The sequence below is a fragment of the Centropristis striata genome, chromosome 12, assembly GCF_030273125.1.
Source record: "Centropristis striata isolate RG_2023a ecotype Rhode Island chromosome 12, C.striata_1.0, whole genome shotgun sequence".
In the NCBI taxonomy this organism is placed as follows: Eukaryota; Metazoa; Chordata; class Actinopteri; order Perciformes; family Serranidae; genus Centropristis; species Centropristis striata.
The window spans coordinates 34,743,459-34,810,799 of NC_081528.1; the positions used below are offsets into that span (position 1 = coordinate 34,743,459).

A 67,341-nucleotide genomic window follows, 5' to 3' on the forward strand; every position below is an offset into this window, starting at 1 on the left:
TAATCACACCAGAGCTGATCTTCCTCTGAGTCCTCTCTCTTCCTGCCTCCTCCTTCTATACAAACATATTTAGCTCTTCTACTTTTGCATCTCAGCTGTGACAGTTATCCCTCCGGTCCTCCGAGGGCCGAGGCCGCCTCCGCTGCAGCCGTCTGCTCATTATCGCAGAGAATAAAGCCAAGGCAGAGACATCTTTTCTTTTTCACACGTCTGTATTTCAGCCTTTAATGGGGCTTGAGAGTTTATTTGGATTTGGTCACAGAGCACTGAAGGGGACAGCATCCACATGGAGGAAAAAATGAAAAATGAGAGAGAAAGTGAAGCTTCTTAGTATTTAACTGATATTAGCTGGTAGCGAGAGTTTGTAATAGTGATTGTGTTGTATGCAAGACACAGTTAGTGTTTGTGAAATATACTTGTGTAGAAGTTCTAGTGTGTCAACAGCATTGTATCAGACTCTGGTAAAAATCTGCCCAAGATTATTTATTATGAAGACTTCGAACTTTCCCCTAAAAGATTTTTTGTGCTGGTAGGTAAAGTGGTGAGTACATGTTAGGATGCTGAGATTGTTGGCGGCTGTATTTTTTTTGATTGGTGAAGCAGTTTAAAGCTTAAGATATCTGACACTTTGGGTGATAAAAGGTTCATTTATAATAATTTTCTTCAGTATTGGTTGACTGATTATTATTTTGGTATTTATAATGAAAGAAAAATAGTGAAAATCTGACATAAAAGATTTAGCTTTTTTTTGTCTGAACAATAAGTCCAAAACCAAAAAAAATATTCAATGAGCTATCAGAAAGTATTTACATTTGACGCTTGAATTATCACGTTTTGGGCAGTTTTCTGTCTGTTGACTAATCGATTATTGATTTGATAGTTTCGGCTCTAGGTTTTCCTCTGCACTCTCGTGAGAAAAAGCAGAGATAACGGACACATCTCCGCCGGAGGAAGCTGTAAAGTTTATGGCAGTATTGTTTCTGTGAAGTATATAAAAAAAAAAGTGTGACTGCTGAGAATTTAGAACACTTTCCAAGATGAAGTACAAAACCAAGACCAGTTTTTTTAAAGCTGAACTCTCTTTGTGGAAAGTATTTGAAGACAGTTTGGTGTTTTCGATTGCTTTGTGTTGCTGTCACCGAGAAGCCAGAATGTATGTGACTGATATTCGATAAAAGAAGGGAGGGGAGATTTTAAAAAGGGATGTTTGAAGTTCCGTTTTTAGTTCTAAAGATTTTTCAGACTGTAGATTGGAGCTGAAATCTTGTATGTATGATTCGTGTGTTAAGATGCCATGAACGCTCTGATCAGTCTCTTACATTGCATTATGTATACAGATACAGTACTATACCATTGATGGAAGTCTTTATTTATATTCACTTTGTTTAGTATCAGCACTGTGATTCTATGTTTTTCATTCAATTTACTTCACTTCTTTTTACATGATCAATGTGTCTGGTAAATAAACAATATTGTCTTATTATTATTATTCCTGTTTCAAAAGAACTTTTCTTTCGATGGGAGTTACTCTTGGAGGTCCTGAGAACTCAACACACTGCAAAAAAACATCTTCATCTCTTTGCATACATAGTGGCAAATAGAGTAAACACAACCAAATACAGAACAAAATATTCTGTACCTGAAAAATGTTATTACAAAAATGTCATAGTGTATTATTTCTCAAAAATGTCATAGTATAATATGGCATTAAACATCTTATAAAAAGTGGTAAAAATGACATACTATGGTATGACATTATGTCTTAAAATTTTAAAATGATTAGTCTGTTGATACGCATTATACACTGTAATAAATTATTCTGTAGTCATTTCATTTTACTTAATATATTTGATAAAAAGTATTAAATATAAATGCGTCCTTGATTTTGAGGCAGTTGTTTAAGTAACTTTAATATAAAAATGTTTGAGATAGAATCTACTTATTTTAATCACATTAAATATAATCTTTATGTGTATGTAATTCTAAATCAAGAGAATTTTGAATGAATCCAACACAATAGAATTAGTCTGTTTTTAATTGACAGGCACTTCCTGTTAAGTTATTAACCCAACTAAAATTACCTAATTAGAGTCTGTTGATGCATATTAAATTATAATCTGACAAAAAGTGACAATAAACAAACAAACGGCATACTATAGTATGCAGTATTTATATATATTTCTTAGAATTAAGTCCTAAAAATGCCCCAAATTCATAAAATTGCCTTATTAGAGTCCGTTGATGCATGTTAACCCTTAATAGGGCACTCATTGAAATACTTGCAAATTCCAAATTTCAACCCTAGAGAATATTGGAGGATATTGTATACTGACAGAATGTGTAAAAAAAAACATACGAAAATAATATTTTGAGAAAAATTTTTACGAGATTAAAGTGGCAAATCTACACGAAAAAAATGGGCAGATTTATGAGATTTAAAGTGATGAATCTGGGGAAAAAAATTGCTTTTTCCCCCACTTTTTTCTTGTGAATCTGCAACTTTTTTCGCGCAGATTTGCCACTTTAAATCCCTTAAATCTGCAACTTTTTTTCTTGTAGATTTGCCACTTTAATCTAGTAATTTTGCGACTTTTTTCTCGAAATATTACCTGAATTTACCAAATATAGTTCTTCGCCCGATAAAGGGTTAAAATGCAAAAACCACATACTAAAGTATGACTTTTTTGTCCATAAAAGTGGTAAAATTTTTAATATGCCCTAAATTCATAGAATGTCCCAAAAAAATTTTAAATGCCCAAAAATGTTTTGTCCAAAAATGGCTAAAAATGCTTTAGAATAGTATGTTGATCAATGGTAATGGTATATTATGTCCAAAGTATTTAAAAAAGTATAGTATGTCAAAAAAAATTATGAAAATGTATGAATGAAATAAAAATTGTCAGTGAAGTCTGTCCAAAAATGCCTGAAAAAGCGTAAGAATACGATGCTGATCATGGTGCATATTATGTCCAAAAATATAAAAAACATATTTGGCATTTAAATCCTGTTCAATTTAATCCTGTACACAATTACTATTTAGGCTTTTAAACTGTGCTTTTTGTTTGTTTGCATCCCTGATTAAACATGTGATTATAGCTCAAAGATTACATTATAATCAATAACTCAGTGAAATATGCTTTATTCAAGTTATATTTACAGCAACTGTCAACAAACCACTTCATAACATTCAACATAAATCTGACACAAATAAAAGGTACTGAAAGTTTGAAAGTAACAGTTAAAATCAAGTGACATGAAAAACATCTGAAATTATTTTACATTCATATTTGTATGAGACGTGACGCATTTAAGACGTCATAACGAAGAGAAAGAACAAGTTTAAATGCTTTGTTTGTATCATTAACAGACACCTCACATTAAAATACTCACAAATACAAACACTCACAACAAATTTATTTAAACGGCATTCTCATAAAGCTGCTCGTTTTGCAGTGCACTTTGTAAAACCGGAGACGATAATGTTCGTACAGTATTTGAACAGTCCACTCTGATAATGAAGAGACTTTGTTTAATGGCATCAAACACCTCTGTCCACAGAGTCCCTGAGAATCAGGAATAAAACAAAAAAAAAATCTGTCTCTTCTCAAGATCCCTCGTCCACCGTGAGCTCCTGCAGCTCCTCCTGCAGAGCGTCCAGCTGCTCTGTGGGCTGCTCCTGTTTCTCTGACTCCTCCTGGTCTGTCTGCTCCTCCGAGGCTCCGTTCTGCAGCTCCTCCTCCGTCTTCGGCTCCTCGCGTCCACTCTCCAGGTTCTCGGAGCTCTCGAAGCAGCCAGAGTCCCTCGGCTCCTTGGCATTCTCCCCAGGTTTGTCCTCCTCTTCTGGCTCAGACTCGTCTTCAGCTGCAAGGAGAATCAAAGAAGAATCACATTTTAATACTGAAATATAATTTTCTCTGAGAGGTCCTTTTATCATATTCAGCTTCAGAGACAAACTGTCAAGTCAGACTGTGTGAGCTGTGAACAAATACAAAGCACCGATCCAGTGAATAAGTGAAAATTCTTATTCTTATTATTAATTTTTATTATATTAATTATCTCTTGGATAAGGTACACTGGGAGTTAATCCTTGCTGCTTCTGATAAATCAAAGTAAAAGTCCATTTCCGTGGGATTTTCACAATAAAATAATGTATTAGAATTAGCACTTCATATTCATATACATAATGTTCAAATGTCGGATGATCATATTAACCACGGTCAATGTTTCAAATATTGAGGTAAACGCATGTAAAGATTAGCAGAACCTCAGATTTCCCACCGTTGTAAACACTCCTTTTCGAACCAATTTTCTGCTTTTGTGACAGATTACAGCAGTGTTTACATTAACCTCCTGTTATCCTGCGTCCTCATATGTAGACATTTCATTTTAGGTTTTCTGGACCTTATACTTAATTCTGCTTAACTATGACCTGTTGTCCTCAGTATTACACACTCTAGAAGTGTAAAAATCAGATGGCAGCATCTTGGTAAAGTCAATCAACAGCTTATGCCCAGAAAAAAAGTGGACCATGTACAAAATCTGATCAGATTTTATGGTTAAAACTTGTTTATTTTTGCCTAATACTATTTGTAGTTTGATATTCTGTGCAAGTTTGACTAGTTTTAGCAATAGCAACAAGCTACGACACTGCTAATCAGTAAGTATTCATTTGAAAAGGAATAGACTTTTACTATCTTTCTTTAAATAAGAGGGTGTAAATGTAAGGAAATAAATTTCTTACACTGGCAAATTAATTGTGTTATACAGTAAAATTAACCCATCATTTTTTTTCAGACACTACTTCCTGTTCAAAGACAATGCTTAGTTTTTGTGCTTATCAGATCCTACTGATCCAAAATATCTAGGAGAAACTAACAACACATACCAAACCAAAGCTTGGCTCTTAGGAAATTAAAATCACGACTACATGCAGCTACATACTAATGTCAGGGACTCCTGTAATCTCGGCTACCAATGTTTTTCCTGCTGTAACATGTTTTTCATTTAGAGGCTATTATTGGTTATCTTTCTTGACCAAAGAAAGCCAATAAAAATAGGGTATTGTTGCAGGTAATTGGAATGCTCATCCATAAAGTGCACAGCTTAAAGCTCTTTAAATCAGATGTTTTGGTTCATCTGGAGCAGAGCAAGCCAAGATATCAGGACAAAGTTGAATTTCAGAAAACTACTGAGCCTGACTTCAAACTGTGAGTGAAATGCTGTGCAACTGAGCCATAAAACTTAGCTAATTATGCAACTGAGGCAGAAAAAATATGATAGTAGCATAAAATATTCCCCAAAGACACCTTTTCTACGCTGCCTGAACCTGATGTCTGAAATTAGCTCGAGTTTTATTGGGACATTTCTCTCAGATTGGATTTAAATTCTGGATTTGAGTGGGGTTTTTATTGATGCATTGTTATAAAAGACCATTGTAGTTTTACAGAGTGTGCGCTTACAGTCTCTGAGCAGCTCAGAAGCGTTGAGGATCTTGGAGCGCTCGTCCGGGTCTGTGATGTTCAGCTCGTTGAGGTGAGACTCCTTCAGTCCTGCAAAGTCCTCCAGGCTCTGGAAACCGTGCATGGACAGCAGAGAACTCAGCTCCTGAAACACACAAGAATATAAACACAACATTGAGATATTGTCGTATATCCACCATGACGCTATAAACCTGCAGCGTTGTAACAACTCTTACAGTGAGGCCGATGCTGTCCAGGACCTCCTCCAGGGTTTTGGGTTTGGATTTGGATCGGTTCTTGCTGTTGCAGCGTCTCCTCCTGACTGGGGGGCTCTCATCAGGCAGCAGGTTGACGTAGATAAACTTAAAGGAGCCAACTTTGTTGTTGAGCTTCCCTGTCCAGGTCCCCACAGGAGGCTTCTCGATGATGTGGATGATGTCACCTTTCTGCAAGAGAGATGGCACATAAACGCAACGCTTATAGTCAGGCGGCTTAGCACCAGATTTTGGAAGAATGGGGACACGCCGGACAAAAGCACCACATTTTTTCCACATGCTTTCTATCTCCATAGGTTTCAATTTTTGGTAGGAGCCACTTCATCAAGATTGTGGATCGGAGATGGCAGCCATATAAAGTCTATGAGAACCAGTATATCTTCCAAGCCACTTGGAAGGTCAATCTTGGTGTCAAACATTTTTTCTGTTGGGAAAAATGTATATAAAAGATCTGACATGAGATGAAAGCATTACCTTGATTTTTTGAGCAGTGTACATCGCAGCTAATCCGCACTCTCCCGTGAACATAGATTCCAAACATTTTCAAGTTAGGATTACATGCTGCAGCACTTGAAGCGAGTTGCCTACCAGTCTAAAAATGAAGTCTGAAAATGAAGATATCTATTTGATCAAATAATCATCTAGTGATATTCTCATTAGCTTTAAATGATTCCTTGACCCAGAAAATGTATATTTTGACGCCAAGATTGACCTTCTAAGTGGCTGGGAAGACATATTGGTTCTCATAGACTTAATATGGGCGCCATCTCCGATCCGCAATCTTGATGAAGTGGCTCCTACCAAAAATTGAAACTTATGGTGATGGAGAGCATGTGCAAAAAATGTGGTGCTTTTGTCCGACGTGTCCCCTTTATTTGGCTAAGCCTCCTGACTATTAGTCATGATGGAGTCATCGAAGGATGAAAGAACAAAGAAAGAGCTTGGGACAAGGATCGTTTGTTGGTGGTTGTTGTTGTTTGGTTTGTGGTCATATGTCCATACTTAGAGTTACTCAATACAGCTCTCTAACTACTTAAAAATAAAGATTACCTGCGGAGAAGCATAGCAAATAAAACATAAAAAAAAGGGCTTAAAACTTTTTTGTTCAGGGAGGCAATTTAAATTTGTCCCTAGATGTTTTTATTATTGTCTCTGCACCTTAATCTCTTAATAATGTACTGTGTCTGTTTTATCTACTGCTGATTTTAATGTGTCTTCTAATGAGTTTTCTCTTAGTCTTTTGTCTATTTTGTTTCTGGTTTCTGTAGCACTTTGAGATTTCTTTATGAAAAGTGCTTTACAAATAAAATGTATTATTATTATTATTATTATTATTATTATTATTATTTAGAAGCTGAATAAACACCATAGATTTCTATGCCCTCTAACAGTCTTTCTATAATTTACAATGCACTGACACAATCACTACTGAAATAATAATACTGGATAAGGTACACTTGCTGCTTCTGATAAATCAAAGTAAATGTCCATTTCCGTGGGATTTTCACAATAAAATAATGTATTAGAATTAGCACTTTTTTTCTGTTAAACAGGGCAAACCTTCACTCTTAAAATTAGGCAAAAATATTGATAGTGAGTGAGTATTTGAGAATACAACTGTAGATAGTACATCTTTAGAAAATACACACAGTATAATAACATATTATGAATCAGCTCAAACTAAACATAATTAGAACAAGACACAATTCTTCATCATAACAAAATTATGCTAAATTATTCAATATACTGTTATTCAGAACGAGAAGAATTATTGTAACAGCATATTTTTTTTAGCATAACAATAATACATTAATAGATAACAGAAGTCCCTAGACTTTGAGATTTCTTTATGAAAAGTGATTTACAAATAAAATGTATTATTATTATTATTATTATTTAGAAGCTGAATAAACACCATAGATTTCTATGCCCTCGAACAGACTTTCTATAATTTACAATGCACTGACACAATCACTTCTGAAATAACTTTATTTTGTCAGACATGCAGTCAGTACTCGGTGGTGAAGTTCAAACTCTGCCTTGAAGAATAATAATCAAACAACCCGTCTTGTTCCACTCGGTTAACAAGCTCCCTGGAGGACGACTAGACTAGACTAGACTAGACTAGACTGGCGAACAGGCCGAGGGCCGAATCAGAGACAGCAAGAACGAGTTTGGAGACTCACTTGGAGTTTGAGCGACTCGACGTCGTAGGGGCTGGGAGTGAAGTCAGTGTGGACCAGAGCTCGACCACAGAACGGTCCGTTGTAGGAGACGCCGTTCTCCTCCAGCCTCATGCTGTCCCTCTGGCAGTAGCCGCTGTCCAGACTCTGTCTGTCGCTGCCTGCAGACAAGAAGCATCGCCACATTTATCATGAGACCTCAGAGACTCACACAGAAAGCCACAAGTGCAAGAACAAGCTCCAAGTTACTGAGAGAGTTAACCTAAAGTAAAGGATTTGAATGCTGAAATATCATCTTTGCCGTTTTTTAATGTGCTCCTCTGATTAAACATTGCACTGCAAAAAAGCCAACTTGTATTTTTTGGCCTAAAACAGTGATTTAAGTTGTTAAAACCTGGAAATATAAATTATTGACATTTAGGGCAATAATGTAAGTTAGCACAACAAAGGAAGCCAGTTGTCTGCTCAAAAACAAGTTTATGAGTTATATCTTTAAGTTGGGGTTCACAACAAGGGACAATAGTTCTGCTAACTCTTATTTCTTTGTTGTGAAATGCTAGAAAGCGGTGAAATAGCTAGCGGCTAACTGATGCTAGCGGCTAACTGATGCTAGCGGCGCTGCTTGTTACAGCTACAAGAGTAGCCATTAGCGTATCAATGCTAACTCAAAATTGTGGTCGCAACATTAGCTGACATTTCATAGCGGAGTTACAATCCTGCCAATTCAGCACATTGCAGAAGTTAGCAGAAGTAAGGATTAAAAGTTATTACAATGTAAAATTACAAGTTAGTACTTAGTTATAAGTTTGACAAAAATCTGATTTCAGAGTTGAGCAAACTCAAAAACAAAACTTAAAATATTTAGTTTAATTGTCCAACTTAACATTTTATCAAAGTTTGTTGCCTTGAAATTTTGAGTTCACCCAACTTTTATTTTTTTGTAGTGTGGCCCCTGCTTGGCCCCCACAGTGAAACTGGTCTAGAACCGCCACTGGCCGTGTTTACACAGTGAAGTTGTCGTTCTTCTGACTTTGTTGTGTTTGTGAGCTTTGAGTTGTGAACTGAAAACAACTGCAAAAGGCATGTGTTGTATTTATTGCCTTCTGAAATACCACTAAAATATTGCTTTACTGACTGACTTCTTGTCAGTTAACGCTAAAAATATATACACAGTTTATAGAAGCTGCTGTTCATACAGATGTGAACTTACTGCCTGAGAGTTGGCGGCTGATGGGGCTCGGCGCCGTGTCCTCCGACCCCGTGGAGCACACAGACGTCCTCTGTCCTGCCGTCAGATCTGGAAGGAAATCAGAATAGACCGGAGACAGCTCCTCGCCACTCTCACCCTGGAGACACAGAGGACAACAGCACAGGTCAGAGGTCAATTCACCTTCAGTTAACTCAATTTATTATTGAAAAGTCACACAATCAAAGGAAAAAACAGTCACAGACGAAGCACTACGATGTCGATTTTAAAGAAAACTTACATTTTAAAAGGTTAAACAGCATATATTTAAGAAATTGTGGATGCACTTCATTAATTATGTATGAATTTCCAGTAAGTCATATTTTGCATCTACTGCAATGAATTCTCTCGTTTTTCTTTTACCATTTATTGAATCAGGAAGTTTCAACAATTGTGTAATTGTATGTACTAAATGGTCATGTATTTCTTGGAAATTAAAATACTGTGTGTGTGTGTGTGTGTGTGTGTGTGTGTGTGTGTGTGTCAAATAATAATGAAGCTTTCCTCAGAAATAATTTATTGACCTGAAAATGACATTTTATAAACCAAACAATTCATTTATAAATTAATTAGATTAATTGATAATTAAGACATTTGTTAGTTGCAGCCCGATACTCAAGTCAAATGTGTAGGAACTTGTTATTACTTAAGTACAGTACTTGAATAAATGTACTTAGTTACTTTCCACTGAGATATTCTCTTTTTTTGAAAACTGCAGTGCATACATCCGTCCACTAGATGGAGACAATTTAAATATTTTGTAACAAAAACAACAGCTCCATGTGAAGACATGAAGGTGTGTTTATGTATCAGAAATCCTTCATAATTCAGTGATTGTTATTAATATTATAGATGCTGTTTTAATGTATAATGTAATAGTAATAATGTAACTGTAAACAGGATCTTACCCCCTCTTCAGCCAGAGCCTTCTGCACCATCTTGGATGTTTTTCGGGTCATGGTACGAGAGATGACGTTGCGCCATTTCTTTCCCAGTTTGCTGCCACTTTTCACTGCTTCCTCTGCTGTTACGCCTTCTGCCACCTTAGATCAAAGTAAAAGAAATCATAAGTTTTTTCAGCAGTTGGTCGACAGGTGTTGGAAGATGAGAGGAATGTGGTTACAACTTTATTTAAATGAAGTAAAGTTTGAGTGAAAAAACTGACATAAATCAACTCTCATGTTGGTTCACAGTGACATCGCTGTCAGGAATTCACTTCTCACGGACTAGAAAACCAACAGATTTTGTGGTAATGGGGGTTTTGCACACACACACACACAAACACACACACACACACACACACACACACACACACTCACACACACACACACACACACTCACACACACACACACACACACACACACACACACACACACACATACAAACTCTCTCTCTCTCACACACACACAGACACACACACACAGCTGATACCCACAAAAAGACAGAAACGTACATGCGCACGCACACACACACACACATTCTTGTACTTCATTGTAACAGTGAATTCCCTTTTATAATAGTTTTGGATTTTTCATTAGTTTTAGTTTTAATTTTGTTGTGAATTCTTGTTTTCAAATTCATTTAGATTTAATGAGTTTTTAGAGTGAGTTTGCTAGTTTTACTTTATTCATTTTAGTGTTTTAGTTTTAGTTTTTTGTAATGGGGTATTTGTTGGGTGGGAGATTAAAAGAGGTCACAGTAAATTTTGCCTTTATTTCCTTTGTCTGATCCATCTTCATTATGTATGAAAAATGTTGACAAAGACGAAAACGAAGGACATTTTTACTATAATTTTAGTTAGTTTTGTAACCACACAATAAAGCTTCAGTTAATTATCATTATCATGTAACCTTTAACCCTTAAAACAAAGTCTGCAATCTCAAAAAAGCCTTTAAAGAAGTGAGGACCGGCAGAAATGTCCTCACTTTGCAAAAATGTCCTCACTCTGTTGGTTAGAAACGTGTTCTGGTCCTCACTATGTAGGAAGTACAAGAACACACACACACACACACACACACACACACACACACACACACACACACACACTCTCACTCCTGCAGCCAGGTGTTTGGAGGCAGAGAGTCTGAGAGCGTAACCAAACATAACTCGGTCTGCAGACAAACACTGTGAGCTCAGTAATGAAAGCTAATGATGTTTTCAGTATTTTTATGGAGGCACTTTGTTACAGCAAATGTTCTGTGTAACACTTTGTGTCGTGAGGACACAGAGGTCGAGACTTTCTAATTTGCAATAAAGCAGAAATAAAGCAAACGTGCTGTTAGATTTATAGAAAATGGACCATTAAGTCAGAAGGGTGTATTAGACTTTTTAAACATTGACAAATTGCCAGTTTATGGTATATTTTATGATACTGAATATCCATAATAATAAACGGAAACAGAGAGCTGTTTTCTTGTGAGATTTTGATACAAAACTCTTCAGTGAAATTTTCCTGCCAACCTTAACATTTTCAAGATCTCATGGACAGAAAATAAAACCGTGTTTAGACTCTTTATTACACAGAAGCGCTAAGACGCTCAAGACCAAAAAAACAACAACAGTGTGGCGGTATAAATATATATTTTTTCCATTTTTTTAAGCTTTTGTTGCTGTAATACTCATTTTGGCCACAAGAGGCTGAAGTTTAAAACAACTTAATGTTCTAAAAAGACTATAGGCCTTAATGTTTTCCTCCTGGTGAGTTTAATTTCTCCATGCTCTCTAAACACCAGGTACACATTGTGTGTTAGTAAGATATCTACCATTATGTCATGTCTTTCTTTGGCGGCTAACGTCAGTATGGGTAATGCGAAGGTCAATCCCTTTTTTTCTCACTTGCACCTCTGTTCATAATACGACTAATACTAATACTGATACTATAAAGCACTAATACTTATAAAACACTTTTCAAACACCAAGTAATAAAGTTATGTATAAGCAGCAAAGAAATCATTCGAGTCATAGAATCATTATGTTTTAAAAGAAAAGATAAACAGATAAATAGTTGGTGTATAAATCTATACAGTAATAAGAAGAAAACTTGATTTAAAGAAAATAGTTAAAAGGAGGTTAAAACTCACATAAAATCAGAAAAGTATAAGAAAACATAGCTGATCAAACTATTCATATGGAACTACTTTAAAAAGCAGCACAAACACATGGTTTTCACCAGGCACAGGGAGGAAGAAGGGCATTAACAATCAAGTGTTTTCATAAATGTTTTCATAAATGATAAATTCAATTACATTTTATTTTATTTTTATATTTTTTTTATTTTGTGCCTCTTGTGTGTGTGTGTATGAGGACTCTATACTGCAAACAAAATCTACCTCTTGGTACAAATAAAGGAACTTGAACTTGATTATTTATGTATTTGTTTATTTCATCTATTTATTTTCTATCTTTTTGAAAATATGTATTATGTAAATATGTATGTTTAGGGGAAAAAATGTGAATTGAGTAGTGGAGAAGGGGTTTAGGTTTAAATAAGCATATTATGCTTCATCCTACTCCTTTTAGGACATGTTGCGTTCACATTATAGCTTTTGTTTTGACTATTGCTATTTTTGTTTTGATTATTCTCATTGGATTTGTTTGTTTTTGAGTTGACTTTGTTGTGTTACTCGCACATGTTCGAAAAAAAAAAAAAAGCTGAACATTAAAAAAACTGTTCAAATGCACTTCAAAGTTCTTTACAAGGAACAAAACCTAGGAGGTTAAAGATGGTAAAATGGGCTTTATGATCACATCTAATATGCACTACCGGTCAAAAGTTTTAGAACACCCCAATTTTTCCAGTTTTTTATTGAAATTCAAGCAGTTCAAGTCAAATGAACAGCTTGAAAGGGTACAAAGGTAAGTGGTGAACTGCCAGAGGTAAATAAAAAAAGGTAAGGTTAACCAAAACTGAAAAATAATGTACATTTCAGAATTATACAAGTAGGCCTTTTTCAGGGAACAAGAAATGGGTTAACAACTTAACTCTATGGAGTCTTGGGCTATTTTGTCCATTTTTTAATTCTTTTCATGTCTTTTTTAGTCATTTTGTGTCATTTTTTTGGTCATTTTTTGTCATTTTGTGTCTTTTTTTAGTCCTTTAGTCCATCATAAAATGTGATTTTGAATCTTTTTTTTACTTTCAAAACACTATCATGCTCAATAAAGAATTTTAAATGTTGCAAATGTGCATTAATTTCAGAGTACACTGAGACATTAAACTGCATAATTTTCAATTAAATTCTGGAAAAGTTGGTGTGTTCTAAGACTTTTGACCAGTAGTGTATATGCAACTCTGAAATAATTCTGTTAATGTCTGTTGAAAGTTTGCCAAAATAAGGGACTTAAAAGAGATCACTGACTCTGCTGACTCAGATTTGATTATTTAATCGAACTAAACAATGACAACATAAAATATACCACCACAGTAGAGACAGAGAGGGATGTAAAAACTCAATATATAAATAAAAATGCATGGGATTTAATAAAAATGGTGTTTATTCTCTGGGGGAGGAGCACCTGGCTTGCTGCCTGTCTGTCTGTCTGACACAGAGGCTCTCTGCTTGAGAGGCTAGCGGACATCCTGTCTGCAGGCTGCTGTCATCTGGGCTCTGTGCAATGCTTCTTGTTCTTACTTCCTCTCTCTTTCTGCACTTCTACATTAATCTGCCACCCAGCTTCCACTCACGGAGTGTTACTGGGAAGTTATTCAAGATTCTGTGAATATTAAAGTGTTAAACATTTGCCAACACGTGCAGCAGCCCGTAGAATCAGGAAGCAAAAAATGTGTACTTCTGTTACTGATAAGAATTTCTGCTTGTACTTTGTGCACTTTCTGGATAAAGAGTTATTTAGGTTGTGGGTGAAACGGTCACAGCAGGATGAAGGAGGAACAATATGATAAAATATCTGCCGTTTAGGAACTTTAAACACAAAGAGTTTACAAGATATCTACTTCTACTTTTCAAAATAGTGATGTATTGTTGGTGTCACGTGTTTGTGTTTTTCTTCTTACATTCTCCTCCAGGTTAAACTCCTTCTCTGACACAACAGGAGAGGTGGGTTTGTGCTTCATAAAGTCCTTGAAGCTGCTGGACCTCTGCAGAGTGAGCTGCAAACACACAAGGAATTACATTTATTTAAAAATCAACATGGGAAAAGCTCAGTGCAAAGGGCCAGCAAGCAAACAGTGTACAAAAAGAAGCCGTTTTTACTGTAATGCAACAGTGATACCGCTCATGTCATGGCTTCTTATCTCCTCAAATGTGTGAACAGAATGAATCTGCAGAGGGATTTCTGAGAAGGAACAACCGTCCATCTCTCCTCACAGATCTCAAAGTTAGAGTCATGAATCTGGGTCATGTTGCAGACAGACTCTAGCTGCTTCTGATAAATGTTATAATGCAGCTGAGCAGCTAAACAGGAAACACACATTAAATAAGTGGTGATTCGTGTGAGTTCCTGTAATAGTTTGTGTTTTGAGACTTACATACTGACAAATAACTGGAACATAAAAATCTGAAAGTCTTAACGTGTAAAACAACTGGAATTAATAATTAATAATAAAAATAATAATAACAATAATAATAATAATAATAATAATGCATTTTATTTATAGGCGCCTTTCAGGACTCTCAAGGTCACCTTACAATAAACAATTAAAAACAAAACAATAATAATAAAACAGCAATGGCAGTAATAATAAACAGCAATGAAACAATTACAAATTAGAACAATAAAGACAATGAACTCAATGTCAGTACAAAGATGCATGAATCAAGATGGAAATATTACTGTAATACTGTAAAGGTCTGTCGTCTAAATTCAAAGTCTGCTCACAATTTTTTCACATCATCATGTATATTGGTGGACCTATTTTGTCAGCCAATATTGACCTATCACAGATATATCTGTATCTATCCATATTAGCGTATATGTTGTCCAATATGCACAGATATGAAAACTGCATATCAATAATTGGTGTATTTTTCTACTCTAAAAATGGCATCACTCTCAAAAATCCCACATCTAAATAAAAGATCTCAAAATTTCTTGTTTTCTCCAAAGAATTAATTTTACAAAACTTCATCTTCATAATTGAGCAGGTGGAACTCGGCCATGATTGCTTGTAAAAATACTCAAACAAATAATCCACTATGAAAATAGCTCATCTATTAATGTTCTGATCCTTTTGGCATGTCACATGCATATGCTTGAAATAAAGACTTTATTTGAATTCTAAAAAAAGAAAAGTTTTAATCCTCTTTTGCATAGTTTTCTTAGAGTTTCCTCTAGCTCTAGTGGAAACTCTTTGAGTCTAATTTTCCATGTAACCACACGCCGCTGTGCATGATCTTATCGCAGCTCATCCTTCTCGAAACTTTGCTAAAACCACAGAAACTGGCAAAGCTTGAGCAACTGCTGGCAGCCAATCATTGCAGACATCCAGTCGGAGCTGATGGTCTCTGTCTGCGTCTAACCTGAAGACTTTAACCGCTAGAGCAGTCAAGGGAACAAATGACCTTTATTATCATGAGGCTATTACGAGTTTTGCTGGTAAATGTCTGTTTTTCCTGCAACAATTCTCCCCCCCAAAAAGCCACAAAGCTTTCAGATAAATCAATCTTCTATTAGCGCTGATCACTGCAGAGCAGCGACTCGTGACGTGGAACAATGATGATCTCCAGCCTCAATTATCGCCAGTGACAATAATGTGTTCGGAGACGATTGCCGAGAACAAAGGCAATGAGATGTGTAATGACGTGGCGTGATTTGGACCATAGGAGTGGTAATGTTGATGGAAAATAAGGGTACTGGTGTAGAGCGTAGGAGGCTCGTTCTTATGGTGGCATAAAGCCACAAAACCTGCTATGACTCAAACTACATCTGCAGCAATGATTCACCCTGCCAGAATAGAGGAACTTTACTTTTAAAAGAACAAGTTGAGGCCAGAGAGCAGTAAAAATACTAAAAAACTTTTCAAACATAAAGATCTCATTAGGCTTTAAGTTTTGTGTGTGTCTGTGTGTGTGTGTGTGTGTGTGTGTGTGTGTTTCTCCAGCTTCACCACAAACTTTGCACCAACTGGAGCAGACATCCTGTGTTGTTGTGCACACAAAGACAGCTGAACAAGATGTTGAAATTCAAACATTAAGTTTAAAATTGTATAATAAAGACCTCTTTACAATCACAGTCTATAGTATTTACATTTATAGACCGCCGACACATTTATTTTCATTCACTTTAAAGCTTAAAAAAAACAAACTAATAACCAAAAACTCACCTTCTTCTTCTGCACCTGCTCCTTTTCCGAGGCGTTGGAGGGCCGTCGCCTCAACATCTTCTTCTTCTTCAGTGGTCTTTCAGAGATCCCGCCGGTCAAAAAGCTGAGAGAGCGATACGCCGGTCCTAATCAGAGTTTCTGTCGCCGTGCTGCCAAAGTTGTCAGATGAGAAAAAAGGTAGAGCTGAACTCTGCTGCTGCAGAGTGAAGTGCAGAAGCTGAGAGGAAGTCATGTGGCCACAAAGAAACTGAAGAGACAAACCCTGTTTTTAGTCCTCTCGTTTGCACACAGTCTAGTATGAGAAATAATTGCATTTTTTCAGCATTGCGTGCTACAAACACTCTGTGGTAAACTGAACTCACTGAACTTACTAAAGAAAAACAGTTCATGAAAATATCATCACAACTCAATAAAAAGATGAAAAGAAACAGGGTTTTTTTGTGAATATTTCTTAATAGAGCTGATTTATTTTATGAAGTGATCAAATAATCGACTTCATATTACTTGTTAAAGGATCTGCAGTAAGATATTTTAAAAACTTGCCATTTCTTGCTGCAGTGTCACTGTATTACAACATTTCTACTGCACGGACATCAGTTTTCAACTTCAGCAGAAAGTTGAAGTAAAGAAGTAGGAAAGATCTCTATCAGGCAACACAGCAGCTTCATGTCAGTGTTTTTTTGTTGTTTTTATACTTTAACTTGTTGTCAAGCCAATTGCTCTCAAATGAGCGCAATATGTGTAGTTACCTACAGTGTGGAAGTGAAAGAAAACTAAAGATGACATATTTAGAAACTGAGTAACGGCTCTGCAGCTGCAGCAGGGGAGCCTACCGCAGCAACAAGAGGCCACAACAACAACAGCACAAACTGGTGATTAGTCCTTAAACAGAGGACATTTATACAAAGTTGATGCATGCGATAAATGAGACATGCTGAAACTGTAAAAATCCCCAAAGCAGACAATTAAGACAAAAACAACCAGAGTGAGTCACAGAAATGTGCGTGTGTTTGAATGTACACTCAGCCTGCAGGACAAGGAAACACTGTTAGCAGAAGCAGAGAGGGAAGTTAAATGTAAGTCAAGTTTAGCTTGTTATTTTGGTGGGTAGCAAACCACATGATAGTAGCATGCCCTATTTTAGCTTCCCGTCACCCGACTGAAGGATGGCAACAACCTGATCTGTCTGCTGATCTTAACGGGATGAAAACAATAAGCAACAGATTTCACCTGAGGTTACCTGAAACCACAGAGGCAGTGGTGGAAGAAGTATGCAGATCCTTAACTCTAGTAAAAGGAGCAATACAGAAACACAATAATACAAGATGGTCTCACAGGAATCTGTGAAATAGCCACAGATTCGCTTAACTCAAAATCCGTGGAATAGCCACGGAATCACTCAAATTTCCGTGAAACTGACACGGATTTAGCTACAATGGAAGTTAATGAAAGTCCTCGAAAATCCCGTGGCTATTCCAACATACAAAGTGATTATGTACATTCACTGAGTGAAGATTTAGAAAATAAAACATATATTTCTCGATAGAAATGTGATCAAAATCCATTTTTATGCAGAAACTAAGTCAAAATATTGATTTTTTTCACTAAAAATGAGAGAACTGTCCGCCATGTTTTTTGTTATGACCGCCAGAACCTAAAAAGTCACATGACTTGGAACAAACCAATAGGAAAAAATACCCATGGAATAGCCACGGGATATGACTGTCATTAACTTACATTGTAGCGAAATCCCTGTCAGTTTCACAGAAATTTGAGTGATTCCGTGGCTATTCCACAGATTTTGAGTTAAGCGAATCTGTGGCTATTTCACGGATTCCTGTGAGACCAGGTTCCAACAATACCCCATTACGGGTAGGAGTAATGGATTAAAAATGTTACTTCATTAAAACATTGAAGTATGGTCAGAAAAATTAACTTAATGCAACCTAAAGGACTTTCATTTTGTGTTGATTGTGGCGGCCCCTGTGGATAAAAGCATTAGTGTTTCCATGAGCACCACCACATCTTTTTCATAAATAAAATAAACGTATTACTAAGCTGTTTAGGAGGGAGACGGCCAAATCAGGATCAGTTCTTAATATTTTCAAATCCTGCTGTTCTCTCCATCTGTTGATTGACCAACCAAGGTTCATTTGTGTTTTCCCCCGTGCCTTTTCAAAGCCACTGGACTCCATTGACAACAACAGTAATTTCACCTTGCAGAACAAGGGAGTTGCTGGTCTACTGCTGCCTTGATTGGTTACTTTGTTTGTGTTACTATGTGCCTTAAACCACGTTGAGTTCATCAGAGTTCAAATGAAATGGACTAAACTTTGTGTTGTTAACCCTTTATCAGGCGAAGAACTATATTTGGTAACTTCAGGTAATATTTCGAGAAAAAAGTTGCAAATTTACTAGATTAAAGTGGCAAATCTACAAGAAAAAAAGTCGCAGATTTAAGAGATTTAAAGTGGCAAATCTGTGCGAAAAAAGTCGCAGTTTTACGAAAAAAAAGTGGGGAAAAAGCAACTTTTTTTCTCCCAGATTCACCATTTTAACCCTTAATAGGGCGCTCATTGAAATACTTTCAAATTCCAAATTTCAACCCTAGAGAATATTGGAGGATATTACATACTGCCAGAATGTGTGAAAAAAACATACAAAAATAATATTTTGAGAAAAAATTTACAAAATTAAAGTGGCAAATCTACGAGAGAAAAATGTGCAGATTTATGAGATTTAAAGAGGTGAATCTGTGAGAAAAAAGTTGCTTTTTTCCCACTTTTTTCTCGTAAATCTGCAACTTTTTTTACGCCAATTTGCCACGTTAAATTTCTTAAATCTGTGACTTTTTTTCTTGAAGATTTGCCATTTTAATCTAGTAAATTTGTAACTTTTTTTCTCGAAATATTACCTAAAGTTACCAAATATAGTTCTTTGCCTGATAAAGGGTTAAACCATGTTGAGTTCATCAGAGTTCGAATGAAATGGACTAAACTTTGTGTGGTTAAAAGGCCCTAAAAGGGTTAGTTTGGATTCACCAAAGTCACCAAATACCACAAAAAAAAACGAACCAATCGAAGCAGCGGTAGACCAGCAACTCCTGTGTTCTGAGATATAAAATTCCTGGTTTTGTCAATGGAGTCTGGCTGCTTTTAGCTCTCTTCACTGAGAGTGCCTCATACAGCCCCACTCCAAAATCTGAACTATTCCTTCAACCCTTTATCAGGCAAAGAACTATATTTGGTAGCTTCAGGTAATATTTTGAGAAAAAAGTTGCAAATTTACTAGATTAAAGTGGCAAATCTACAAGAAAAAAAGTCGCAGATTTACGAGAAAAAGTGGGGAAAAAGCAACTTTTTTAGGATGTTACATACTGCCAGAATGTGTAAAAAAACATACGAAAATAATGTTTTGAGGAAAAAAGTTTACAAGATTAAAGCGTCAAATCTACGAGAAAAAAAGGGTAGATTTATGTGATTTAAAGTGGTGAATCTGGGAGAAAAAAAGTTGCTTTTTTCCACTTTTTCTCGTAAATCTGCGACTTTTTTCTTGTAGGTTTGCCACTTTAATCTAGTAAATTTGCAATTTTTCTCAAAATATTACCAGACTCTAATTACCAAATATAGTTCTTTGCCTGATAAAGGGTTAACTAAGGGACTTCACAGTACCCTGTGGAGTTTTTGACCATTAGTAGTGCTGTTGTTTTAGACATCAAGGTGACTTTTTGTCTGTTTACCAGAAAACTCCACATGGAACCTTTATAGTTTATGTGTTTAAGGTGCTTTCCTTCATTTCACCAACGTGATCGCTGGGCATGACTACATGTAAAAATGTTGAAATTTAACAGTAACTACATAACAAAGAGCACAGTAGTTCCCAGAGAACAATGATCTCATACTTGTTGTTCCTCTTTTCCGAGGCCTCGTTACCACAAACCCCAACGCAGAACGAATCTGGATGAATAGGCCTTTTCTGAAAGCTATCCAACTATTGGTGTCAAAGGTTCCTTCATGTGTTTTTACTCTGGTGATGTTTGACAAGAGCCTGCAGATGACGGGCGTGGTGAGATGGCAGCACATTCACACCTTCAACACGAGCTTACAGAATAGTTGCCGGGCGATTAGCCCAGTGCTGGCGCGAGCTCTTCACATGTGGGAGAAGTACAACCACAAGATCAGCTCACAGCTGTTCAAGTGACGAGTTTAAATATGATTTGTTGCTTAATCGAATTCTGGTGAAATAGCCACGGATTCGCTTACCTCAAAATCCGTGGAATAGCCACGTGGAATCACTCAAATTCGTGAAACTGACACGGATTTCGCTACAACGCAAGTTAATATCATATTGTCAATGTCATATTTTTCTGGCGAGATCTTCATCACAAAGTGATTATGTACATTCACTGAGTGAATATTTAGAAAAGAAAACATATATTTCTCGATAGAAATGTAATCAAAATCCATTTTTATGCAGAAACTAAGTCAAAATATTGATTTTTTCACTAAAAATGAAAGAACTGTCCGCCATGTTTTTTGTTCTGACCGCCGGGACCTTGAAAGTCATGTGACTTGGAACAAACCAATAGGAACAAATATCCATGGAATAGCCACGGGATATGACTGTCATTAACTTGCATTGTAGCGAAATCCGTGTCAGTTTCACAGAAATTTGAGTGATTCCGTGGCTATTCCACGAATTTTGAGTTAAGCGAATCCGTGGCTATTTCACGGATTCCTGTGAGCCAAATATGACTTCCTTAACCAGATTAAACATTTAATTGATATGAATTATTATAATTGATTGATTAATCTTTTCCTTAAAAGAGCTGTTCGCATAATGACCATGCTACTACTCTGTACCAAATATAAGGTGTTATTGCTAAACCTACAAGGTTACACTATAGTTAGTGGTATAAGACCTTTAGTATTTAATATTAGGCATAAATACTGGGTCAAAATGTGTGTCTTGAATACTGTGGTGGCAGCTCCGGGTTACAGAAGTCTGTAATGTTAGATAACGTTAACTCGTAGTTAGCTAACGTTAGCTTGTAGTTAGCTTAAACCGCCGTTAGCCAGACCTTCGGCCCACACAGCGTACAGACAAAGTACAGACAAAGTACGTACAAAGTACCGGTTAACCGTCTGGAAAGTAACTCCATTTAAAAATAAATAAATAAATAAAATATAACAAACAGGTGCATTTTGATGCCTTAGTTTGTCAGAATAGAGCCTATTTTAAATACTTTAAATAATAAAAGCACTGCACTTTTTCAATTAAATAATGTAATATGTAAAACCTTGGCTTTGCTGTTTAAGGAAGAAAAACATTTAACACGTTTGTTAGGCTTTAAGGATATAGGATATTTGTTTAGTAGAGAGAATTTAAATATGACTGTGTTTGTTTTCAAGAAAGGATCCATTTATTCATTATTTATTACTTATAATCGTTTACCATATTTTTAAAAGTGCTGACTTATCTATCTATCTATCCATCTATCTATCTATCTAATCGCAAGTGTTTCTTTCGATTTTGTCAAAAGATTTTGTCAAAAGATTCATGACTCAAGTGAACACCTTTGTTTTAGTGTTACTTTAATAAAATAGAAATTATATCAACTGGTCATACAAATGTCCAGATTAGAAACCAAAAAGCTAAAACATCAAAAATCACACAAACGATCATTGTAAACACCACAATATCAGTCATTTTCCCCACAATTAAATTATCAAACAAATATATATTCTTCAATTAAAAAAATGCTAAATTGCAGTGCTTCTCTGAAACCTGGGATAGCTGCTCGTTAGAGACTGCATAGGGATAACATTAGTGCACAAGTCTGCTGTGAAAGTGTCGGAGAGATGAAGATGCTCAGAGGACGTTGTGTAAGAGAGCGACGGCCAGAGCGAGGAGGGTCAGCGAGGAGGAGCAGACGGACGCAGAAGATCCAGACTCCACCAAGGACTCTGTGTGTTTCAGCATCCAGTCCTTCTCTGCATGGAGTTTCTGTCTGTCCAGCTCAGGACCCACCAGCTTCCGGATTGTCTCGTAGTATTTATTCAGCCACTGGAGCTGGAGCGAGAAAGTTATTTATTTTTTTTAATCTTATTTGCACAGTTAGAATTACATAAAATGACAAAGATAACATATCATGTAAAGTGCAGGGAGAGGCAGAAAACCCAGATGGGCTTATTTATTTAAAGCCTCCACCTAAAATTTCATTAGAAAGTAATAAACTGATAATAGAAAAAACAAATGTTTAACATCAACAAGTTATAATGACAATAACAAAAACAATTAAAAACAAAAATGAACCTGTTGAAAAGTGTATTTGTGTGTGAACTAGAATTTCAAAACAGCAGTTAAATGAGCTTTAAGACATCTTTTGAAGCATTTTACAGAGATGGAGTCTTTTGCCAGATGGGAAAAGGTTTTTATCCATAATTTATTCCCTAAATTGAACAATAAATTGACCTCTGCATGTCAGAAATCTTGGAGGATGAAGATCTAAAGATTGACGTGTTGGATAAGAGTGAATCTGAGAATTAAATTTAAAATAAGTCTTAAAGTGCTTTGGAAAGTTTTCATGATCTGAATATACCTTAAAAATAAAAACACATATTTTGAGTCATGAACAGTAAGTATTTGGAGTTTCTGAAAGAGGAACAGATGAGGCATGTGACTCAGATCTGGTTGCCATCCTAACAAAACGTTTCTGAAGAACCAAAATTCTATGGAGTGTAGTAGGAAAGGTGCTTGCCCAAACTATATTACAATATGAAAGATATGGATAAATTAACTTTAATCTAGTATAAAATAACACCATTAACCCTTTATCAGGTGAAGAACTATATTTGGTAAATTCAGGTAATATTTCGAGAAAAAAGTTGCAAATTTACTAGATTAAAGTGGCAAACCTACAAGAAAAAAAGTCGCAGATTTAAGAGATTTAAAGTGGCAAATCTGTGCGAAAAAAGTCGCAGATTTACGAGAAAAAAGTGGGAAAAAAGCAATTTTTTCTCCCAGATTCACCACTTTAAATCTCATAAATCTGAGCACTTTTTTCTCTTAGATTTGCCACTTTAATCTCGTAAACTTTTTTCTCTAAATATTATTTTCGTATGTTTTTTTTTACACATTCTGGCAGTATTTAATATCCTCCAATATTCTCTAGGGTTGAAATTTGGAATTTGCAAGTATTTCAATGAGTGACCTATTAAGGGTTAAAGTGGTGAATCTGGGAGAAAAAAAATGCTTTTTATATATAAAAATATACTTTATTGCTCATCTATTATAAGTTAACTATAAGTTAACTATGCTTTTTGCAACTACCGGATCTAAAGCGAGAACAATGCCTTATTACTTGTTAATTAATGGTTATTAAGGACCTTATTATAAAGCGTTACCAAATCTTAAAAGTAACCAGCACTATACAATAGCCGTTATGTAAATGTAGTGTCCTAAAAATGTGTTGTGGAGTAAAAGTTCAGTACAGCAAAGTCCTTAAGACTCTGATGTTCACTAGGAATAAGTTGAACAAACAAATGCATTTCATTTGTGCAGCCAAAGGCCCCAGAACAAAAACAACCAAGGGTTTCCCTTATATTTGAAAAGTTAATATTGTAACTGCAATGTTCTTTTCTGTACAAAACAAACCCACAAATATACTTTCACAGATGAAAAGAAACAAAACACAGAAGTGAATTTTTCACACGTGGTTTTGTTTTCTCGAAGCATGTTTTGATCTCTGAGCTGCAGCGAAGCGTTGACCTGACGTGTGAATGGGGGATTTTAAGAGGAAACTAGCAGGAAAATGAAAGACTCGCTTCACGTCACACTCTCTTATACTGAACTGTGTTTTACAAGTTAAAACAGGAAACTGATGACATCTCCGGGGAAGTCAACTTACATTATAACTTATTACTGGGCATTTATTTGATGTGTTGGGTAAACACTTTTTAGTGCCTCCTTCTTCAACAAATGATGGTGAAATTCCAGAAACTTCTCATTGCACAGTTGATTATGCTGCGGTGGTGGCTTATTAAAACTTCTTGCTGTAGGACTTAAAGGGTTATGCTTTATATGGACTGTCCCGTTTCAAGGCTAATTACTCCTGTTGGTTGGCTATCCAATGATAAGAACGTATACAGTGATGGAATATCAAATCGACCTTTCTAACCTAAATATGTTCTACAATCTGCTGTCAGAAAATTGTTGCTCCACATTCTTTAACGTCACAAGTCTTAAATGTGAATTTTCTAATTACTGGCCGCAAGATCCAAAACAAAGGTGGGCAGTATTTCATCTTGTGCCAAGTGATTAATTATTTACTAAAATGATTTAAGACATGCAATAAAGCTGAAATGTCCAGGAAAATGTACAGCTGAGTGAGTCATCTTTGGGAAGATGAAAATAGACACTCGGGACTAACCCACGGCATCAGTCTCCAAAACACAGAATCTCAGTTTGTGTGTCATGTTTATTATTCATTTTTAGGTTTAGATGTAAACTAAAGCTGCTAACTGCTGTACAGCTCTACTTCTCCATCCTCTCTTCGGCAGACTGGACGCCACAGTGACTCAGTACCACCTTTTGAGGAACAAGGGGTATTACAAAATAGGATGGGCTTTGAATTAACTTTAACACCATCAGCTCTTCACATTCTCTCGATAATGTTAGTTCATTTTTACAACATTTCAAACTACACTACTACTGGGCAAATTTTGCAAATTGCACCTTTTAATAGGGCAAAATACACATCACAACACATCTACGACATCACAGCATTGCAAAAAAGCCAACTTGTATTTTTTGGCCTAAAACAGTGATTTAAGTTGGTAAAACTTGGAAATATAAATTATTGACATTTAGGGCAATAATGTAAGTTAGCACAACAAAGGAAGCCAGTTGTCTGCTCAAAAACAAGTTGGTGAGTTGTTGTTACTTGTATCTTTAAGTTGGGGTTCACAACAAGGGACAATAGTTCTGATAACTCTTATTTCTTTGTTGTGAAATTCGGTCATTAGCGAAAGCTAGCGGCTAACTGATGCTAGCGGCGCTGCTTGTGACAGCTACAAGAGTAGCCATTAGCGTATCAATGCTAACTCAAAATTGTGGTCACAACATTAGCTGACATTTCATAGCGGCGTTACAATCGTGCCAATTCAGCACATTGCAGAAGAAGAAGAAGTTAGCAGAAGTAAGGATTAAAAGTTATTACAACGTAAAATTAGTACAGTTGAGTTGACAAAAATCTGAATTCAGAGTTGAGCAAACTCAAAAACAAAACTTAAAATACTGAATTTAATTGTCCAACTTAAAATTTTATCGAAGTTTGTTGCCTTGAAATTTTGAGTTCACCCAACTTTTCTTTTTGTGCTGTGAGTCTACTTAAGTCCTAATGTAAATAATACGCTTTAAATTCCTTTTGCAATAGGAAGCAAATACAAAACAACATGGCTCTTGTATATTCAGTCAAATAAGGTCTTCTTACCTGCTCTGAGCTGAGGATTGAAGTGTCAATCAGCTTTCTGTCGTATGGAACCAGCGACACCGTGTCAAAGGTCAGGAAGTTATGACCGTACTGAGGGAAAGAGAAGCTCATTTAAAACAGGAAACCACTGACATGATTCTCGCTTATCAATAAAGTTCTGTTTAGTAGCTACCTTTGTATTTACAGGCACGACCACAGCAACATCTTCAATCCGGATCCCAAAGTCATTCTCCTTATAGTATCCTGGTTCTGAAAGGGAAATCATTATCAGTATTTCTACATTTGAACACTGAAACGCAAAGTTAATTTACTCTTCAATTTTAATCAGCTGTGGATGAAATCTCACCTATAGACGTGAACATGCCGGTTCTGAAGGGAATGTTGTTGCTCTGAAAGCCAACAGGCCCTGAACAAAATATTACAATATTACATCATTAAAATGTAAATGTTTCATCTGTGCACATTAATTTTCATTTATTGAAAAACTAAACAGGACAGAGCGTTTGCAGTCAGGCCCCGAGGCTCTGGAACAATCTGCCCGAGGAAATCTTAAGTTTTAATTTCCATTAAACGGTCTTTTATTTCTTTTCATGTTATTACAATACACTGTATTGGTTTTAAGAAAACCAAAATTGCTTTCTTTAAAAAACCTTATGCTTCTATTATTTTTTGTTTTGCGATGCATAGATTTTGAAAAGTACTTCAATAAAAATGTATATATAATTAATATTATTTTTACACATTGTCTGCTATGTCATCAAACTTACAAACAGTGGTGTTTTACTATTGATGCCACTACTAATTCATATTTTCCTGCAAGTAATTATGACATGACAAGGCTTTGCAGACTCATATCGGTGCATAATCCACATAGAAAAGGTTTATTTACATTCCAGCTCAACAATCGGCCGCCACAACAGTAAACAAGGAATTTTTCCAATATAAAAATCAGTATCCCCTAGCCCTTAGAATCTAATTTGGGCTGTTGATCAGACATTTAAATATGTAATTTTGGGAAATTGTGATATACATATTTCACACACTTGATAGGGTTGGACATTTTATAGGTTAATCAGTTAATTGAGAGAAAATAATGTGCAGATTAATCTCCAGTGAAATTAATTATTAGTTGCCGTTCATTCTCCTAAACTGCCTTTTTCTGGTTCTGTTTCTGGCTCCTTTTATTTCAGTGGATTTGGTCACATTAGAAGTGGCTGCATTGCAAAATGAAATGTGTGCTCAAACATGCAAATTGCTTGCCAGTTTATTAATTTTATCACTCCCACTTACTTACTGAATTAGCAGCAGGGTGTAATGAAGTGCAATTTGAAGCCTCTTGTGCATCATAATCATGATGCTTTTAGACTTCACATATCATTGAAGTCTGCCTTTGAACTCTATTTTAGCAGGATGGATTTATGCTTTTAAATGTGTTTTTAGTGGAAGATGAAGAGGTCAGTGAACTGAAAACATTTATGAATTTCAAACTGGGGTGGCAATGTTTGAAAAACATGTGGAAAATGAAAAACAGAGCTTACACTCATGAACTCCAAAGTAGTTTCCAACACCGTGACCTGTGCCGTGGCCATAGTTCAGGCCCACCTCCCACAGAGCCCGGCGGCCCAGCATCTCCATGTTTACACCTGATAAACAGAGAGCTCCACTCAAACATGCTGCTGCAGACACATTTCATTATTATCTGATCACAGAGTGGAGAAACAGGGCTCTCTAGTGGTGAAACTAGGAAAAGTTTCAGGGCAAAATAAATATAAATATAACTTAAAGCAGAGGTGTCAAACTTGATTTAGGCCCGCAATATAGTTATATTTGGCCCGCGAGGAAATACCAAATGACAACCAGAGCTTGCTCGCCGGTATTATACAGTGTAAATAATACTACAAATCCCAGAATGCTCTGCTCGTGTTTTGGCTTGAACACAGTAGATCAGTGTGTAGCAAACTGAGCAACAATTAAAGTTGTCTTTATGCACTTTTTCTTGCTAGTCCAAGGCTTGAATGGTTGCACATTCATTGAAGGATATTATTATTAGTCATTTGGTTTATTATTGTTATTTTATTCTTACATTTATTTTTAGCCTGTGGAAAAAGATTACTGTTAAATTTAAATTTAAAGAAGGCCGCATATAAAATAAAGGGACGTACAATTTTTATTTAAATTTTATTTAAGAAATGAATGCCATTGATGTGTTTGTTTTATTTGATATTCGATTTTGCATGTTTGCAATATTAAGTTATATCAAGCTTTGCTTGTTCCATTTAGTTTGAACTTGTTTAGGTCAATTTTTTCAATAAATATCAATGTTGGCCCGCGACTTTGTCCAAGTTTTAAATTTTGGCCCACTGTGTATTTGAGTTTGACACCCCTGTCTTAAAGCATGCATGAATGTTTTTTCTTCTCACCTCGTGTTCCTGAGGGAAAGATGGTTCGAGATATCTCGATGTTTCCCATGAGCACTCGAGTGAAGGCCTCCTGTGCACGGGACGGGTGGTTAGTGACAGTGAATATGTATTTTACAGTATTCTGGATTATGGTTGGTAAAATAACAGTACTGCAAAGTTAGTGTTTTTCCTAGGTTTGTGGAATTCTTGGGTTTATCTCCCCAAGAAATGTTCCGTTTTAACAATAAACAATGTTTAATTTCATATATAATCAATAAACAACAGCCAAAAATCTTAAAGAAAATTTGTGCAAGTGAAGCCTTCAGTGGCGGTTCTAGACCAGTTTTACTGTGGGGGCCAAGGAGGGGCCAATGTTTAATCAGAGGGGCACATTAAAAATCGTCAAAAATGATATTTAAGCATTCAAAACCTTTATTTTAGCTAAAAGTCTCATATTTGGAAGAACTACGTTGATTGAAGCAATGAGACTTACCAACATTAACAGTTATTTTTATACGATAATGGCATTTGTCTTTTTTTTGCACAATCACTTTTTTTATTTTGAAAGTGCAGTACAGTGAGAATGATCTTTATATTTAGCTTTTATTGCACAATTAAACTATTATACAATGTACACATTATGGGTTCCTTTTGTGCACAATGAGATATTGTTTGAACAAAAAATAGGTAAGAATTGTTCCGTCGTTCATCGTTATAAATTGATCATTTTATTATTAATTTGACACAGGGGCCACAGCAGGGGCCAAAGGCTTCTTCACAGGGGCAGTGGCCCCTGGAGGCCCCTGTGTAGAACCACCACTGGAAGCCTTTTATTGGCAGGGAAAATCCTGCAAGTCAAATTAAAAAAGGTTTCTTACGATATAATGATGACAAGAAAAAGAGAGAGATACAGAAAACTCCACTGAGTGACTGCAGAGTAGATTATAAACCATATCTTGTGCTTTGACAGATAAAATGTAAATATTACTTCAAACAGTCAGTTTAATATCTAGAGTGTTACCTTCTGCATTGCCGTAGGGGTTCCCCAGTGAACAGTCCGAGTGATGTCTGTGGTCCCGTCTCTGATAATAGTGAGAGACGTGATGACTCATTTCATATGGAGTGATGTGATGTGAAACTGGAGTGTGTGTGTTTTTACTCACAGATACTGGCCCCCAGAGTCCACCAGGTACATCTCATCAACTGTCAACTTTCTGTTTGTTTCTGCTGTCGGGCTGCAGAAAAAAAACAGGAAATAAAAACACTGCAGATGGTAGGTGTAGCACACTTAAAGGACCATGTCAGCATCTTAAATGTTTTACATTACTCATTTTCTAAATCATGCAGACTGATAGTGGAGGGCTCACAGGAAATGAGCAGTTACAGAAGGTAACTAAGTACATTTACTTAAGTGCTGTACTTGAATGCAGATTGTGGGACTTTTAATGGAAAAATGCATCCCTCAGCAGTGGTGGTTCTACACTGGGGCCTCCAGGGGCCACTGCCCCTGTGAAGAAGCCTTTGGCCCCTGCTGTGGCCCCTGTGTCAAATTAATAATAAAATGATCAATTTATAACGATGAACAACGGAACAATTCTTACCCATTTTTTGTTCAAACAATATCTCATTGTACACAAAAGGAACCCATAATGTGTACATTGTATAATAGTTTAATTGTGCAATAAAAGCTAAATATAAAGATCATTCTCACTGTACTGCACTTTCAAAATAAGAAAAAAGTAATTGTGCACAAAAATGAGAAATGTCATTGTCATACAGAAATAACTGTTAATGTTGGTAAGTCTCATCAATGTAGATCTTCCAAATATGAGACTTTTAGCTAAAATAAAGGTTTTGAATGCTTAAATATAATTTTTGACGTTTTTTAATGTGCCCCTCTGATTAAACACTGGCCCCTCCTTGGCCCCCACAGTAAAACTGGTCTAGGACCGCCACTGTCCCTCAGTCTGTTAAAAAAGTCTTGTATGATTTTAAAAAAAGGTTCATCATAATGCACCACGTTCAAAACTACTCCTACGGTCCTTTACGAATGTTACAAGTTAAAGACAAAGAAGAGAAAGTTACGTACACGGTGTCAGTGAACTCAGTGAGTGGATCCTACCTGTAGTGGGCGAGTGCAGCGTTGGGTCCACTTGCAGAGATCGTCTCAAAGCTCGGCCCTTTGCTGTCCTTCTGTTTGCTGTAATGATGTTTATATCAGCTGTGGCTGAAGTTTCATTTTTAAATATTGAACATGTCTATTATTGAACAGTGTCTTCATGTCTTTCTGCTTTTGTGTTACTTTATCATGTTTTCTAGGCTCTAAAGCACTCTATTCTGACTTGACGTGCAATTTCATGGAGTAACGCAGCACTTCCTGCCCAGCACACAGAAGTGTCTCAGCTGTCCTCCACCTCGTGCACTCACCCGCGACACGTATTGACATAATCTGCAGCTGTCAGCTCAGTCTCTTTCCCCTCTGGCACCGCCTTCTCCAGCCACATCAGCAGCTGGATGACCGCCACTGCATCCCTCACCTACATAGATAGATAGATAGATAGATGGATAGATGGATAGATGGATAGATGGATAGATGGATAGATGGATAGATAGATAGATAGATAGATAGATGGATAGATGGATAGATGGATAGATAGATAGATGGATAGATGGATAGATGGATAGATAGATAGATTACTTTATTCATCCCCGAAGGGAAATTCGGTTGTCACAGCAGTCCGGTATTCAAGTACAATAAAATAAAATACTGAGGTAGCATGAATAAAAACAAACAAACAATGCTATAGTGACTAGACGGTATATAATAATAATAATAATAATAATAATAGTACAATATATAATATATAATGTAATATGTAATAATAAATAATAAATAAACAATATAAAATAAAATAAAAAATATTAATAACGTAGTAATGTGTCTACACAGAGTCACAACGACATGGTGACCAGGAGAACCTCGACATCCATCACAACAACACAAAACACACAAACTGACAATTCACATGACACGTGTCAGGCTGTGGAGACTCTCTGGACAGCGTAATAAATGTTTCAGGGTTTGTGTTCACTGAAGTGTTCAGGGGCTTGATGGAAACGATTCATAAATGTCCCGGCAGTCTGACAGTGAAGTGTGATTAATGATTTCCTGGAGTCTCATATCTGTTCATGCATATTCAGCCTCATATAAATTAAACTAAATGTTTTTTTTTAGAAGTTGAGCTAATGTACATACACAGTGGTGGTGTGGTTGTGTGACCTGGTTGGTGTGTGTGTGTGTGTGTGTGTGTGTGTGTGTGCAGATGACATACGTGAGCATCCCTCAAGATTCGCTGCTCGGTGTCGTCTTTCACCGCCTTTGTAATCAACACAGGAGAGTAGGTGCTGGTCATCAGTTTCTCCTACAAGATGAAAAAATAATAATTAGTTTTAAAAATGAATTATAATAGCTGATAGCTAATAGCTTTTTTTCCCTGGAGAGGTCTTGTCCTCACATTTTAAGGCAAGGCAAGGCAAGTTTATTTGTATAGCACAATTCAACACAAGGTAATTCAAAGTGCTTTACATACACATTAAAAACAGCAAGACATAATTGAAAACAGTAAAAACAGTCAATTAAAACAGGGAAATAGAAATAAAAATATAAATAGGATAAAATAAGATACAGCAGGATAAAAAAAAGAGATAAAATAATAAAAAGCACAAGTCAAACATTGTGTAGTTAAAAAGTAAGGGCAGTAGAGTAGAGCAGATAAGTTAAGAGTACGCTGCAGTAAACTACAGTGTTTTTAGTCCTGATTTAAAGGAGCTGACCGTTTGGGCAGACCTCAGATCTACAGCTAGTTTGTTTAACGAGAAGAACAACTTTTTAAAAGATTTTTTTCTTTGTGTGTGTTTACTTCCAAGCACTATCTGATTAATAATGTCATAAGGAAATAAGTAGTTATTTAACTACTGGCAAAGTGACTGTGCAGCTGAGGTGAAACTCACTTTGACCTACATTACTTTATTTGGTTTTACCACTTTGGGGGCAGTGAAACAAGCTGTAAACACAACATTACCGTGTTATAACCTTATATAGTCAGCAAAATGTGTCACATGAGTTCCAAGTTTATGCATCCATAAGACACAGAGCAAGATTGGCATAAATTTGGAGTCGAAATGTGTCTCCTTTGTTTTTGTCGCCACCAGCTTCTATTGAGCCGCTAAATGCTTCACTATATATATTCACAGTTAACAACTTCGTCTGCCAGCTGTTTATTGACACATATTTATCATGTTATCTTCAAAGACAGATACGTAAACAGTCTTTAGAGAGGGGAACTGAGTCTGGTGATAAATCTTTTTGTGTTCTTCACCATGATCGATCCCTTTCAGATTAAAACTATAGTGCAGAACTTACATTTAAATGAACATCCTCTGCCAAACAAGTTTACACAATGCTAATTAACCCTTTATCAGGCAAAGAACTATATTTGGTAGTTAGAGTCAGGTAATATTTTGAGAAAAAAGTTGCAAATTTACTAGATTAAAGTGGCAAATCTGCACGAAAAAAGTCGCAGATTTACGAAAAAAAAGTGTGAAAAAAGCAATTTCTTTCTCCCAGATTCACCACTTTAAATCTCATAAATCTACGCCTTTTTTTCTCGTAGATTTGCCACTTTAATCTCGTAAACTTTTTTCTCAAAATATTATTTTCGTATGTTTTTTTTTACACATTCTGGCAGTATGTAATATCCTCCAATATTCTCTAGGGTTGAAATTTGGAATTTACAAGTATTTCAATGAGTGCCCTATTAAGGGTTAAAGTGGTGAATCTGGGAGAAAAAAGTTGCTTTTTTCCCACTTTTTTCTTGTAAATCTGCGATTTTTTTCGCGCAGATTTGCCACTTTAAATCTCTTAAATCTGCAACTTTTTTTCCTGTAGATTTGCCACTTTAATCTAGTAAATTTGCTACTTTTTTCCCGAAATATTACCTGAAGTTACCAAATATAGTTATTTGCCTGATAAAGGGTTAAAGGTTTTGCTGACAGCATTTAAAGGTATATCACCATTGTGATGCCTGTCTGTTCTGGTAAACTGGAAGCAAAGTGTTTTACGTCAACCAGCCAGAACTAAATAGGGCAGGATGGAGGGAATTACAGAAGGTATGGTGGATAACTTTAAGAAGTCTCCAAGAAAAGTTTCAAGAGAGGATGAGGATGGTTCAGAGGAAAGATTGAGCTAAATAAAAGCACTCCTGGGGGCGAGGGAGATGCAGATGATTGTGTAATTACTCCCACTGTCAGAGGGGGGAGACAAAATGTCTGCACTTCAGATTTAAACATGGTCTTTTAGCCATTGTTTATATAAAGATATTGATTAGTGTAGCTCTAAAAACTTGGATTTTGTCCACAACACCCATTAAAATATTGCAGCAGCTGCCAAGAAGCGGTGACTCACTACAGCTGCAACAGAACTGCAAAACAAACAGATTATACTGTAACACAGAGCATTACTTTAATCATAATATAAACTGAGAAATTAGGAAATTAGGCAGTCCAACTCAACTCTACTCAACTTTATTTGTAAAGCACTTTAAAACAACCACAGCCGCAACAAAGTGCTGTACATAAACAAACAGAAGAAGAGACGACAAAATAAATAAAACAGGAAATAAACACTAAAATAAATAGATTCATTGCTTTTTAAAAGACAATTTAAAAAACAATAAATAAAAGCAAACCATAAAACACTAAAAACAAGAGCAGAGTCTCATGTGTGGTTAAAAGCCAAGGAATAAAAATAGGTTTTAAGATGACTTTTAAAAAATGGACAGTGAGGAGGCTTGTCTGATGTTTAAAGGCAGCTCATTCTATAGTTTGGGGGCTGCAACAGAAAAAGATCTGTCACCTCTGAGCTTCCGTTTAGACCTCGGTACCTCCAGGAGCAGCAGATCAGCTGACCTGAGGCACCGAGCAGGAGCGTAGGGGTGGAGGAGCTCAGAGAGGTCCATTTAAAGATTTAAAAACAAATAAAAGAATCTTAAAATGGACTCTAAAATGCACAGGCAGCCAGTGGAGGGAGGCCAGGATGGGAGTTATGTACTCCCTCTTACCAACTCCAGTTAAGAGGCAAGCAGCCGCGTTTTGCACTAACTGGAGCCGTGCACTGTAAAATGTAATAAGTTCACTTTACTTAAAAAAAGTTAGGAAACCGATTGCCTCAAAATCTCCAAGTAAAGTAACTAATTCATTTCAAGGTGTCATAGCTAAAAATAACTGTGTTTAGACAACTCAGATAATGGCAGTAAACTTGAGTATAGTTAACTCAAAATCATTAGTTAGGTTGACTATAACATGTCAATTTTGACTACTTAAACTTGTGAGTTATCTTAATTAGGCAGTACTCATAAAAATAAGTTATCCTTACAAATTTAAGTGTTCACATTACTAGCAAAATATCAGGAAACCGATTGCCTTGATATGTTCAAGTACGCTGAACCAAAAGTGATAAGTTATTGAAACGAAGAGACAAAAGCCAACAGTTTGAATGGAAAACAAAGTTTCATAATTAAACTTTTTTTGTTCTGAACACAAATACATGGAAAATGGGGTCCAGGCTGAAAACTATTGAAGTTTACCTTAAATACATGTTCTCAAGTGTGGTTACATACATTGTTGAGGGTACTCCAAATTCAGAGCGTAAGTAAGTAAGTAACTAATGATTTTGAGTTAACTATACTCAAGTTTACTGCCATTATCTGAGTTGTCTAAACACAGTTATTTTTAGCTATGACACCTTGAAATGAATTATCTACTTCACTTGGAGATTTTGCAGGCAATCGGTTTCCTAACTTTTTTTAAGTAAAGTGAACTTATTACAATTTACAGTGTGCGAGGGAGGACTAGCTGACTCCAAAGTAAAAAGACTTACAGTAATCCAGCCGAGATGTAATGAAGGCATGGATTACTGTTTCAAAGTGCTTGTGTGTAAGGAAAGGCTTCACCTTAGCCAGCTGCCTGATGTGGAAAAAGCTGGACCTCACAGCAGCACTAATCTGACGCTCTAATTTAAAATCACTGTCCATCTTAAAACCTAAATTTGACACAGTCGGTCTTAAAAAATCTGCCAGGAAATAATAATTCAATTAAAATATCTGCGTACCTCTGGTGTGATGAGCTCATAAAGAGCGTAGTTTGTGTACTCTGTGCCGATCCACACTTTAACGCCAGGCTGGGCCACGTACCACTTCAGGTGTTCTCGGACAGAGTCGTAGCTTTTCAGCTGCACACAGAGTGGCCCTTTACACGAGGCGTTCAGGTACACCTTCAGTTCATCTGTCACTCTGTCCATGTGGAGAAACAGCCTGCGAGAGGTGGGAGAAGAGAAAGATTTATATAAGAGGAATGCTTTATGTCTATATGTGTATGTGCTGGGACAGAACAAAGACTTTCTGAAAGGAATCCCACATGCTCACACATGTAATCCCTGAAAAATGGATTTACCAGATCTGGTCCATTGTGAGCAGTGTGTAGGAGTAGAAGAAGGGATTGTATGGGATGTCACTGCCGCGCATATTGAACAGCCCTGAAAACAAGAAAAACATACAGAGCTTCAGCAGCAGCCTGTGCATTCATTTACATCATCTTCTCCATCCACATGAGCCAAGACGAGCTGCTTATATCTAATGTTTGTGTCTGACGGACGTGACTCCCTCTGTGTCCCTGTCGTTCAAAACAGACTCGCTAATGATGAAATCAGAAGTCAGGAAAGGTCTGAAGCTCGCCGGTGCTTCTGTGCGGGTTAAAAGAAAGATGGTTTTGAATAAAATAAAATCACTGTTCCTTTGTTCTTTTGTGCTGAACTGAACGTCCGAACAGTGTGCCAACACTAAATCACATCATCAGTTTGACAATAGGATTTCTACTGAGATAATAAGGGATTATAAACCAAAAAAAGTCTGATTTAAATCTGTTTTAACACCTTTTTATAGATCTTCTCATGTGATAACAGTATTGGGTAACGCTTTATAATAAGGTCCTTAATAACCATTAATTAACAAGTAATAAGGCATTGTTCTCGCTTTAGATCCGGTAGTTGCAAAAAGCATAGTAAACTTATAGTTAACTTATAATAAATGAGCAATAAAGTATATTTTAATATCAATAATTAATATAGGCATGGCAAAGACATAATGGGTGGGTCATGGGTGTTTGTAATGCCATTATTAACACTTATATAAGCTTATAAACACACAATAATGTTAATAAACATCTTGTAAGGACTTACAAGGGCCTTATTACTTGTTAATTAATGGTTATTACAAGGACCTTAATATAAAGCGTTACCCAGTTTTGCCCATTTAGAAATACATCTTTACTCTGTTTGCTGTATTTTTGTCATTTTACATTTCATACTTTGTCTGTTATTGTATTTTTCAGACAGCAAAACTTCAGGCTATAGTTCCTCCCTGAATGCTGTGGCTGTATTTGGTCTTTATTTTTTGTATTCTGATACAAACCTGAGGCGTAAGCAAAACTAAGTGGCTATTTAAGGCCTTGCAGCCATTGGGTGGCCCAAAAAACAAGAAAAAAAGAAACCATTTGGGATTACTATTGAACCATTTCTGCATATTTTGTGCATTGTACTGTAATCACTAATCCTGTATCCTGTTTTAATATCATCTATGTTTTTTTAATTTATTCTTGAATCATTACTAGTCTTTATTTTTGTGTTGCACAGTCCTTTTCATAACTGGAGATAATTTAAGCATTTATTTTATATACAATTAGATGGTTTTGCATTCCTTTTTAAAAAAAAAAGGCAATACATTTTAAATGTTCTTTTTATAAGTTTAGCCGGTAGTAGTTCTGCACGGTTAAGTTAATATTAAGCTGATAAATCGTATTTAAAAGGAATGGATGCTTCTACAAACCGCAATGAATACATTCACAATAGTTATGTTCATGCCAACGTTCAATTATTTTCTTAATCAGTAGTATTAAAGAATTATTTTAAGCTTCATGTACAAAATTGGGGTGACTTACAGGCGGTTTCATCCAGTGCTGACAGCAGAAGAGCTGTTGGTTCGTACGGGTTGTCCCTTATCTGATTCCGTATGTGATCCACTTTCATCTGCCAGGACCTTTCTGCAAACACACACATTTTACTGTAATTTGCATTGACAATCAACTCTTAATGCTCATATGTATCAGACACTTTTATTATGTGTGTTGTTCACCACATTTCTTATTAACCTTGCATTAATAATGAGGTCAGCAAGCTGGAAACACAACACTGACATATATCATCAATCAATTATCTATCAACAGTCATCTTATAAAGTTGATGTGGTGAAGTTTTAACCCTTTATCAGGCAAAGAACTATATTTGGTAACTTCAGGTAATATTTCGAGAAAAAAGTTGCAAATTTACTAGATTAAAGTGGCAAATCTGCACGAAAAAAGTTGCAGATTCACGAGAAAAAAAGTGGGAAAAAAGCAACTTATTTCTCCCAGATTCACCACTTTAAATCTCATAAATCTGCACATTTTTTTCTCGTAGATTTGCCACTTTAATCTAGTAAATTTGCTACTTTTTTCTCAAAATATTACCTGAAGTTACAAAATATAGTTCTTTGCCTGATAAAGGGTTAACAAAACATTTTACACATCTAACAGACAGGGAGCAGCAATCATTAATTTGTAGTCCTGATTGTGTCAAATATTGTCTCTTCTTTCATTTCCATTCTGTAAGTATAGATCTATATAATGTGCTATTTCCACTTTTTGAATTGAATTGCTGACATAAATACAATTTCTATGATATTCTAATTTATTGAGATGCACCTGTAAATAGAGATGCCTTCTGCATCCCACTAAGTGCAGAAACACACATCAGTGATTTTCCAGTAACTTTGTCCTTTTCTTTGACCTTCCTGTCGTCTGCAAACTGCTCATCACCTAACATGGTCCACTCAGACTGCTGAATGCAAGAGCAAGCTTTCATATTCAAACTATGAGACAGCATTTATAAAAACAACACACACACACACACACACACACACACACACACACACACAGACTCCATTAGGTTTATGATGCTCTCCATTTGTTCCATTTGTCTATTCTTCGACCATAAAGACTAATATGGCCCACGGGCGTCCAGACAACTTCCCTTTCTGGACGCTTTTCCGTCCTCTCAAAGTCAAATCTGCCAGTCGGCCATAAAAACACAAACAGGCCGTTTATGGCCGTGTTTGTGGAGCCGCTTATTGCTTTCTGTCCAGTTTGCAGGTATTTATCTGCACATAGATAAAGGGCAGCACACAGGCAGAGCAGCAGACTGCAGAGTGCCTGAGTGAGTGTGTGTTCAGACATATAAGGGAACCCACGTATGACTCTGTCGGGCAGGCGCTGGAGCTTTTCAGATGGGATGGGCGGTCTGTCCGTCCACAGTGGGTCCACCAGGTTATCAGGGACAGACTTGAGGCTGCGATTGCTCGACTCCAGATTGATGCCGTAGTCCTCCTGCGTTTCTAATGGAGGAAATTGCAGATGATTACACACACTGAGCCGAATCAATCACAAGTAAACAGTCTGCGTGGCGTCAGGAGGCTCCGTCGATAAGATTCCATCTACTCGGGAGAGCACTTTATTGATGTTAAGCTGGACTGACAGGTGGGATGCAGAGCAGAGACTCACTGAGGGAGAAGAGGAAGGGATCAAAGCCGATCTCGCCGCCCGCTGGGACCTCAGAGATCAGCCACTCCGCCACGTTGCTGATGGACACTGGAGAACATCACACATGACAGACAAGTTATTTTTGACTTTAGAGGATGTGACAGGACAAATCCGTCTGGCCTACCTGTTGTGAATATTTTGATTCATCACAGAAATATTTAAATATGTTGTTTTTTTGTGAATAAGATGAAATGGTAACACTTTATAATAAGGTCCTTAATAACCATTAATTAACAAGTAATAAGGCATTGTTCTCGCTTTAGATCCGGTAGTTGCAAAAAGCATAGTTAACTTATAGTTAACTTATAATAGATGAGCAATAAAGTTTATTTTAATATCAATAAGCAAACAAAATAAGATTAATAAAGGCATGGCAAAGACATAATGGGTGGGTCATGGGTGTTTGTAATGCCATTATTAACACTTATATAAGCTTATAAACACACAATAATGTTAATAAGCATCTAGTAAGGACTTACAAGGGCCTTATTACTTGTTAATCGCAGATTTACGAGATTTAAAGTGGTGAATCTGCGAGAAAAGTTGCTTTTTTCCCACTTCTTTCTCATAAATCTGTGACTTTTTTCCACGCAGATTTGCTACTTTAAATCTCTTAAATCAGTGACTTTTTTCTTGTAGATCTGCCACTTTAATCTAGTAAATTTGCAACTTTTTTCTCAAAATATTTTTATTTTTTATTTTGGATATCCGCTGAAGTATAAAGGCGTGGCAAAGACATAATGGGTGGGTCATGGGTGTTTGTAATGCCATTATTAACACTTATATAAGCTTATAAACACACAATAATGTTAATAAGCATCTAGTAAGGACTTACAAGGGCCTTATTACTTGTTAATTAATGGTTATTACAAGGACCTTAATATAAAGCGTTACCGATGAAATGAATGCGATTGAATTGAATCAGCAGAAACTGCTTTGTAACAAAATGTGGGATGGAAGCTGCAATAAGCAACTTGTCGTATGTCTTTGGGTAATAAGTTACACATAAAGATATAATAGATTACATTTACAAGCAGTTAAAGGTCGTTCTGTTACAGGATGAAGGAGTGACCCATGTTGCAAGACAGTGTTAAATACAAACTTATTTCTAAAACAAATCCCAAAACACAATGTTATGTAACAGTAAAGGCTAAAGTTGTGTCATTGCTGGGGTTTTTTTTTCCATTACTTGGCAAACATCTTATAATAACCTTTCAGTTTAATGTAATCTAAGTGGTCTGAGAGAAAACTAGAAAATCTAGCTTGGGAATTAAGGCCCTTATTATTCCTCATAAGATGATTATTAACATGATTTATGTGTTAATAGGATAAAAGCATTGAATAAGTGTATATATTTATAAATGTTTTATTACCTATAAGTTAACATTTAAGGCATTACTCTCCAATAATATTATAAGTCCCTGTAAAATATCTGTGACTTGCAGTGTCTCTGTTTAAGTGTGTGTTTTCTATATTCGCAGCATGTTTCTCTGCAGTGTGTGTGTTGTGTTGTGTTGTTGGGTTGAGCTCTTTGTGACTGATGACAGCTGCCACTACGAGTCATAAACTGCAATTTGCCCCACAACATTGCATTTTGTGCTTTAAAAATGTGTGAACATCAGCACCATCTTTTCAGTGTTAACCTTTTATCAGGCGAAGAACTATATTTGGTAACTTCAGTGGATATCAAAATGGGGTCGATAAAAAAGTTGCAAATTTACTAGATTAAAGTGGCAAATCTACAAGAAAAAAGTCACAGATTTAAGAGATTTAAAGTGGTGAATCTGCGAGAAAAGTTGCTTTTTCCCCCACTTCTTTCTCATAAATCTGTGACTTTTTTCCGTGCAGATTTGCCACTTTAAATCTCTTAAATCTGCAACTTTTTTTCTTGTAGATTTGCCACTTTAATCTAATAAATTTGCAACTTTTTTCTCAAAATATTTTACAGGGTTAACCCTTTATCAGGCAAAGAACTATATTTGGTAACTTCAGGTAATATTTTCGAGAAAGTGGCAGATTTACGAGAAAAAAGTGGGAAAAAAGCAACTTTTTTCTCCCAGATTCACCTCTTTAACCCTTAATAGGACACTCATTGAAATACTTGCAAATTCCAAATTTTAACCCTAGAGAATATCGGAGGATATTACATACTGCCAGAATGTGTAAAAAAAAACATGCCAAAATAATATTTTGAGAAAAAAGTTTACGAGATTAAAGTGGCAAATCTACGAGAAAAAAATGTGCAGATTTAAAGTGGTGAATCTGGGAGAAAAAAGTTGCTATTTTCCCACTTTTTTCTCATAAATCTGTGACTTTTTTCGCACAGATTTGCCACTTTAAATCTCTTAAATCTGCGACTTTTTTTCTTGTAGATTTGCCACTTTAATCTAGTAAATTTGCAACTTTTTTCTCGAAGTTACCAAATATAGTTCTTCGCCTGATAAAGGGTTAAAGGTGTTTTTGCAAACTACAACAAGCAGGGACTAGTTTGCTCCTGGTCTATTTTCATCATGTGAATCCTGTATAATGGGTGCAGCATTTGTCTGGATATTTTTAAACTGGATCATTAAAACCACAATTATTTGATTATAATCTGTGTGTGCTGCGTTGTCATAACAAGCATCACAACACGATCGCCCCCCACCGTCCCTCTCCAGCTCCCAGTTGCAGTCCATCTGTCTCTCGGCTTGAACCCAGTAGCGGCTGTCTGTCCACAGGGCGGCCTTGGTCTGAGTCACCACGGCGGTGCCTGAGGAGAGACGGGACAGCAGCTGCGTTATGGCCAGGGCAGCATTGACAGTGAATTATAAACAACTATAAATGTCAGAGTTGACTTAGAACAATGCGTGATGGGCCAGCTAATCTGGAACAATGCAGGCGTGTGAAGTCAAACAGGAAGGTTAAGAAGAAACAGCGAGGAGAACCTGGCGATGTGCGGTGGATTTATAATCAGGTTTTACATTATTATTCCACTGTTGTACACATGAGACAGATACACTGAAGAAGCAACAGCTGAGAAGATCCCTGCATCTAAATTTGGACTTAAAGGAGAGCTGTTGTTGTTCTTTTTTCTTGTCTTCTGTCAGATAGATAGATAGATAGATAGATAGATAGATAGATAGACGGATAGACGGATGGACGGATGGACAGATAGATAGATGGATAGATGGATGGATAGATAGATAGATAGATAGATAGATAGATAGATAGATAGATAGATAGATAGATAGATAGTTGGATAGATAGATAGATAGATAGATAGTTGGATAGATGGATAGATGGATGGATAGATAGTTGGATAGATGGATAGATGGATGGATAGATGGATAGATGGATGGATAGATGGATAGATAGATAGATAGTTGGATAGATAGATAGATAGATAGATAGATAGATAGATAGATAGATAGATAGATAGATAGATAGATAGATAGATAGATAGTTGGATAGATGGATAGATGGATGGATAGATAGTTGGATAGATGGATAGATGGATGGATAGATGGATAGATGGATGGATAGATGGATATATGGATAGATAGATAGATGGATAGATGGATAGATGGATAGATAGATAGATAGATAGATAGATAGATAGATAGATAGATAGATAGATAGATAGATAGATAGTTGGATAGATGGATAGATGGATGGATAGATAGTTGGATAGATGATAGATGGATCGATAGATGGATAGATGGATGGATAGATGGATAGATAGATGGATAGATGGATAGATGGATAGATAGATAGATAGATAGATAGATAGATAGATAGATAGATAGTTGGATAGATGGATAGATGGATGGATAGATAGTTGGATAGATGATAGATGGATCGATAGATGGATAGATGGATGGATAGATGGATAGATAGATGGATAGATGGATAGATGGATAGATGGATAGATGGATGGATAGATGGATAGATGGATAGATGGATGGATGGATGGATGGATGGATGGATAGATGGATAGATGGATGGATGGATAGATAGATAGATAGATAGATAGATAGATAGATAGATAGATAGATAGATAGATAGATAGATAGATAGATAGATAGATAGATAGATTATTTATCCTAAAATGGGAAATTACAGTGTAGCAGCAGTGTGTGTGTTGTGTTGTTGGGTTGTTGGGTTGAGACAGATACACTGAAGAAGCAACAGCTGAGAAGATCCCTGAATCTAAATTTGGACTTAAAGGAGACCTGTTGTTGTTCTTTTTTCTTATCTCTTGTCACATATATTATGTTACAATGTTGGGGCTTCATATTAAATGTGACAACTGGGCCCCATACTGTACATGTTAAAGTAGTCTTTGGAGCAAAATCCTTCATGTTCTGTCATGATACAATCTTCACTACATGTTGTCACAGCCAACAATATGATGATGATGATTCAGATTTCAGATTCAGATTCAGATTTGACTTTATTAATCCCACAGTGGGGAAATTTCTTTGTTACAGCCGCAAAGTTTCACACAATTAAGATAAAGATAAAAAATAAACAATCTAAGAAAAGACATATTAACAATATACAAATATACAATAAGAATAATATTAATAATATACTATATACAACTTAGTGCAAATTTAAGTGGAGAAATGTGCAGAGTGCAGATTTATGCAAAAATGATGCATGTTGCATGATGTTACCATGGTGTCTATAGACTATATATCTTTTATTTGATCAGTCTAATTCATGTGTAATGTTATCTATTGGGTTTTGGCAGTATTACAGAGTATCATGTTATCTAGAAATCCTGACTGTATGATTTTCAATACCGTGAAAAATAAAGACGCTGTTCATTCAGTCTTGTTAAACTGCTATTCAAGGTATATCGGTATGATGTGCATTTTTTCTCTTTTTTTGGCAAATAAATTACATTCAAAATACAAGGTGAAGAGAGAGAGAGTCTGAAACCATAACTGCATAAAAGCGTACAGAAAGAACAATTACACCGAGCAGTTAAAGTTTAGGTTTAACCTTTGGTTACGGTTACATAAAAAGAACAGGGTGAGTGGTCAAAAACAAACTCCAGACTACACTTGCAGAGGGACGTGAACACCAGTCTCTCAGGTTACAGATGCATCTCAATAAATTAGAATATCATGGAAAAGTAAATTTCCAGTAGTTCAAGTCAAATAGCCCCAACCAAGTATTGAGTCATATAGATGGACATACTTTTCAGAGGCCAACATTTCCATATTAAACATACTTTTTAAAATTGGTATTTTGTAATATTAATTCTTTTTAAGACACTGTATTTTCGGTCTCCATTAAATGGTTCATTCAGTGTGTAATGGAACTTTAGAATGTGTTATTTCCACTTTTTGAATTGAATTAATGACATAAATAAACTTTTCTATGATATTCTAACATATTGAGATGCACCTGTAGAGTCCTGGGTCGGTTGGTGCCATCCAACCCTCTAGCTTTTAACATCACACTGTTTAAATATGGTTCAAATTAATGAATCTGTGGTTTGCAAAAATGTAAATTGCAAACATGTCTTTGGTAACTAGGCCCAGAGAGAATGTGTGCCACAGGTTTCCGTTTCCGGTTACAACCAACCAACTTAAACTGGGGGTAAAATTATTCAATTGTGTAGCTCTTGTCAACTTTCCAAATGTTATTGGACCAAATGGATCAAATTCTGATACTGAAACAATCAATTTTTCGAGGGTTGTGACGCTAAAAAAATGTATCCAATGATTTACAGATGTCTTTTTTACAGTGTCGTTCACAAAGTTTGTGGGCCTCGTGGCATCCTGAGACGGACTGAGATGTGAGTCACAGATGCTGGCCAGACTGGGTTTTCTCAAGAGACAACTAGTCTGAGAAAAATGTGTTTTTTGAACATTAAAGCATGTAAACGTGTTCTTGTAGAAGCTTGAAATACAAGTATGAACCAAATATTAAGCATAATGTGTCCCCTTTAAAGGAGGCCCTAAATGGAGTCTGGCATGGGGTTTGGCCCGGTGTAAACAGCACTTAACTGAAATGTCATCTGTCTCTTTCATCCTTTCATGCGTGCAACAGCTGAGTACAGAATTATATGCAATCATTAATTCAGTTCTCCATTCTAGCGTGAAAATATCTCTCATGATTTAACGGTGAAGTTACTCTGCAGAGAAGATGAATAGGAAGATGCAATGATGCAGCGAGCGAAAGCGATGAAACTAAATGAAGGAGATGGCTGTGTGGTGAGGATGTGGGATGAAAGTAGAGGAGCTGCATGACCGTGGCGCTCAGACGCGGGGAGTTGAGTCATGGGGAGGAGGAGGAGGAGGATAAGGAAGAGGAGGAGGGAGAGGAGACAAGAGGCAGGGAGGGATCGTACCTGCAGAGCCTGTAAAACCGCTCATGAAGGCCATCCTGGCATCACGTGGGGCGATATACTCACTCTGACAGAGAAACACAGGTTAAACATACACACACACACACACCCATGTATGCACACACAGTTTAAACCTGGATTAATTCATTATGACGGACAGCACATGTACCAGGTGAGCGTCGGTGCCAGGGATAATGTAGGCAGAGATATTCTCGTGAAGCATTCGCTCTCGTAACTCCTGCAGCTGGAGAGTGGTATTTACTGCTGTGCTGGGGAGATACTGCAACACACACAACGGAAAATAGAGAGATAAAGAGTGTGAACATTCATTAGATTTAATTAAAACCTGCAGAAGTGCTGATTCGTCCCTTCTTGTATCTCCCTGTAATCATTAACCGCGGTGCATGTGCAGTAATCATTAACTGTAACTGTATAAAACTTGTGTCAACATGCTTTACGATATGTAAAAAAAACCTATGTGACTTCCTTGAGGTCAATTTAAGAGTTCAGCTTTGCATTTTTTATGTCAAAATGTAAACTATATAGCTGTTTATGATCATCATTATGTCATTCTCTCACCGGAGGGGACAGGGAGCAGTTTCTCTCCGTTCGCTCGTATGCAACAGCACCAACAGCGTTCCCTGGAATGAGAAGTGCACAGAGACAAGAAAAGACCTTGAAAAGTGACACAAAGTAGTGACCGAGCTCAGCTGTGTAAGCACATTTTCAGATCAGCTTAAAGTGCTGCTTCTTTTTTTTTTTAATCTTATGATGATAAATCTTTTCAGACACGGTGACTGTCAGAGCAATCTGATGAATCAATGCAACTTAAAAGCTCTGGATTTATAAGAAGAAAAAACATCCGGTCAATCAGAGAAAAGGACAAGCTCAAAGAAGGCAGCTGTGCAAAAAAATTAAAGACGACATCAATCACATTAACCACAACTTTTTCAATAAGCTAATGCACATAATACATTCAGTGTAATTCAATAATGTCCATGCTCACAGATGAGTTCTTAAATGTGAAAAAAGGGAAGAGACGGAGCTGTCTCCCTCTAAGATAAAATTTCAAAATTGCAAAGAAATCCTGTTGTGTAAACCAACAAGCACAAAAAGCGCAGATGGTATTTTCTTTTGCAAGCTATTTTAAAACACATGCAATCAAAACTGACTGCATGTGATCTGTTTTTACATTTTACACCACTTCACAGCTTCTGTCATCACCATAAACAAACAAAGAAATGTAGATAATTACAGTGCAGCCCTCATTAAAAGATGTCAAGCAGAGATCAGAGACTTGACACTGACAGGTAGTGACGACAAAGAAGAAGAACTTTTTTACCTGTTAGTGTTGCCAGAGACAGAGCCAACAACAACAGCCAGCCACAGGAAGGCATGTTGGCACTACGAGCTGCTCACGAAAAGATCCACAGACAGAGCGGCTACAAAGCAGGTGCTCCGACGTGTATGCAGCGTATGTGAGAAATTGTGTGTGGGTGTCTGGTGAGAAATTGTGTGTGGGTGTCTGCTAGGAAGTGCACGACTGTCCTCTCTCTCTCTTTCTCTCTCTCTTACTATCTCCCTCTCTCTCCTCCTCCTCTGCCACTATCTCCTCTCCCTGCGGCCCTCAGATAGAAATCATGTGCAGTGGCTTTGTGGGTGGATCTTAGTGCTCAGAAACATTTCTTTGCTTCTTGACCTAAAATACAATGTGTCAGACCACAATGACCACCCACCTGTTTATTTTTCCTGGTGCATTTCACTGTGTTGCCTCAGTGTATCCTGTTGTATCATGATGCAGCTCAGCGGCTGTGGGTTGCTGGGAATTCCCAACAAGATGCACAATCAGAGTTCCCACCAAGATGCACAAACATCTAGCATGTGTTTTTGATCAAAGAAAAAAAAACTTTCTTTTTTTCATCGTTCTGCGGTTAATTATTTGCACAAATAAGACCCAAGAGATGCCAACAATGGATTCAGAAACAAGGACAAGACTGGAGAGTCTGTGGACAGATGCAGATTTTCATATTTGTGAATTTTCATATTTTGCACATGAATGCATGTTTGAGTGTCTGTGTCTGCAGATCCACAGATTATAGGCAAATCCTTGTAATCCTGCAGAGATTTCCATAGAAAGCGAATTCTGAAATCCTTCTATTCAGGCCAAATGTAGACTGCCACTTCGCTAAAATAAGAAGGAGGAGAATAGGAAGAGGAGGAGGGGAGAGGGAGTGCATACGACCAGGAGATTTATTACAGCAGCATCTTCAAACATTTTTATATATCTTCTTTTATGTTACTGGATTTAGTTTGATTCATTTTATTCCGGTGCAGTTTAAGCAGCTGGTTTGACATTTATTGCTTTTAAGTTTGTCGAGAGTTAAATAAATAGGTTAATACCAATCTGTCTATTAAATTTGAAGGAACACCCAGCAGCCTGTTAGCTTAGCTTAGCATAAAGACTGGAAACAGGGGAAAACCGATATCATTGTCTCTCAAGACCTACGTCCACATCGCTTTCTCAGCAATTTATGGAAGGAAAAGAGATAATCCTGTCCAACAAGTCTTTGTAGCAGCACAGTATGTTATCTTGCATACATTTGACAATCAATTTCATACAATCCTACTAATTGGGATTCATGTTGATAAATATTCTTGGACAGGACGGTGAGCAACCAGAGTGACAACCACTTTATTTAACTTTTGGGACGAGTAGCCTATATTCATTTTGGTTCCAAACTTGGTTATGAAATATGTTTCTATAGCCTGCATGACACAAGACGATAAAAACACACAGAGCAAGTATCCAAGATGTGCCTTTAGTAGTCGTCCTTCTGAACACATAGGTTAACCACATCAATAACATCTGCTGTGTCATAATTGCAGAGCTGAGTGTAAGTGCGGTTGGACTCTTTTACCACTGCAGAGTACAGACATTGTGTGTTATTTAATGTATTTCATGATGCCTTTACTTTCTCCATTTGCTTTTATGATTGTATGGATTAAAATAGCTGCCTTCTGTGAAACACTTTGTAAGTTGTTTTTCTCTACACATAAAGATTAATGTCATTATTATCATTTTTATATCAACAGAAAGGACTCAGATGGTCACAGGGTGACTTAGTTGGATATTATAAAACCTCTAATGAGCTCATTGCTGGTTTATCATCCGAGATTTATGCACATACAGCTTGTGATTTTCTGTTATTGCAACTACCTCATGTGAATAATTTGTTAATAAAATGTTAATAATAATTTTTATAAGGTAACACCTCTGCAGTGCACTGGGATCCAACGGCTTTGATCATGACATCAAAACCTGGCAGACCTTCAGACGACAGAGCTGAAATAAGACATGAGTAATCTGCAGTGATCACAGAGCTGTGCCTCTTAAATTACCTCTTTTTTCAGTAGGAGTAGATTGAAATGTATCTTAGTGAGTTATGTAGGAAATTGTAAAGTCCCTCTAATTTAAAATTGCCCTTATTTCACCCTGTGAGATGAGCTCAGCCAAATCTTTCTATTAAAAAAACAGACGTTTAACAGATTCCTTTGTTTCATGAACGACTGGTTATCATTTGCTTGTATTTATTAAAGAAAAAAAAATCAAAATACAGCACCATACATGTTTCTTACGTGTTATTTAAATATCATGTACTATAGAAAGTTGTATTTGTTTTTAAAGCAATAATCCTGCATATATTAACAAGGTTGCTTGACTTCTAAAAGCATAAATCAGCCATACAACAGTGTAGTTTTACAGCCAGCCCATTCAATTCTATTCTCTTCTGGCCCAGAAGAAAACTCAGAGTGGCTGCAGAATCAGATAACCTAAATTATATGTAATATGGCTATTCTCCATATTGTTTGGAGGAGATTATCAGTGTGTTTTCTTGCAATTGGCACAGAAAGGAAGTGGGCAGCACTTTCCGGCACTGCAGGGCGCTTCCACTTCCTGTCTGGCCATCCATTATATTTACTGGAATAAATATGAAATTGCCTGATATCACTGCTGTTTGTGATTGTTTTTTGTTTTTTTTAAGTATACACTGTACTGACCCCACATAATTATCAGCTGTGTCTAAACAGAAGGCGAGCGAGACGAGCAAACACACACAGACACACACATCCTTGTACTTCTATCTTTGTGAGGACACTTCATTGACATAATGCATTCCCCAGCCCCTTACCTAACCCTAACCTGAACCTTACTATAACCTCAACATGGAAACCTTATCCTAACTTCTAAAGAAGTGACGACTGGCTGAAATGTCCTTACTTCCAAAAAATGTCCTCACACTGTTGGTTAAAAACTTGTTATGGTCCTCATTATGTAGGAATAACAAGTGCACACACACACTGTAGACATGCAAGAACACAGACAGGTTTTCAATAAGCTGCTGAAAATGTCCGACCCATCTACATTTTGTGGTTTTGAAATCTGGCTCAATTGAATTTGTAATTGAATAACCCAGTGTCGCCCTCAAAGCTTTGTCAGAGCTAACAACAGTATTTTTATAGATATAAAGGGACCCAGACATTGGGTTATTTTATCATCACATTCAGTAAAAGGCCATGAATTCACCCTGCAAACCATCTAATGAGTTCTTGTCAGTGCAAAACTAAAGCACATATCTAAAATCTGTACGGCTTCTGAATCCAAATTAAACACGGCTCAGTGTAGCACATATTAACCCTTTATCAGGCAAAGAACTATATTTGGTAACTTCAGGTAATATTTCGAGAAAAAAGTTGCAAATTCACTAGATTAAAGTGGCAAATCTACAAGAAAAAATGTCGCAGATTTAAGAGATTTAAAGTGGCTAATCTGCGCGAAAAAAGTTGCAGATTTACGAGAAAAAAGTGGGAAAAAAAGCAACTTTTTTTCTCCCATATTCACCACTTTAAATCTCATAAATCTGCACATTTTTTTCTTGTAGATTTGCCACTTTTATCTCGTAAACTTTTTTCTCAAAATATTATTTTCGCATGTTTTTTTACACATTCTGGCAGTATGTAATATCCTCCAATATTCTCTAGGGTTGAAATTTGGAATTTGCAACAATTTCAATGAGTGCCCTATTAAGGGTTAATATATATATATATAAGAATTAACATTCACATAAACAATACAGAGGAAAATAAAGCTGTAGGTGAATCCATTTACTCAACTTCCTAGTTTGACACAAGCCTGATTGACTTTGACGGTGACCTGAGAGAAACCTGCCCAATGGGCTCGAACAGCTCCTTTGTGAAAGATGAATCACAGACTGTGAAAAAGAAGAGAGCAGCATCCTTCATCCATGACACATTTACAAACACCTGTAGTCCATTTGCAGCACTGGAAATAATTTATTAAAGCTTTTAAGCAGCCATTTGGAGTAAGCCCCAATGGAGTGACAGACTGAGCTGCCAAGACGAGATCATCTTATCATATCTTATTGTGTTTTATGCTTGAATGAGAATGAGAGCCAAGTGCAAATCGTATCCACACATTTAAATTAAGTAACTCTGATATGAAAGTAAATATGACATCAGCAAATTCACTGCAAATTTATTTAAGTTGGTAAAACTTGGAAATATAAATTATTGACATTTAGGGCAATAATGTAAGTTAGCACAACAAAGGAAGCCAGTTGTCTGCTCAAAAACAAGTTGGTGAGTTGTTGTTACTTATATCTTTAAGTTGGGGTTAAAAACAAGGGACAATAGTTCTGATAACTCTTATTTCTTTGTTGTGAAATGCTGGAAAGCGGTGAAATTCGGTCATTAGCGAAAGCTAGCGGCTAACTGATGCTAGTGGCTAACTGATGCTAGCGGCGCTGCTTGTTACAGCTAGTAGCCATTAGCGTATCAATGCTAACTCAAAATTGTGGTCGCAACATTAGCTAACATTTCATAGCGGTATTACAATCGTGTTGAGTTGACAAAAATCTGAATTCAGAGTTGAGCAAACTCAAAAACAAAACTTAAAATATTTAGTTTAATTGTCCAACTTGAACTTTTATCGAAGTTTGTTGCCTTGAAATTTTGAGTTCACCCAACTTTTCTTTTTTTTACAGTGTTGTAGCTGAATCCCATGTCAGACAGGAGCTTGTTAAATAGCCGACACTGGACCTGCATGTTTTAAAGCTTTAGGAATAGAAGGCTGGAGCAACCTTAATAATAATATTTGTGATTGTTAAGTAGTGTGTCTCGGCGTATAATGACTGCACAATGTGGCTTGTCTTGCTATTACCTTGTGAGTATGTAATTTGCTCTGAGGTCTTACTAGCAAAAGAGACTGTGACCTTGAAGTGAACAAATAATTTCTAAAAGCTCCTCATGTGCAGACATGAAACTGAGGAGGTGATCTGCTTTGGGTTCACTGTATTGCACCTTCTACATCACCTCATCACGAGTACATCACACTCTTTTACAAAAAGCAGAGACAAAGGGGAAACAGACACAAAACAAGTGAATTTCGAAATGTTGCATTAAAGAAAATGCGAGTTAGGGATGTTTCCATCAACTGGTTTTAGAGCAAATAAACAAAGCTGCATTAATGTACTTTGGTCAGAAGGTGGCGGTGTGATGTATTACTGTAGACTAATCATTAAACAGAAGAAGAAGCGATGCAAGAGAGAAAAAACAACAACAAAAAAGAGGTTGCTGATCGGACAACTTTGGCCACCCATGAGAGAAAATGTAGAGAAGTCTTCAGGTCTTATATTCAACTGGGTAACTTATTATTGTTCTTTCATGTCATCAGAAACAGCTGATCAGTCATGTGAGTTAAATGTTCGATACGTCAGAACTTATTCAGAGAAAATGTTTCCATCTCCCATTTATCGCAGACTAGTTTGTTTATGTTAGTAGTGTGTTTTATGAATAAAATATCGCTTCTTGAACTATAAAAAAGGCACTTACTGAACTGTACAATTTAAAAAAAAAGGAATATATTTTCAAATTTCTCCTTCAAAAATATTTTTTGAAAGAGACAAAAACACCTCATGTAACTCTCTTATCTCTGTCTGCAGTGCAATTCCTTTAGATAAAAAATCATACATTATTACAGAAACGTGTGATAACTAGTGAAAAAGTGCTGCCTAAAGACTTTGTGCCCAAAGAGTGTCCTTTCTACGATATGGTCAGACCAGATAACCTTGTAGCAAGGCCAACAACAGACATTGGAAGGTTACAAGAATGTCTTTATTAATTTTTTCCTGATTTCGGGTTCACTTGAAGAACCTAAATATATATCGCCTACAGCAGCAGTTCCCAAAGTGTTCCCTGGGGGTGCGCGAGATGAAAAATTTAATGGCGGTCTGATAATTACACAATTACATTTTTTCCCCCACACAATAAAGAAGTGTAAATAAACATTTCCTTTGTAAAATGTAAAATCAAAAACTGTAATATTAATTAATAAATAAATGCAGGCTATTCAAAATGCACTTCATCTTAAAATGAAGCGTAGAAGAAGTTCTCTTCTTCCATTTTTCCAACCTGTGTTATGATGACGGGTTGTTTAGCTCCACGCTCATTTAAACTTGCTGCAATTTTTGTTCAAAGCGGCTCAAAATATTATAACATTTTCCCAACTTATGTGCTTTCTGCCTCTGATCCTGAGCCTGTCATCATCCTCTTTGCTCTTAAAAGTGGAAGCTTGCGCATAACTTTGTTGCATTATATTGAAACCGTGTTCAGGTTAATTCAAATGCGAGAGCACATTGTTGTGATGGTGATTATTTTATTATATGTGTGTTCTCATTTGAGCATGATTAAACATGCCGCCTTTAATATGGCTATAAAAAAGCTTATTGCATTTTGTTTTTTTTGAAGATGTGGGGGATTGGGGGTGCGTCAACACAGTTGGGACATAGAAGGGGGTGAACGGCTAAAACGTTTGGGAACCGCTGGCCTACAGGAACACCCCGAGGACCTCCGTGCCCTGGACGCCCTGGCCTTGGACCAGTGGAATAGCAGCCGCAGCGGGACACAGAGCTTCAGAGAGCTGGGGATCAGAACAAAAACACACTGACAGCATGAAAATAACATCCAAAAACACAAGACTGTTGTTTCTGTTCTGTGTCGTTTCATGTGACATGGGAAATATTTTAAAAATACCAATGTATAAAAATACAAAAACAGCCAAAAAACACAGAGCAACCTATAATACTATAATAAGTCACCACTGAGCAGAAACAGCAACATTGAAACCGGATATAATAAATGGATAAAACAGTAGAATAAAAACAAGAGTTATGTTAGAAATGAATAAAATGTTGTGTCACTGATGAAATTAGTGCAATAGAAATGTTCTCTATTAGTCTAGTCGTAATCCCCATAGACCCAATAGTAAACCCAGAAATGTTGAGTACCCTAAAGTTTTATTGCAGAAGTGTCATCTATAGGCCTAATGGATATATATACTAAAGGTTTTCACCAACTCAGACTCAACTCAGACCCCCAAGTATACATGTTTACTCTTGGAAAAAATATTTTGAGCATGACTTTATCAAACAATCTGATTTTGTCTGTATGCAAATGAGCGCATATTTGATGAGATATGGCCTCATTTGCATATGTAAACATTAAAATACAAAAAACATGCAATACATTTTTTTCTCATCTTAACATAAGTAGTCAACTGATAAAGTTTCATGGTGATATCTATTATTTAATTTTTTACCCTATTCACCTGTGGTGTCTTGACTTTATTGGCTTATTATGCTAATTATGCAAATTGCCCAAAGTGAAACTTTTAGCAACCAAGTTAAATTCCATCCATTAGGCCTTTAGATGACATTTCTGCAATAAAACTTTAGGGTATTCAACATTTCTGGGTTCAAGAAATCACGACTAGACTATATACTGAATTTATTGTAGACAGCCGGTAAACATGGAGGACAATTTTAGTTTGCAACAACAGCAAACTGACACTTGCCTGTTTCAAATAAAAGCCTCTGCAGTCAGGTTAAATGAAGGTTGCAGCCAGTATTTGAGAAGTTAATGGTATTCATTGGCACTTTAACTTGGCTTGTCTCCAATCCTTATCACCAGGAGAAGGATCCTGTATTGCAGTCAGCGCTACAATTCACTTCTGTCACTGCATCAGTCAGTAAACAGCCACAGTTCCTACGCGTCAAAATGATCTACCTTGCTTCTTTTGTTTTGCAACCACACTCAACTTTACAATGAGTCCAGTAAAGCCGCTCTACTGCTGTGACCTTGGACCAAAACCTGCGTTACGGAGGGCAGAGAGAGTTATACAGCTGTTAGTGTTTGCCCACCGTCTGTTGTGCACTGAAGTGGAAACTGCATATGGGTCAATAAAATCCATTGTTATTGCAATAAAGCTTGTTGAGTGCACAATGCCTTAATAAAGTGAACAAAGAAGATTAGATGCAGTAAAAGCAATTATCAGTAAACACACAGTAAAAGTAATTATGTAACTTTAAATCAATGGTGAGTCAAACTCAGTCATGAGAAAAACTCGTGCCACAGTTTTATTTCCTGTGTTTTACAGTCTGTGAGTGTTTTCAAGCAAGATTATCACTGTTACAATCACACACAGCTTTGCCTTTGCCCTTTGCACAACATACTGGCTCTATCCCAAAGTGAAGGATCCTTCCTTTGGACTCGGTCCTCTAGAGCAGTAGTTCTCAACCTTTTTGAGTCGTGACCCCCAATTTAATATGCATGTTGTCCGCGACCCCCGCTCACTGAACACAATCTCACACGCACAGTTCAGATCACCCAAAAAAGAAACAAAATGACCAAAAAAAGGAAACAAAATGACAGAAAAAGACACAAATTTACCACCAAATTATCAAAAAAAGACACAAAATGACCAAAAAAGACACAAAATGACCAGAAAAGACACACAATGACCAAAAAAGACACAAAATTACCAAAAAAAGACACAAAATGAGCCAAAAAAGAAACAAAATTACCAAAAAGACAGAAAATGACTAAAAAAAGACACAAAATGACTAAAAAAAGACACAAAATGACCAAAAAAAGACATTAAGTGACCAAAAAGACTAAAACACATGAACACTTTAACACAGTGGAGACAGAGCTGACTTCCAAAATGATTTGGCGACCCCCAAAAATCATCTTGCGATCCCAATTGGGGTCCCGACCCCAAGGTTGAGAATAGCTGCTCTGGAGGGGAGGCCAGAGTCCTTCCTTTCACTGGTATAACACACAAATGGAACAACCTTCAGGTGTGTGAGCAGGTGTGCGTCATTGCTTAATTGTATGGTCCTGCTTAAATTTAGCGCTGCAATTTCAAAGCCAGTTGAATCTCCATAAGATAAAGCAAGTAAAAGTCACAAAGTGGATGAAGCCTGAATATTTCACTGATCCTGGCTGAATTTGGCCGCTACTCAGTTTCATAAAAGCAGCAGCACATAACTCACCATGGAGATAAAAAAAACTTTTACAGTGCAGTACAAAAACAGTTATTTATAAATTTGTAAATAACAATAACGGATAATAGCGGACTGTCGGTCCCTTTTAATAACTCAATAAACAAATGTATAACTTTCGGAATGGCGTAGTATACTTTGCACATCAGTGGCGGGCTCAGACTGTTATAAGGGCAGGGGCGAAAAAATAAAAAGGGCACATTCTGCACAACATGGGCCCCACAAGCACGCAAAAAGCTCTGATGCATCATGTATGATGAAATATTAGCATTAAGTCAAAATGAGATCCAGATCAAAGTAATTAATGATATGCTACTGACAATTAAAAGTATCAAACCAAACCATCTAGGGGGGTCCAGGGTCATGCCGCCCGGGAGAAAATTTGTACATTTTTAAGTAAAATGCATCTATTTTGTGCACTTTGAGAGCTAAATGAGAGCAAACATCTCACAAAACATTATTCACAGTTGGGTGATACCGTATTATAGAATCTCTAGAGGGCACATCATCATAATTCATTGTATAAAGGGGCACCCTAGAGGGCAATCAATACATTTTTTCATATATAAAGGGCGGCCAATAAGGCACTTTCTCTCATTTTCACCACTCTTGAGGGCACTTTAGCGCCCTTTTTCAACCATGGAGGCATGAGGGGGGGCAGGAGGGGCGACTGCATTTGTGAATCTTAACAGGTGAAAGTTTTGGTTCTTTGCAGACGAGTGCAGCCAGTGGCGGTTCTACACAGGGGCCTCCAGGTCAAATTAATAATAAAATGATCAATTTATAACGATGAACAACAGAACAATTTTTACCTATTTTCTGTTCAAACAATATCTCATTGTACACAAAATGAACCCAGAATGTGAACATTGTATAATAGTTTATTGTGCAATAAAAGCTTTCAAAATTAAAGAAAATAATTGTGCACAAAAATGACAAATGTCTTTGTCGTACAAAAATAATTGTTATTGTTGGTAAGTCTCATTGTTTCAATCAATGTATTTGTATCTTTCCAAATATATTTAAATGACATTTTTAAATAAGCTAAAATAAAGGTTTTGAATGCTTAAATATCATCTTTGCCATTTTTTAATGTGCTAATGTGCCCCTCTGATTAAACACTGGCCCCTCCTTGGCCCCCACAGGAACACTGGTCTAGAACCGCCACTGAGTGCAGCTGAATTTGGATTGATGGTGGTTGCAAAGGTGACTTTTGAAAGCAGAAATTAAAAAAACAATAAAACGTTGCATGATAGTTCTCAGACCAATTCTGCGTCATAGTCCATATCTCAGTTGACATGTTTAGTATGTTCTGATCTCTGAACTTTGGCAACATATACAGATTATTGTTCCTGCAGTTCACGGTTGTAAATCCCTGTATTTGGCAGCTTGGAAACACAATGACTCCCAAAGTACGATCTGCTGAGATACTGCAAGATTGATTGTGAACAATATATCCTGTAACCCAACATCCACCTGGAGGCTTATTTTAGCTTTTTATTCTGCCTGGATATACAACCCAACCTCACCTATATGACCTTATGATTATTATTTTTTTACTTTGACTTACTGGATCAACATTTTAAACCCAAAACACACACAAGCACACGCACATGCACGCACACACACACACACACACACACACACACACACACACACAGAAGCAGACACACACACACACACACAGAAGCAGACACACACACACACACACACACACACACACACACACACATACACACAGATACAGACACACACACACACACACACACACACACACACACACACACACACAGACACACACAGAAGCAGACACACACACACACACACACAGAAACAGACACACACACACACACACACACACACACACACACACACACACAGATACAGACACACACACACACACACACACACACACACACACACACACACAGAAACATAAAATCAAATTTCTTACTTTTAAAACAAGAACCATACTCAATGAAGAATTTGAAATCTTGCAAATGTGAACACAGGTTGCAAATATAACATATAAGAGTTCAAATGAGGATAACATCCAGTTCTGCATTTTTAGACCAAATCGGTCACGCTTTATATTCAGGTCGTTGTAATAACCATTAATTAACAAGTAATAAGGCCCTTGTAAGTCCTTACAAGATGCTTATTAATATTATTGTGTGTTTATAAGCTTATATAAGTGTTAATAATGGCATTACAAACACCCATGACCCACCCATTATGTCTTTGCCATGCCTTTATTAATCTTATTTTGTTTGCTTATTGATATTAAAATATACTTTATTGCTCATCTATTATAAGTTAACTATAAGTTAACAATGCTTTTTGCAACTACTAGATCTAAAATGAGAACAATGCCTTATTATTTGTTAATTAATGGTTATTAAGGACCTTATTATAAAGCGTTACTACTAAATATATTGACCTTATCTCCGGTTTTACTTGGCCTAGCATCATCATAGAGTTTCAAGCCAGAACTTCAGAGGGATGTTGATGACAGGGCTCCATGTTGCTTCTTTTTATGGGTCAACATCGTCATTCCTTAATGTTTTCTATATCAAATCTGGTGTATTATTCAGTGTTAATGCCAAATTAATCACTTCAACTCTGTTTTAGTTAATAAAATATTTCTATGTTAGTTTAAGTTTTAACATGAAAAGATATTTCAGGTTTTTGCTCTGACATTTCAGTTCCCAATGTATCACAAGTAGAGTATAATTGTGTACATAAAATCATATTCAAGTTTCTATTTTTTACTACCGTAAAAAAGTTTGTCTACAGAGTGAATTAAAATCATAGACTGTATATAAATGTATTAAAATGTGCTTGTTCAAGCTTCTGCACCACCATGTAGTTACACCAGGTGACCAGTTGGAGGTGTAAGTGCTCAGTTGTTATTTCTTGCATGGACAGAAAAATTCATATTGTTAGGAATTGGACAATTAAGTTACATGTACATTTAGCAGAATGCACAAGAACATGGATAAAAAAACAAACCCAAAGTTAGAGGTAATAGTTAAACAGTAACAGAAGTTATAATGTATTATGACAGCAGTTTTATATATATATATATATTAATTCTCAGAGTGAAAAAAACACAAGTAGTAAAAAAGCAATTAACAAAAACAGACTCATACACCTCTAACCAATACTCCATGCCAGTATCATACAGTCATTTTCATAGTGTCTTTCTGCAGTTAGTAGTCAAGAAAGTCACTATGCTTGTATAAATTTTGTTATCGCATGAAATGAAAAAGGACTTGCACTGATAGATTTAATCAAGCTGCATCTTTGGAGGGATGCTATCAGTTAAACTTTGCAGAGAGAACTCATTATGTCAATGAGCAAAAGGTCCCCACAGGCGTGTTAAATATGTGGCTGTTAGAAGTTGAAGGTGGGCGGAGTTATGCTGTGAAATATGTGAAGTAACAGGAAATAATCAAGGAGGCTAAATAAGAGATCAGAATGAAATGGTGTCATGTCACCGGGGAACGTCATGTGCAGTGGAATATGGTCTGCACTTGCAAAATTTCAATTCAATTCAATTCAACTTTATTAATGTATAGAGCGCATTTCATGCACAAGGCAGACTCAATGTGCTTCACAATGGATATACATAATTACAGTAAAAAAAAACAAAAAAACAACCGAAAACAAACAAACAAAAACAAACAAAAAAATCAATTACAAATTAATTGAAGAGTGCAGGTAGACAAGCTATGCCATATTCACCACATACACACTTACTTACTCACACATGTGCACCCACTCCCACAACCACACATGCACAAACACACGCACGCACACAGTTCAATGAATGCTGTTGAAAAAGGCTCAATAGGTGGCGTACGGTCATAACACACCTAGCTTCTGTCCGGCTGAGTACACTCACACAGCACCTGAGTGGAAATCATCCTTTTATTTCTAGCGCCATCTGCTGTAACCCTCCAACATCACAGCTCAGGTTTTACTTTCCACATGTGTGGTACACCAATGATATGACACCATTAATTCTCCCCCTTTAATCCTCTTTGCTAATGAAGTTATAATTTGTCCCAACAAAGTCTGAGCACGCACACACACACACACAGTCCTGAAAAAGGTCTAGGTGGCTAAAATATGATTTTCTGCTGCTCCCATCCACAGCAATACATCACTTAGCTTCTGTGTCGGTCCTCCTACCTGCTTCTCTATGAGCAGTTTTATCCAGAAACTAAGCTGGAGAGAAAATAGCTCTTGCATGACAACGACTCACAACAAGGTCTGTGGATTATCTTGAGTAACCTTGTCATGATATCTATAAAGAGACATTACTGTTGAGTTTTTCCATATAGTTCCATTAAATTAAGGGGAAGGTAGACATCCCTATGGTCTAAATCTTCAACATTCAGCAATTCATATCCAAAATCTAGATTGATAAACAGCACTGCAGGTAAGGGGAGATATATTAATTTCATATTTTGGGGTAAACTGTCCCATTAAGGACAGCACTTGCATAAACAGATTAATTTACTTTCCGCCACTTGTAACAACTCAGGATTTTTCACGCCTTCAGTCCAGACTGGCACCTGATTAGAGTGATTCTATAGTGTGGATTTAAAACACAGGATACACAACAAGCTGAACCTGTCAGGAGCGAACAAATGACACACACATATTGCCACAAGGGGGCGCTAGTGTCCAATGTATTACAGCTCCAACCTCTCCTCAGTCTCAGTGAACACTCTGTTCTTAAAAAGCCTTTCTCCATTATAGGTGCTCTCATTCACAATCAACTGGACACAAAGCAACGTGTATGTGTGTTTGCATGCATTTGCATCTGTGTATCTGTGCGTCGGGGGGATTCAGTGTCAGCTGTCGGCCACGCTGTATCCTGGTGATGAGGCTCAAAGTTATGGACTAATATTAATAAATGGTAGCCCTGGCAACAGTGTTCAGTGTGTGAGTCAGCGGAGCTCAGGCAGAGGGGAAGGCAGGGCACCGTGGCCGAACATGGATGCTCTCTGAAAACCACTTCCAGCATCACATCTGTGCTGCACCAAGAGTTCAGAGGACCGGCTGAATTAAAATTAAATCAACATGAAATATCTCTTATAGCGGAGGAGTAATTGTTGGGGTTTGGGCACTGGGGTATTCAGAGATTTGTTTGCTTTGTGTCATTTAAGTCAAATACACAGCGCCGCAAAAACCAAAGCAATTACATTTAATGACTCATGCAGCAGTGTTTGACTGGTTCGAACAACATGAAGGATTAGAGTACAGTAAACAGTCGAGGGAATACAACATGGGTGTTCCCCCCGCTGCTCTGGGATTGTTGGGATGTATTGTGGTTGTGATGCACATTCTCCTATATCTCTGAGGAGTGGATGATATTTTTAAAGCAACCATAATGGTTGTTAGTGTCATTAACTGAGTATAAATCAGTTAAACTGCCCCAGTCAGTGGATGGATGCCAGCCTCCAGAGCTCCACCAGTCCTTCTAATGCGGTCTACAGAGGGACAAAAGGTTGTAAAGAGTGAAACCTAATGAGGAAACTTTAAGACAAATTGAGAAAGAGAAAGGACATAAATATGCAGAAGAAGAAACAGTTAATTAGTTGCAGTCCTGTCCTGTTACGCAGCTGTATCGAGGGTTTTGTGACCTCAGTCACGTATACACAGTGCAGTCCTGTATGCAGCCGTCAGTCTCTGTATTAAGTCAACAACAACTGGCCGTGTTGGGGTCACTCACTTCCAGTCCTCGAGCTGCCTTTGTTTGCTGTGCCACTGCAGAGGCAGGGGGAAGCTGATTACAAATCTTACCACTTCCCCCAGATTACAGCTACATAACACTGGAATATTTCTGCACTGCTCCATGCAGATTTTCTGACGACATATTTGCTCCAAGAGCCAAAGAGAGGAATGTTTCTTTTCAGTTCAAAGTGTTACTTTGTAAACTCGTAGGCCTTTAATTTATTCCACAATGACCTCAGAAGGAGGTGCATGTACATAGTAACAAATGGAAACAAGAAAGGGGGAAAAAAAGACAAAAATAAAGTGGACAGGGACAAGACAAATACTCTATAATAAAGATGGAAATGGTTTATTATATAAATATGAGAAAATTAGAATTATTTTTGTAAAAATCACATTGCCAAATTTGTTATCAATGAGTCATGTGAAAATGTGTAATTATTAGTTTCTCTCATTGCCAAAGTTAGGACAAACTAATATAAAATTATATTCATCATCTTAATCGCCTGTCAGGTATACAATTTTTTGGGATTCTTGGAATATAGCCACTCAATTCTCATTATTCGCTCATTATTACACTGAGGGTTATCATAAAACTCCATAAACCAATTATGAAGATTCAGATCAGATTTTTTAAAAAGATATTTTTTGGTACGCAGTCTACCAGGTGTGCCACCAGGGCGACCCCTTTGGATTGATTTGATTACAAATATCATATTCACATTTTTTCGAGAATATTGTTAAAAATATTTTTTTTATCAATATTTACCACTTTAATTGTAGAGTTTCAGTATCAAGTTAAACATCTATAGTACGTTTTTCTCTGGGATCAAAAATATAAGCTACATTTGGAAGACATTAACTTCTTTTCATCTGTGCCATAAAGAACATCTTGAAGAAATTAGGAGATTTCAGCACCCGCCATATAAAATATTTTTTTTCTTTTTTGTCTTTTACGACACAATACATAATTTGAGGCACTTTGGCCGGGGAGAATATCTCCTCCTCTCATTGCGTTGACAAACTGCTCTTAAATAGAGCTGGGAGCCCAAGTGAAACCAGATTGTTCGGAGAGATAGAGGAAGCAGAAGATAACAGGCGGTAAATCAGACGCTGTTGGGAGACAAAGGTTTGCAGCCGGAGATTCACATATAGAACAGGAGCAACACCTTCCTGCAGTAGCAACAACCAGGAGAGTTATAGCTTCTGTAAAAATCTGTACAATGTTGTGCTGACGTTTTCATTGCACCACCATATACTGTATCGCTCTCAGGATGAAGTTTCTGCATGCAAGCTGCAGTGACATTCACAGCAGATGAACAAGACAAAGAGTCTGCAGCCGCTCCAGCAGCTCTGTGAGGTTGCACTTAGAAACAACAGAGCTTTGAACTGGATGCTAATCTTAGCATGCTAACATTGCCACTATGTGAACATACCGATGTTTAGCAGGTATAATTGGTCACATATTGCAATAAGATTTTATCTTATTTTTTTTAAGACACTATAATGCTTTCATGAGGTTTTATCATAAACTGTATCAATAATGGACTTAGTGACCGTGACGTCACCCGTTGGTTTGTGGATTGCCTGTTTGAGGCAACGAGTTCAGCGTTTCACTCATTGCCATCTTGTTTCTGATATGGGAAGCAGACCATATTTGGACTATGGAGGAGCGAGAGAGATCTGACGACTCTGACTTCACGCCTCTCTACACCTCAACCTGACTGAGAGAAGCCGCTGCTAATTCATGTTAGCATTAACTGGAGCATTAACTTGGTTGTTAGTTTTGGCTAGCAACAAACAACAACAAGATGTACGTTACTTACCTCAGAAAACTGAGCAGCGACTCCTTGGAGTGTCCAACCAAACACTGAACAAGACATTTTTACTGAACAAAACGTTCAAATAAACTGTTATTAAGTGAAAATACAGTGAAAGGGTCAAAGTTATGAGACCAAACCGCTAAACGTCCTTTTTTATATCTATATAACGATATATATAACTTTATTGACTCGTTGCCGAGGATACGCATTGTTCTGCTTCTCTCCTGGTGACGGCTCGCCTTGTCAGTGACCTGTAAAATCAAAGGTAGCCCCGCCCCAAATCATATGATTCTTTATCTTCTATTTTCTTCTAAATGGGCCATTATTAGAACTATTGACATCAAATTGTCTTGAAGAAGATGTTTCTTACCAGGGATTGAGACTATAGTGTTGTCCCAAAAACATTTTCTGAGGTAATAAATCAAGTGAGAAGCGACGTCAGCGCCCCCTGCTGGAATTTTCAGTTGAATGCAGCTGAAGGCACTTCCTGGTTTGCCTCCCTGCTCAGACCCGGAGGTTGCCACCTGGGTTTTTTAAGTGTCTATAAATGTTTATAATCATGTACAACAAGTGATAAAACTGGATTTTAAAGTATTTTAAGTGGTGGACATAATGTATTACAAATTCAACATTCATAATGCATTACACCTCTGGCCTAAGGGACATCAGTATTTGAAAGAAGAATCTGAGTCTGCGGTTACAAAGCATGTTATAAGTTCCATAACTTTAGCAACTTTAGTTCTACATGTCTTTATAAAGACATGTAGAACTACTCTAATGTATCACAACAATTGAAAGCACTGTCTGCAAGTAAAGTTTAGGTGTAAGACAAAAAAAAAAATCACAATGAATATCAAAGCAATGTCTTTATTTATCAAAACACACAACTTCAACATGTAATTAAAACAGACAATGGCAAGTCTTCAGTAGTATTGGGAAATCTCCCAACAGGAATCCTTTCAGGAATCTCATACAACCTATATTTTTTAATGAAAGTACTAATGTGAGCAATAATGAAAACCCTGCAAAGCCGTGCCAAATTGTAGATATCGAGATATTTCTAAAGTAAGTAAGAACTTTGACCTGCTGCTGGCCCTCCATGAAAAATCAGAGTGTCACAGTAATCATTAGGATTCATCCTTTGGGCACCATCAATGTCTGCACAAAATATCACAGTAATCCTTCCAATTTTCCAACAGACCAAGAGCTACACTGTTCGCATGTCGACTGAAAAGGACTGTTGAAATTTTACCCGAGAAAATGCAATCATAGTCGGGTCTTTCATTTCTCCAGTGACTGAAGACAAATTAAATTCCCCACATAATCAGCCTGTGGAGATGATATAACATGGACTGGAGGACTCCGAACTTTAAAGCAGGAATGCAGATAGAATAACAGCAGATTTCGTCCGGTAGCTGATGATGGAGTCCTGAGTGTGATTGCTTGTCGATTCAGCTGCAGATGAATGAGCCGGCTGGCTTTGATGCTGCAGGTCACATGCCTGCTGTCCCTGTGTATGTATGTGTGAGGTAATGGGGAGTGAGATAGTAAGAAATACTGGGATTACTGGAAGGTCGGGAGCTGTCAGATGAGATGGATGCAAGACTTCTCCTTTGGCGCTCAAATCACACACATATACACACTCAGAGGTGGAGGGGTTTGAGTCCCGAGGCGCCAATGCATCACTCACCACGAGTTTAGATGTTAACGCACAAGCACATTAAAACAGATGTGTGTGTACAAGCATGCACGTGCACACACACACACAAACTTCAGCCATGCAGGCAGCTCTCAAACTGCATACATCCGACTGGGCTGCGCTCCAATCAGCAGGATTAATGAAGAGGTATCACATTTTACAGTAAGGCAGCGTGTGGGGCTCCAGGGAACAAATGGCTGAAGTCTGCAATTCCTCAAGTCTGTCTTCAATAATGTAATCGACTTTTAGGTTATGAGATAGCATGGTTAAGGCAATTTGCAGAACTTTGTGGCACGGTTGAGTTATGTTCCTTAACAAGACCATCACATGCAATCTGCTACTTTCCATAGACCGTAGACCCTCATGAGTACCTACTGTGTAAATACTGTACTCTTGACAAGAAGCATGGGGGTGAAACATGTCAGAAGGTATTTGGTGAGGGAATCCATGATCCTCTAAGAGGCTTTGTAAAAAGAATTAATAACTTAAATGTGTTTCATTTGGTGAAACTGAAATAACCCTGAAAAGAAAGCCTGGAATAACCCAAAATCGCTGCCCACTAACAGCTTCAATGGGGACATGTCAAAGAAATATTGACCAGAGACACCATTTCAGCTCAAGGCCAGTTATGTGGTGAATATTATGTTCAGATGATGTTGAAAACACAATATTTTAAGTTTGTTTGACAATAATAATGTCAGTATTGAAAGCCAGATTTGGGGAAATGAGACTTTGGTTTGATGGAAACTGAGGTCAGTGTACAATAACGAGCACAACTCAAGGAGTAATTGCAAACTTTTGAGCTGTTTATGTCCTTTAGCTTGACTTAAAGCTATTGTGAGCAGTTGGCTTTGTGGCACCATCTGGCAGAAATTCCATAATAACCTTTCAGCATATTGTAATTCAAGCGGTCTGAGAGAAAACTAGACTTCAGCAGCCCATCTTGGCTCTGGTTTGAGGCTTTAGAAAATCTAGACTGTGAAAGGAGACAATCACAGGTCATTTTAGAAAGAGAGTGTTCCTATTGGCTGATCTACAATTGCAGGTGCACATGCACTTCTCATCAGATGGCAGAGATATGGTTTAGTATTCAGCTTTTGATTATGAATCTGTATTTATTAAGCTATTCGCACAACTGTTTTGAAATAGGTGAGTGACTATACAGTAGTGTTCATTATAATAGCAGTCCAATGTGACTAACCAGATTAATCCAGGTTTTTAGTGTATTTTTTTATTGCTACATGGCTAACAAGGTACCAGTAGGTGCAGTAGATTCTCAGAAAACCAACAAGACCCAGCATTGGTGATATGCAGCTCTTAAGGCTGTGCAATTGGGCAATTAGTTGAAAGAAAAAGAAATAGCAGTGTGGCATTCAATCAGTGAGGTCATCAATTTTGTGAAAAACAGGTGTGAATCAGGTGGCCTCTATTTAAGGATGAAGCCAGCACTTGTTGAACATGCATTTCTCTTTGAAAGCCTGAGGAAAATGGGTCGTTGAAGACATTGTTCAGAAGAACAGCGTAAAAATTGATTGGAAAGAGCACAGTGAGAACTAAAAAAAACTAAAAACACATAACACTCTTTGTGTGCTTCATCAATGACGATATATAACCTGCTGTCTTTAGTTTATGAAAGTTTAGACTCATCAATGTTTTATTAGTCTCTGCATTTTGTTACAATTGTTTTTTGTCAAAGTTGGTCAAATATGTGCTGATAATACCATTTGATTCACAGTTTTATTTATTTAATAAGCATCATCCCTCAATCCTCTTACCTTGTTATTAAATAAATGTAACTCATACTATCAATCAAAAATGGCCCAATAAATGTGCTGGAATAAAGTTACAATGTGGATGCAATATGCAGAGGTGGGACTATATTTTATTACCTGCCTACATAGTAGTATTATATTAATATATAAGTATTAAATGTATGAACTGTTCACTCAAAATAGTCTGAAATACAAGCTGGTAAAAGCATTTCACTCCTTGATATCCTGAGACAAAGTTAGGGGTGCTTGCATTATTTGGCAAGGCTCATATTTTACCTGCCAAGATCTGCATCCCCCTGTGATTTCAGCCATAGTGAATGTTACAAGTATGAAATTCACACTGTCCATTCAAAACAGCTTAAAAAATGAGCTGGTATTGCTTAGCGCCAGAACAGAAGTTGTCTAACACCATGGTGAAAAGGGCCTATTCTCAAAGAACTGCTGCTAAATGGTTGAA

At 36.9% G+C, this 67,341-nt stretch overlaps 2 protein-coding genes across 2 annotated transcripts; both read right to left on the reverse strand.

The window, feature by feature from the left end:
* Positions 1–3,129: 3,129 nt before the first annotated feature.
* sash3 (SAM and SH3 domain containing 3) lies at positions 3,130–16,645 on the reverse strand. The gene is made up of 8 exons (XM_059346353.1): positions 16,444–16,645; positions 14,176–14,271; positions 10,072–10,206; positions 9,128–9,263; positions 7,921–8,078; positions 5,696–5,905; positions 5,460–5,604; positions 3,130–3,861 (listed from the first exon to the last, which is right to left on the reverse strand). Exons 1-8 carry the CDS (start codon positions 16,498–16,500, stop codon positions 3,605–3,607), a joined length of 1,194 nt encoding a protein of 397 aa, XP_059202336.1. The 5' UTR covers positions 16,501–16,645; the 3' UTR covers positions 3,130–3,604.
* Positions 16,646–22,028: 5,383 nt separating this feature from the next.
* On the reverse strand, positions 22,029–46,915 carry xpnpep2 (X-prolyl aminopeptidase (aminopeptidase P) 2, membrane-bound). Its single transcript, XM_059345488.1, has 21 exons — positions 46,767–46,915; positions 46,004–46,065; positions 45,594–45,704; positions 45,428–45,491; positions 41,726–41,830; positions 39,043–39,129; positions 38,733–38,876; positions 37,387–37,488; positions 35,845–35,926; positions 35,504–35,705; positions 31,668–31,757; positions 30,763–30,872; positions 30,458–30,535; positions 29,499–29,570; positions 29,357–29,417; positions 28,357–28,426; positions 27,475–27,579; positions 26,283–26,342; positions 26,109–26,185; positions 25,937–26,026; positions 22,029–22,515 (listed from the first exon to the last, which is right to left on the reverse strand). The coding sequence occupies exons 1-21, from the start codon at positions 46,819–46,821 to the stop codon at positions 22,315–22,317; spliced, it is 2,028 nt and encodes a 675-aa protein (XP_059201471.1). The 5' UTR covers positions 46,822–46,915; the 3' UTR covers positions 22,029–22,314.
* Between the last annotated feature and the right edge of the window lie 20,426 nt (positions 46,916–67,341).

What these genes read in the sequence shown, in the direction of transcription:
- xpnpep2 (XM_059345488.1), bottom strand. Translation starts at nt 46,821, where the DNA reads ATGCCTTCCTGTGGCTGGCTGTTGTTGTTGGCTCTGTCTCTGGCAACA. An exon ending in GCTGCACTCGCCCACTACAG is followed by an intron (nt 29,571 to 30,457) that starts GTAGGATCCACT and finishes TTTTTTCTGCAG; the next exon opens with CCCGACAGCAGAAACAAACA. An exon ending in GACTCTGGGGGCCAGTATCT is followed by an intron (nt 29,418 to 29,498) that starts GTGAGTAAAAAC and finishes CACTATTATCAG; the next exon opens with AGACGGGACCACAGACATCA.
- sash3 (XM_059346353.1), bottom strand. Translation starts at nt 16,500, where the DNA reads ATGTTGAGGCGACGGCCCTCCAACGCCTCGGAAAAGGAGCAGGTGCAG. An exon ending in TGGACAGCATCGGCCTCACT is followed by an intron (nt 5,605 to 5,695) that starts GTAAGAGTTGTT and finishes TGTGTGTTTCAG; the next exon opens with GAGCTGAGTTCTCTGCTGTC. An exon ending in TTCTGAGCTGCTCAGAGACT is followed by an intron (nt 3,862 to 5,459) that starts GTAAGCGCACAC and finishes TTCTCCTTGCAG; the next exon opens with CTGAAGACGAGTCTGAGCCA.